Raw genomic sequence first — 72089 nt, 5'->3', positions numbered from 1 at the left:
AACGCACAATAGCAACATCAAGCGGTAATATTCACATTTAACATTCAAACTACGCAGCAACACGGGATAGGAGTAGCCACATCCAATAGGCTCCGGTTTCCTATGTAAGAGCGGGTTGAGATAGCCAATCACATTTCGTGATTCAACTACCGAGGTGTGACGTCAGACGCCATCATGAAGACAGACAGAGCAGGGAGGCCGAATTATTTTACCTAGGTAAGATGTTACAGCGATATCCAGAATACTTCCAAGCCACCTTTGTTTTTTGAGGCAGTCTAGTTCTCCTCGCTTAATCAAGAGTATATGCATTCTTTAAGTACTAAGCCATGATTAATTAAACTTAAACTTTGACGAATATAGCGGGACAAGCTTTCTGGGTGTGTGTGCGACTATTAAATGTAGGTGTATGCGCAACACACAAGTTTTTTGCTAGACTAAAGTAGGAGTGGAGCAAGTATGGCAAATTTAAATTTGAAAATCGTTTAAAACTCCGAAATATACCAATAGCGATAATATCACTTGAGAAAGGAAATTGCAACAAGAGATCTTTGTATCTACCTTTAAATTGATCTCTTCCCGAGATTGTTCTAACTGAGAAAAAACAAGCCTAGGAAGTCATCCATTTGCGTGTGTTTGCCATCTATATCAGCAGCACTGCTACGGAGGACCTTTTATAGACATCAACTGCCCTTATGCACAATGTAGGTGAGTGGATTACAAGATGTTTAAATCAAAAGTAAAGATAACACGATAAAAGCCTGCTAGCTAAGAGTTATACCCCTTGTCTTTGTACCCTCAAGGCTTAACACCCGAATTTAATAACGGTGGCTCCGCTGAAACTTTTGTGCAGCTTCCTGTTGTACCTTGATTCATCTCCTTCTTAGCTGCTCAGCCAGAATGAATGTGATGTCTGTGTAGAAAGTTGGAATGCTTGATGACAGAGAGAGTGGAATGTGAGTGTGCCTGCGTGTGTGTGCAGAATGAAAGTTGAAGAGAGTGGGCTGAGCAGCAGCCATGCAGCTCCTGGTGGTACCTTCCATATGATCTACTTAAGACCTCTACTTGATCTCAACAAGACTTCTATGGAACCTGTAACTAATAACCAATAAACCTCTTACATGGAAAATACCTCCTGGCTACCTGTGGTCATCTGTACAATTTACCTTACAACATTTTGGCGACACTCTGAAGGAAACTCTGCGTGTTTTAGCAACAAAACTACAGAAGGTGAGGAAACTTACAATTTTACAGAACTTTATTTATTGAGAAACAATCGTTTGCACTGGTGTCATTAGTTATGCTCAGAAGCTCAATTGTTTTGTTTGAGAGACTCAGTTGACCATCTGCGCTGCTCTCCCTTTATCAAAGCATGTCCGAAGTATGCTGCAAAAAGGGAAGTAGCAATTTACCTTTAGATCGGAGCGGTCACGAGCGTCCTGTTTCAAATGAGTGTCTCAAGCTTGTGTCAACAGTGGCATCTTTAGCTGAACAGTGTGTACGTTTGAACTGCCGGAAATTGGGACTTCCTGATACAATCAGAGGCAGTCTTATGGACTTTCTTTGGAGTGCACTTTGGCTTTGCCGCTTGTTCGTGATTACAGCGAGGCCGTTAATCAATTTGATGTTTGAATTGTGCACGAGTCATGTTTAAAAAAAAATAATATTAACCTGCACGTACCTGCTACTCTTGCATACGTCCTCATCTGCGTCATAGTCCTTTCACAATGGAGCTTTCATGCAACAATAATGCATCAGTTATGCTGGTTTCAAAGTAAAATTTCGGAGTAAGATTGCCGGAAATTATAGCTAATCAACACTCTTGCTTATTTTCAATAACTGAATGGGACGCTATGCAGTCAAGTAAGAGAGAGTATTGTAATAAGTGATTTGGTTAATTTTTTATTTTTTTTATTGTCTTCTTCGTTTGAATTACTATTCCATGCATTTATAAGCCCATAATATTGTGATGGGTTTAGCAATTGGCGCATAATAGAAAATGCACTACAATCGTTTTTGCAAGTTATGTGTTCTATACACTGTGTTTTACACTATGCTATATTTTTCTCATGCAGTAATTGGGTGTTTTGCTTACGTGGATTGTTTTAGATTTGGCCAATCTAGACATTTTGGGGCACTAAATTTTATGTTTTCTTGTAGGGTAGGTGTGTATAGGAGCTGGTCTCCATACATTTGTTTATTTGTTCGGTGTTGGTGTGCGCACACCTTTTCACTGTTCCTACCCTTTGCTGTTTTTTTGTTGTTGTTGTGCCTAACATTAGTCTTACACGTGCATCACCCTTTACATGTGTTCATTTAGTAGTGCAAGTAGTTCTTATTCTCTTGCTTCTGTGGTGTTCACACATCTGTTTTAATGTGCAATCGGTTATTTACCCATACTTTTGAGCCTTTATGCAACTATAAGTTGTGCCTTCTGCCTTGTGCCTTTGAGCGATGGGTTATGTACCCATACTTTTGAGCCTTTGTGCCTTCATGCGATGGGTTATTTACCTCATACAGTTGAGCCTTTGTGCCTTTATGCGATGGGTTATCTACCCTATACTTTGTGCAATGGGTTGTCTACCCCATATAGTTATTGAGGTGTGCAGAGAGTGAGTGTCTGGATATTTTTATTTTCTCTTTTATCCTTCACTCTCTCTGTTCTGCAATATTTCCTCTGTGGTGTTGCGTGTAGAAACATGGTTGGGTGTGTATCATCTCAGCCTTTAGTTACGCTACTACCTTGCACCTTTTTACATACTGTCTTCAGTTTTATTATGCTAGACTAGAATGTTTTACATGCAATGATTTATAGACAACGTTTCATTCATTGTTTTTAATTGTTGGTTTTTCTCCAAGGGAAGGGGATGGGTGCCATCTTGTAACTGTTTGCACTGTTTTAGTCTTCCCTAATTCTAGTCACTTTCTTATACCTATTCATTTATTTCTTTCTCGCTAATATGAACTGTGTGCAACTTTGCAAGTATCATCATTTTTATCTCACGTTGCAATGTTGCAAATTATTGGGTTTTACTGCTGTTGAAGGGAAGGGGATATGTTGTACCTTGATTCATCTCCTTCTTAGCTGCTCAGCCAGAATGAATGTGATGTCTGTGTAGAAAGTTGGAATGCTTGATGACAGAGAGAGTGGAATGTGAGTGTGCCTGCGTGTGTGTGCAGAATGACAGTTGAAGAGAGTGGGCTGAGCAGCAGCCATGCAGCTCCTGGTGGGACCTTCCATATGATCTACTTAAGACCTCTACTTGATCTCAACAAGACTTCTATGGAACCTGTAACTAATAACCAATAAACCTCTTACATGGAAAATACCTCCTGGCTACCTGTGATCATCTGTACAATTTACCTTACAACATGTTGGCGACACTCTGAAGGAAACTCTGCGTGTTTTAGCAACAAAACTACAGAAGGTGAGGAAACTTACAATTTTACAGAACTTTATTTATTGAGAAACAATCGTTTGCACTGGTGTCATTAGTTATGCTCAGAAGCTCAATTGTTTTGCTTGAGAGACTCAGTTGACCATCTGCGCTGCTCTCCCTTTATCAAAGCATGTCCGAAGTATGCTGCAAAAAGGGAAGTAGCAATTTACCTTTAGATCGGAGCGGTCACGAGCGTCCTGTTTCAAATGAGTGTCTCAAGCTTGTGTCAACAGTGGCATCTTTAGCTGAACAGTGTGTACGTTTGAACTGCCGGAAATTGGGACTTCCTGATACAATCAGAGGCAGTCTTATGGACTTTCTTTGGAGTGCACTTTGGCTTTGCCGCTTGTTCGTGATTACAGCGAGGCCGTTAATCAATTTGATGTTTGAATTGTGCACGAGTCATGTTTTTGTTAAAAAAAAATAACCTGCACGTACCTGCTACTCTTGCATATGTCCTCATCTACGTCACAGTCCTTTCACAATGGAGCTTTCATGCAACAATAATGCATCAGTTATGCTGGTTTCAAAGTAATATTTCGGAGTAAGATTGCCGGAAATTATAGCTAAACAACACTCTTGCTTATTTTAACCCGTTCTATGCTCATGACGGAGCCGCTCCGTCATGAGCCTCGGTTGAGCTGTGCTCATGACGGACGAGGCTCATGACGGAGCGGTTTGGGTCATGGCCCGCTTGGCACGCCTGCGCGGCGCGAATTTCGCGCCTGCGCTGGATGTTCCATTGAGCGGGATGGGCCATGACAGAACCGCTCCGTCACGAGCACAGCTCAACCGCGGCTCGTGACGGAGCGGCTCCGCCACGAGCATGCGAGCGCCGCTCGGCCCCCCCGCCCCCTTAGCGCTGCGGCGGAATTCCCACTGCAGCGAAGGGGTTAAATAACTGAATGGGACGCTATGCAGTCAAGTAAGAGAGAGTATTGCAATAAGTGATTTGGTAAATTTTTTTTTTTTTATTGTCTTCTTCGTTTGAATTACTATTCCATGCATTTATAAGCCCATAATATTGTGATGGGTTTAGCAATTGGCGCATAATAGAAAATGCACTACAATCGTTTTTGCAAGTTATGTGTTCTATACACTGTGTTTTACACTATGCTATATTTTTCTCATGCAGTAATTGGGTGTTTTGCTTACGTGGATTGTTTTAGATTTGGCCAATCTAGACATTTTGGGGCACTAAATTTTATGTTTTCTTGTAGGGTAGGTGTGTATAGGAGCTGGTCTCCATACATTTGTTTATTTGTTCGGTGTTGGTGTGCGCACACCTTTTCACTGTTCCTACCCTTTGCTGTTTTTTTGTTGTTGTTGTGGCTAACATTAGTGTTACACGTGCATCACCCTTTACATGTGTTCATTTAGTAGTGCAAGTAGTTCTTATTCTCTTGCTTCTGTGGTGTTCACACATCTGTTTTAATGTGCAATCGGTTATTTACCCATACTTCTGAGCCTTTATGCAACTATAAGTTGTGCTTTGTGCCTTGTGCCTTTGAGTGATGGGTTATGTACCCTTACTTTTGAGCCTTTGTGCCTTTATGCGATGGGGTATTTACCTTATACAGTTGAGCCTTTGTGCCTTTATGTGATGGGTTATCTACCCTATACTTTGTGCAATGGGTTGTCTACCCCATATAGTTATTGAGGTGTGCAGAGAGTGAGTGTCTGGATATTTTTCTTTTCTCTTTTATCCTTCACTCTCTCTGTTCTGCACTATTTCCTCTCTGGTGTTGCCTGTAGAAACATGGTTGGGTGTGTATCATCTCAGCCTTTAGTTACGCTACTACCTTGCACCTTTTTACATACTGTCTTCAGTTTTATTATGCTAGACTAGAATGTTTTACATGCAATGATTTATAGACAACTTTTCATTCATTGTTTTTAATTGTTGGTTTTTCTCTAAGGGAAGGGGATGGGTGCCATCTTGTAACTGTTTGCACTGTTTTAGTCTTCCCTAATTCTAGTCACTTTCTTATACCTATTCATTTATTTCTTTCTTGCTAATATGAACTGTGTGCAACATTGCAAGTATCATATTTTTTATCTCAAGTTGCAATGTTGCAAATTATTGGGTTTTATTGCTGTTGAAGGGAAGGGGATATGTTGTACCTTGATTCATCTCCTTCTTAGCTGCTCAGCCAGAATGAATGTGATGTCTGTGTAGAATGTTGGAATGCTTGATGACAGAGAGAGTGGAATGTGAGTGTGCCTGCGTGTGTGTGCAGAATGACAGTTGAAGAGAGTGGGCTGAGCAGCAGCCATGCAGCTCCTGGTGGGACCTTCCATATCTACTTAAGACCTCTACTTGATCTCAACAAGACTTCTATGGAACCTGTAACTAATAACCAATAAACCTCTTACATGGAAAATACCTCCTGGCTACCTGTGGTCATCTGTACAATTTACCTTACAACACTTCCCTTGCCGAAACTAAAGGTAAAGAGGTCAACATGCAAGAGAGAGCGAGTGTCAGATAGATACTGCATATGAGGAAATATTATTATAAGTATTATACAAATACACTTTCTATTTAGGTAATTTGAATATACAGAGTGCCGAACGGGACCAACATATCCACAATTGGGCCGGAGGTGGCGCAACATATTAGTTTGGGAGAATCAACATGTCTACATTGTTGCTAAACTAAAGGTATGGTTTTAGCATATCTTCCCCTTTTTTCCTAGTTAAAGTGTGGAGAGGGTTTATGGGTAACTCGTGTATGGTGTGTAAAACCCGAGCAGTATTCTTTGTGCGAGATTATACGAGAGATAGGACCGAAAAAACAAGAAACAAAATTGTAAAAAGATGTCTCCATTAATTACAAAGTCAATTCCTTTGTCGGTGTGAATAGAAAAATGTAATGTATACTTTAGGGGAATGTGCCAAAATTTGTATATTGTATCTAACTGTGCCATTGTAAAATCTATAAGAACAATGACTGTCACTGTATTGTAATAGAGAGTAATTATGTGTTTTTGTCAATTTAGAAACTGTCCTGAAGAAGGTGTTTTTAGCTTAAAAAAAAAAAGAAAGGCTGCGTCGACAACTGCTTCTTTTTAGCTCATTATACAGTCCTGTGATACTGGTTTTTAATGTTTCCATGATTTTATTATGTTTGTATTGTATACATATAAAATGTTTATTGATAATAATGTACTGAATAAATATGTATGAAATCTTCTTGCAATAATTTGTGACAGTCTTGTTAGTTGTGTGTTATAAATTCTTTGATATACACATTGATTTTGCTTAAATTCACTGGCCCAATGATGGATTCCATTTGAGTGTTTTTTCACGTGATATTGTGTACCTGTAATCATTTTTTTAGATTTGTGATGTCTTGTGATCTTTGACCAACTGGGAATTTTTGACTTCTTGATATTCTCTATTAGACAGCCACTGTGGAGGTTGAGGTGTGCCTGGCCCTTCCTGAATGACTCAGAGCTGAGCTGAATGGGGCTTGGCTGCATTTAGAGTCATGGGAGGAGTTTTCCTTGCACCTGAACGCGCCTGTCTCCTTTTCACAATACTATCTCCACCTCCTGTGGTCATACTGCACCTGTGAGGACAGAATGGGTTTGGACTGGGCCTAGAGACCCTTGCACAAAGAGAACAAAGACAAAATGGGGTATATGTAGTAGACCCTAAACCCCAGAAAATAAGTTCACTTCTGGACTCAAGAGGAATCTCTATCAAGGAGAAGAGCAGGAGAGCTATGAGGAAGAGTACTGCCCCTTGCTGTGTGCTGTGTAGGGTTGGCCTGCAGTTGCTGCTTCGGCCAAGGAAAGGACAAAGACTGGAACGTTGCTGTGAACCTGCTTGAAATAGAATCTCCAAGGGCGTGTGTGTGCTGGCCTCCTGTTCTGAAGTCTCAGGGACACAACAACTTCACCACCAGCCCCCCTGAACTCCATTGCTGAGAGTTCTGACCTGCCAGAATGTGCCTATTCCAGTTGTGGGCCTCTGGAGGTTATTCCTGCTGTTAAGAGCTGGAAGCAACTTTAAAGAAGCAAGAAAATGTGTCTCCGATGGTGTCAGTGATGCGGCTGTGACGCCATAATCTGCACGCAGCCCAGTGCACCACTCGTGAAGTGCACAACGCACAGCCCGGCATGCACCGCAGCTCCAATGCCCTTGGACGCCTGCCGTTCTCGGCATTCGCCTGCATCCTGTTATCGTGGCGCTAATAACCGCTGAGGCCGACTCCCCGAACTTACCAACCTGTTTTGTAGTGCGATTTTACTACCTGTATGTTGGATTTTTGTTGTTTTGATTTTGTTGAGTTTAAAAAAAGATATTTTATGTTTCTTTACTGGTGTGGTGTCCATTTGTGGTGTTATCACTGGATTACTGTGTGTTTTGAGTACAAATACTTTACACATTGCCTTTGGGATAATCCTGTCTTCTCGTGCCAAGCTACCAAGGGGGTAAGCAGGAATTATCTAAAGGTTGTATCCCCCTTACCCTGACTTGAAGCAAGGCTCACTACTTAGATAAAGGTACCTACCTTGGCCAATTAGAGACCCCCATTTCTAACAACTGTGTTTCTGATGATAGAGCTTGCACCATCATCACAAACACCATTTATTGTGTTTTTATCTAGGAACCTAGATCGATATTTCTATTTTATGCCCTTGTACGGTTATAATAAATAATATCCCTATAACGGCATAGGAATCATACCCATATCTAGTTGTAGCCCATGCAGTCACATAAAGCAAGGCTACTTCCCCGGACTCCTAGAAAGCACAATGAGTTCTCTAAACAAAACAAACCTCCAGCAACCTGGGAAATCCCCACTTGCTTTTGTTTTGATTTCGTCCTAGAACTCCTGTAATGCACTGTAAGAACGGCCAGTTCTTAGTGACATCTTTATTGACGTCTTATGTCCAACCTTACGTCAAACCCGGCACCTTTCAGGTATAAATATACCAACGTTGCCTTAAGCAAACACACGGTGGTGGTTTTGGAGCCGAGCAGCTAACTACTTGCCCGAGAGCCCCGCTGATGCGAGAGCCCACGGACGCTGCCCCTCCCTTTTGACGCACTGAGAGAGATGCTGTCTTTTCTCCTGCCGAGAAATCCAGCTCCGGTGTTCTCAGCCGCCTTCGCTGGCTGCTGGGATATCGAGTCCTGAAAGAGAGATACCAGACCTCCTGCATTCTATTACCCAGGTACGGAGCTGACTAAACCCTTGAAGAGAATTCTTGATTCAGATTCTTGGCAAAACCAACTTAACTTAAACTGCTACTTACTTACTCCTTCCCACATATTAGGCTTAGGTCAGGTACACTGGGGTAGGCGTATTTAGAAGCACCAGTTGAGTATGTTAGTCAATGTATATATGTATGTATATATTTTATCCATTTTAACGTATCTTATGGCTAAGAAACCATATCAATGCTTTTACAGTATTATTTTATAATACTCCTTTTACTGTACGCACTTTACTTTACATTAAGTATTGCAATTATGGCAATTCATTTCTCTTGCATGAGAAAGAAGACTGCTCAATAAATTACACCTTTTATTGAAAACGCCCGTCTCTCTTTTCTCTGCACTCTGGTGAAACTAAGTACGCACGATTGACTAAGTGAAATAGCTGTCTAATATTTTCACACAACTCTAGAGATACACTCTTATTCTGAGGGAGCAAAGTTGTCATGTTATATGGTTGTCAGAAGCTAATCCCTTCTTGTCTATCTAGGGAGGTTAAACTCCTCCTCGTTTATTCGAGAAAGTTTCTAGAGACCTGTGAGCTGGCTGGCAAACCTTAAGTCTAATATAGTCAGTAGAGACCTAGTCGACCTCAATCCTACGTCTACACTGCTGAATATATTATTCCAATGCGCAGAGCCTATTGGGAATATAGGAACTACACTACATGGCGCCCAACGTTTGGTAAGGCGATAAAACTAACGCAAGATGTTAGAGTAACTCAGTCGTGCTTTTTCACACAGACCCTTTTTCCCGTAAATACTCCAAAAGACGTCTGGAGTGGGTAAGAGGTTAAAATCCGCCGGAACTTAGTAGGAAGAGATTCCTATGTATAGTTTTTGGTTTAGTCAACGTTGAAGGATACAGTGTTCCAAAATATTGTGCACCTAATCTTTGTTTCCTTGAAACTTGATCTGCAACAAAAACTTTCTACCAGTAAAAATGGGGGAAAGTGAAGAAGATAGGGAGGCAGCTAGAATAGCAGCTCAACTCCTAGAGGAGGACACAAGTCTCCTACAGAATGACCGAAATGCTATACTCATTCCGGTCAACATAAGAAAAACTATAACTCTTAAACTTATAGAAAACGGACTGACATCACGAGGTGGTACAGTCATATTCGTGGTAGAGGCTTATGAATATCGGCAGACAGAGGTATTCTATTCATGGATAAACTTTCCAGCAGCAAACGCTGTAAGACACGAATTCCACTATTACAAAATAGAGGAACCTCCGGATGAATACACTCCTTTCGAGGAGGTTGAAATCCCATTAAAATACCAAGAGCACCTTCTCTGGTTTGAAGGCGCCCTAAAACATAATAATCACATCACCAGGCTCGGTCCACTAGGTAGACCAGAAGCAACGGGGCCGTTCCTATGCAACTATGCAACACACCCAGACTACGAAATAATGTCAAGCGAAGAGCTCCTAGTTAAACTAAAAGAATTAACTAAGGCATATAGAGAATTAGTTCAAGTGGCAAGGGATGATATAAAAAAACCTCCAGAAATTGAAGGAAACAGATATAGCAGACCAACCATTTGAACTCGCCAGAATCATAGAAAAATCCTATGAAGAACTAGGTAGAGATAGTTTGGGTGGGAAACCGGTAAAACCCTAACTAACTGAAAATCCTGAAAAGATATTTATTAAAAATAATCTAAACACTCCAAAAAAGAGCTGGGATGGAAATAAACAATCCACTCCCAAAGAAAAAAGATTCCAGTCCAGAGGAAGGTCTCCTCGACGGAGAGAAAGATCTCCGGACGGAGAAGACAAGTCTCCCTAAAGGAAGCCCTCTGAAAAAAGATACAACCTTAGAGATAGGGATAAAATAAGAAAACCTGACAGATATCAAGTTGTTGATACATGTCCCTCTCGATCCTTCTCTCTCTATCTTTCTCGATCTTCCTCACAGAAATCGGAAAGAAGAGGACGGTCAGAATATAGGGAAGAGCACGTCAAGTCCAAAGACAAGGAACCTGCTCAAAGTAAAAAATCACAATTTCCAAGAAAGAAGGTAGCCAGTATTAAAATAATCAAACATGCCGAGGATACTGAGGACACAGCTGAAAAACGGAGAGTGGGCCCAGACAATGCTAGACAGCGCAGCAGAAGTGACAATAGCTCGCAGGATCCTGATGAATCATCTGGAGACAGTGGACACGAATGAATACATTCAGGTGGAAACTGCAGATACCAGAGTTAGCAAGCCTCATAAAATATACGAAATAACATTACGTATAGAGGGAGATAAGACTAGGAAAGTAAGGGGTCTGTTTTGGGATAACCTTTCGAAAGGCTATGACATCCTATTAGCTGAGAAAGATTGGCCACCCGAGTTTGTCAGGGAGTGCCCTCATGGTGAAGAAATGATTATGCCTGCCTTCTCAAATCATATTCCAATTCATAGAAAATACACATATGCAAGAAAATGGGCAGTAGCCCAAGCTCCAGCATTATATAAAAATCATGTAGGATGGGATGAGGACTCCCCTCTTCACAAAATCCAGTTAAAATGTCAACCCACTGCACAAAGGCAGTACCCAATTAAGCAAGAAGCTAAAACACAAGTCAGGGAGATCTTAGATCATCTTGAATACCAATGGGTGATCGAAACATGCACCTCTCAAATGAACAATCCTTTGTTTCCTGTCTCCAAGCCAGACGATTCATATCGTCTAGTCTTGGACTACAGACACCGTAACTCATGTTGCAATACATTTGCAGTGCAAAACTCCCACAGTGCAGCACTAATGAATAACATCAATAGCAAAAAATACAAAACAACATTAGACATCTCTAATGGATTCTTTTGTTAAAATATTGCACCTGAAAGCAGGTATTTAACCGCTTTCTCAATAATGTGGTCACAGAAAAATTTCTGTCGACTCCCACAGGGATTCAAGAATAGCCCAGGATTATTCTCAGCAAGGGTAACAGAGTTACTACAAATATATGATGATGAGGCATTATCTTATGTCAATGACATCTATCTCACAGATGATGACCTGGATACTCACTTGAAAAGAGTGAACACCATAACACTTGGGTTCGCAGCAGAGGGTTACAAATTCAACTTTAAAAAGTCACGAATTGCCCACCTAACTGTCCTGTTTTTAGGATATGAATTATCAAGTGAAGGCAAAAGCCTAGCAGACAACTTCTTAGAGAAGTGCGCTGTACTCCAAGCACCAAAAACGCTGAAGAACTTACAATCAATACTAGGTTTCCTGAATTTCGGAAGAAATTACATTCTAAATTATGCAGAGAGGGTTAAACCTCTCTATGAATTAATAAAACCTGATTTTAAACCAATCAATTGGACTCAGAAACACACAGAAATTTTGAGATCATTGCAAACAGACATGTTAGCTAAAACGAAATTACAAACTCGCGACAACACACGCAACCTTGTAATCCGAGTCATCCCAGGAAGAAGCGGATTCACGTACCTGATCTCTAATGAGGGAGAAACTATACCAATAGCTTACAAATCACATTTGTACACACAAGCTGAAAAAACATTCAGTCTTACAGAAAATATTGTAAATGCGGTTCAAACTGCTGTAGCAAAAGAAAGAGCCCAAGCCCAAGGCAAAAGAATAATGTTTATACAGCAGAATCAGCCCTTGAGGCGTTATTAAGCCCAGTTAATCTAAAAACGGTGGCATTAGATCCAAAATGGATACAGTGGGAAAATTCTCTTGCTACAGAAGACGTTAAATACTATTTTGACCTGAACATGAAAAAAATGAAAGATCTAAAATATGAAGAAGAATATCCTCTGCCAATCGAAATTCTTCCTCTCCAACAGTACTCTTGTGTAATCTATATGGACAGATTTGCACAACATTACGATGTGGATAATAAATTCTACAATGCAGTGTGCGCGATTGTTAAAGGTCGTTGGCGCTGTGGTAAATTCAGACCAAAAATAATAAAAACTGAATCACTGAGAAACTGTTCGGCTCAGCGAGCTGAAATCAGATCTTTAAAGATGGCACCTGAAAATACCGATCGTGAATTCCCGACACTAATAGTGTGCGATTCACATTTCTGCGTCAAATCTTACAATAATGACTTGCAGAACTGGGTTCAAAACGATTACAAAGATGACGCAGGTGCCAGAATAAAGCATAAGAAGCTTTGGGAACAGGTAGTTCTTTTGCAAAAAGAACTACGAAAGACTCACGTGATACATACACTGAGTCATCAACGTGATGGCGTTCACGTTGCAGAGAATTCATTGGCTAATAGAGCCACAGCGGAAGCAGCTCGACCGGCTTCCGTAGCCACAAAAAAGCGTTCAGAAAAATAAATAGACGGGGAAACCATGCTGGCGGTAAAAACGTCTTCAAAAGGCGACTGTGCAGCACTACCCGTGAACTATCCACTCAATTAAACATACATAATTGATGCAAACTCTGTTCCTTTTGCTCGAATCCCTGGAGTGGGGGATAGAGTAATTCCAAACACGAACAGGAGAATCTTCTTAATAGCGGACGCACACATGGGATTGGGTCTAAGGCACCAAGAGATCAAGGAATCTCTGAAAGAATTACAATCAGAATACTGGTGGCCGGGGATGAGCCTGCAATATTACAAATTTGCAAATAGCTGTCCAAACCGCAACAGAGATCGCAGTATCGAACCGACCTGAGTATTGCCATGGCCCTTCTTGTAGTTAGCATGAGGCTTTCTATACGTAAAATCCAGCATCCCATTAATTTCTTTTTTAAGACTAGATTCACTTAAAAATACTGACACCAGCGCTCGGCTGACGCCAGAACTGTTATAAAAGATTTGCGAGTCTTTATCGGCACATACGCCATTGGCATGCTACATTCTGACCAGGGTCCTGCCTTTAGCTCTCGAGCTTATAAGGAGGCCATGACCCGCATGGGCATTGCATTGCGGTACTCTTGTCCCTTCCATACTGAGGGAAATGGGATTGTGGAAAGAAAAAACCGGGACATAAAGCAATCTATAACGGCAAGGGTATTAGGTTCGGGTGATGGGTGGGTCCAACATTTAACAAGTGTCCAACGTAGTCTTAATAATCTGCCAAGAAATTCTCTTAAAGGTTTCAGTCCGTACGAACTATTGTTCGGTACTAGAATGCATATTCGGGACTTAGATAGTCAGACTTCAGTGGTAGAAAATAAATGCTTTGATATCAAAGATCGTTTGGCTGTTTTACAGGACTTAAATGAAACAAGAAAAGCCCTGAGCAACATAAAGTTAAAACAGCAGCCAACAGCCACTGAAGATAAACCACCTGTCCCAGCAAGGCCTGTCTGGATTCCAAAGATTGGGGATCTGGTCAGAGAGAAGATCGCGGTGAAGAAGGAATTTGAGCCTTCTTACAGAAAAGCAGTACCTGTCTTAGCTGTCAGCGGAACAAGATCAGTTGTACTCCGCCCCTTGCTGGTAAAAAGGCGAACCGGGTTGTATCCATCGACATGGTAAAACCACAATCATGTGGCCAATAATAAGTAGTAGGCCCAGTGGACTCCCAAGGAATAGCAGAATACCAAAATTTGCTACAATCCAAGAGGTTCAAACTGAGAGACTAATCACATTTGATAAACCTGCAGTGAATAAAAAAGGACTATGCAACAATGCCATGGAACTTTTGCCTCTTGGAACCCAAATTGCAACAGTTCGTCAAGATTCACCTGTCTACAACGATGTAGCCTCAGACTATGCTAATGAAACAAAAAATGAAAAAGCAAAAGAAAATTCGGAAGCAATTCCAACAATTGACAGAACTGCATCTGGCTACTTCATCAATTTCGATAACTTTTCTGAAGATCCAAGCGAACCTGAAGAAACGCCAACAACAAAAACTTTCAAAGATAAAGTAACTAAACTCTTTCATCAACTCAAAGAAACCTATCTGATTTCTCCATGGATTGAATTTTGGATTGTGTTAGGTGTATTTTTCCTCCTGCTTTGGCTCATCATGGTACTTTGTTTGGGAAAATTCATTGAGGGAAAATACAGTACAATGGACACAGCAAGTCAAAACATCAACTTGGTCCTAAAACCACACAAGTCATCTCACATCGAGAAAAGAGAACTATCATCAGTGAATGTCACAGCCATTCCAATACCCGGTGGGGTAGCTTGGGACAAAACGGATAACGAAATCTATGGCCCGGTTGAACTCTTGAAATATCCACATCAGTTCAAGGTTTCATTAAGTGACTTTGTAAAACCAAGTACATTCTCTGATGATTGGGACTTTGAAAGCATAAATAATATGATGTCAGATTTAGTAATGCCAGCAACATTTACAGAACATGATTATTTACAGGGTTCGTCGAACTATGAACAAATGTACTGTTACAACCACTTTGCACATCACTATTTGCATAAATCTGCTCAACCTAGAGATGTTTTTAAGTATAATCAATGGGAACATTGTGCAACTCCACCTAAAAGCAGTTCGAAAACATTTTATGAGAAATTCCCATACTTCGCAGGGTTTAACACAAGTGATGCAGAAACGTTTTATTTTAAACTGTTAAATAAGACAGGGATAAAAACAATGTTGACAAATACTAAATTGATTTATTCTGAAACATTTTATGAAAAAATGATTACATTTGGTTTTGATTTCTGGAAAAACAACATTGAAACGAAAACCATCTGGGGTACAAAAGAATGGCAGGTCCAAGGTTTAGAAGCATTATTTAGAGCCTGCATGATCCCAGAACAAATTATATTCTTGAACGACACCATTCAACAGACTACTTGTCTTGGCCTAGCTAAGATTAAAGACTTAAACAAACCGTCTATTCCAAAGCCAATACCTGATAGTAATACCACTACAAATGTTGAGATAGACCTATCCCATATTTTACAGCAAAACAGAACACATCCTGATTGGAAAAAATGGTTGATCTGGCCAACAGACACAATAACTGTCAAGATAGATTCCTGAACAAAATACAGGGGTTCAAAATGACGAGACCAGACCCTAGATACTCCCAGAGACAACATCCAGGGATAGTAACAACATACAGTGTAGGGAAACTATGCCTTGAGTGGCTACAGACATCCACACTGGCTGAAATTAAGCAACACTTGACTTTACTTAAAGACGGTGCTGACTTGCGTGATTTCATAATGGGACCACGCAAACAGCGTCAAAAACGTTTCATAGCAGCCGGTATATATGCTGCGTACAACGAAGCTTGGAAAGTAATGCAAATTGAGACAGCAGAAAAAATACGAGAAATTGATCGTATTAATTTGGAAAAATCACTTTCTGTTGTGGACAATGGGTTAATGACTCTGTCCTCCAGAATATATTCACTGGAGAGTATTGTATCATCTGCAATCGATATAATAGATCAGGACTTACTAATGTTACAACACGGTCAGTCCCAATTACGTTCTATTGTACAGCTCGGCTGGACGTTGCAAATCTGCGTTCAGGTTACGTGCCATGGCGTTTGATAAACACAACGTCATTATTCTCTATCTTTAACCTTAATGATAAACAAATCAGTTTGGCACAAAAAGGAGCAGACTATACGATTCTGAGCATTGAAAAACTTGAGAGATTACCATTGACAATGTCAGAGAGACCTGTCATTGAATGGATAATACACGGAATAATTACAATTCCGATAACAACTTTCCAATTTAAATACTGCCAAGAGTATATACCAGCGGGCCAGTATGAAAGATTGGGTAAAGGGTACATTAAGTCATCATGGAAATTGCCTTACACACACACATGTTATAGTGAAAAGAAACAGAATGTATTTCTTAGTGGTAACAATTGTAAACAATCACTAAGCGGTATACTTCTGTGCCAAGGTAGTCATTTACATGGGGCCTGTGAGGGGACTTCAAATAACCTTTCATGTCACCAGCACGGCACACCTGCAACACAAATAGAGTCATTCTTTAGACGGCTTTCTAACGGGAGCTATATTCTAATAGTGGACCACAGCTGTTATGGCATGGTGCCAGGGAAAGCCTATCTCGCAAGCGTTAGTTCCATGGTCACTTGCTGTATGCAAGTAGTGTATCCAAACAGCACTCCAGATACGGAGGCGACGATTTGGCCTTCTTTGAATATCTCTTCTATTCAAATTGATACTTTAAGCAGAATGAAGTCTGTTCTTTTACAGACAACCGTGCCTTTAATGTAATCTAAAGCAACGTATGATCTTCTGGTTGCAAGGACAGCGGCAGAGATACATACCCTTTTATCAACAAATTGCCCAGTGCATTTCGTAGAAATGCTAATCCAAATCCTAAATATGTCTGATGCCAGTGGTACCCCACATCTATTTAAGACAATTTTTTCGGGACTGTAAACACCCTTTGAAGCAGTTATGGGCATTTTTCTAAATTTTGTCCATTCTGTCTTTGGCGGCCTACCACTACTTTTGGGACTCGTAGCAGGTATTTTATTTTTGATCCTTCTGCTCCGATATGGCAAGCCAAGTCGCAGACAAGACTCCAGCAACGATGGAAGAAACAATCCTAGCTATACGCAATCGGGACCGCATAACTAGAGTCCTTGGATTAGCCCGGCTAAGAGATCTGAATATGGCCTGGTTTCTTTCATTCAGACCAATCTGGCAAAATTGCATCCTACCTGTGCTTCGATGTATGCTATGCGGAGAAGAATGCGTGTAGGACGTCTGTCTTACACTACCATCAGCAGTACCATTGGATACAGATACGTTGCTAAGTCCTGTAACGGCTCATGCATCGTGTTGTCCCCAGCGGATACCCATTCTGATGACGGCTGTCATAAAAACTTAAGCATAACTACAGTCTCCCTGGATCATCATTTTGTAATGTGCATGAAAGACCTTTGGATGTAGCAGTGCTTGTTGTTCAGCCTCTACTGGTAATGATACTGTTGAAGAAACACACAGTTGTTTGGTCCAATGCGTGTTGATTATGCAGGAACTATGAATATTCATAAGATCTCACGTTGAGCAGGTGCGCTCAAATGACGCTGCCTCACACGTGAAACACAGCCTATAAAAAGGCTCACGGGTTCCCTGAAAGACGCTTCGCTTCTCAGCTTGCGCGTCACTTCAGAAGTTTCCAGGGTTCCGATCTCGGCACCCGGGCCCCGCCCTTCGTCTTGGACACGGCAGCTTCAGCCTACCTGATTCCTCTTAGGAGAGCCTAGCGATCACGGAACTCTTCTCCAGTCTCCAGCAGATCTCTGGAACGATTCTTGAGTAACCGGCAGAGGCGAGTCTTCAGACTTCCGGTTTGTGCATCGGAGCGACTTTACAGCCGGACTTGCTTTTTCCCTTCCGGCCTCAGAACTTGGGTTTCCGGTTTAATCGAAGGAGAACAGTAAGACTTTTCTGTTGTTTTGGGTTAAGAAACAAACCTTGGCAATACCAAACCGAACCTGGGTAAAGTTTATAATAGAACCTTGGCAAAGGCAAAATCGAACTCTTTTGTTAGACTTTTCTGGATCTGTACATTTGTTTATATGATACTTCTTGTGGCTCTAGCCCTGCATTCAATATTTGATGTACTGCAGTGAGTTTAACTACAATAATTGATAGTTGAGAAGTAGTTACTTTTGGGGCTTGTTTTCTTTCTTGTTTCTTATTTTCACAGAACCCCCTTCTAAGGTCTCACATTAATAAGTGCAAGGTAAGAAAAGGCCACTGCATGCAAAGTGTTGTTACAGTTTCTACTAACCAGTTATTTGATTGGTTAAATGTAACATTCATGCATCTCATGTTTTAGTAAACATTTATTTGGTATATTTATTTTTCAAAGGTGACTAAAGACTTCAACGAAGTTAAATGTACGTTTTAGATCTTGCACATGAAGTACAGGAAAAGGCTTTTCAAATAGTTGGTATGTATGTATGTAGTTTATTTAGTATTTGATATTGGGATTGTAGGAATGATGTTAATTAACGTTGGTCTTTAACACAGCTCAGCATCTAACTAAACACTACTGATCAGCGAAAGCCCAGAGTGCTTCAAAGGGAGAGACAGTCATCTCAAGAAGAGATCCTGTGTTTGTTTCTCTCTCTCACTTTCCGTCCCCCATTCCACTACCCTTTTCCGTCCCCCACTTCCCTGTCCCTTTAGGGGTCAGCACTTGTGACAAGTGTTGAATTCCTTGTCACATTTGTTGCTTCCTGGAGATATTGGGATTAGTCATCTCCAAGACGGAAAGAACCTGGACTCTTGAGGTGGCACGTCTGACAACGGCATTCGTTGAGACTTCACCACTACGATTAGGTGGCAGTGAAGTACGAGATGAGAGCAGCATCACCCAGGTACCACCTTCTGCGAGCATTGCTGATCCTGACATCGATGATAGCAATCATTCTCACGACTGCACTGTTGCAGCATTTTCAAACTTGGTCGAACTTTCACCTGATGTCGTACACCAATTTTTTGCGTGTCTGTCTGAAATGATGTTCTCCCCTGAACAGAAAGAATAACGTTTTAAGCAACGAGCACACAGCGTTCCCCTGGACTCTGATTCGGCCTTCGGCTTTGATAAACAAAAGCTACTGAAAACATTTGGAACTATTTTCTCCCCTGAAAGAGAAATTACTTTTTTTCAACTTCCAAAATGTTTACCTTTTTCTGGCACATGTACTCTGCTTAAAGGAGAACTATTCTTAGAGAACAGAGCTTCTATTTTTAGGGACTCTAGAGACAATATATTACCTCAGCCTCCAGCACGTTTACAGCAACTGTATTCATATGTGATGGAATGGTCTCGACCTTCTTTTCTGTATTAAGAGCCATTTCATGTGTAATTTTCGCAAATCGTTCAGCTAATATACATAAGCATTTTAACTGAATGATTACACTGCTTGAAAAGTGTACAGTACCAATAATCACTTTTGTGTATTTCACATACACCATTTCGAATGCAAAAGATGTATTTTGGGGTGGGTTGGAATACACATGCACCTTTAAATGTTTACTATTGCTTAGTTTTAGTAATGATGGAAATTAGATCGTGGAGTGGGTATTGTGTTTTTATCTAGGAACCTAGATCGATATTTCTATTTTATGCCCTTGTACGGTTATAATCAATAATATCCCTATAATGGCACAGGAATCATATCCATATCTAGTTGTAGCCCATGCAGTCACATTAAGCAAGGCTACTTCCCCGGACTCCTAGAAAGCACAATGAGTTCTCTAAACAGACCAAACCTCCAGCAACCTGGGAAATCCCCACTTGCTTTTGTTTTGATTTCATCCTAGAACATCTGTAATGCACTGTAAGAACGGCCAGTTCTTAGTGACATCTTTATTGACGTCTTATGTCCAACCTTACGTCAAACCCGGCACCTTTCAGGTATAAATATACCAACGTTGCCTTAAGCAAACACACGTGGTGGTTTTGGAGCCGAGCATCTAACTACTTGCCCGATAGCCCAGCTGATGCGAGAGCCCACGGACGCTGCCCCTCCCTTTTGACGCACTGAGAGAGACGCTGTCTTTTCTCCTGCAGAGAAATCCAGCTCCGGTGTTCTCAGCCACCTTCGCGGGCTGCTGGGATATCGAGTCCTGAAAGAGAGATACCAGACCTCCTGCATTTTATTACCCAGGTACGGAGCTGACTAAACCCTTGAAGAGAATTCTTTAGTCAGATTCTTGGCAAAACCAACTTAACTTAAACTGCTACTTACTTACTCCTTCCCACGTATTAGGCTTAGGTCAGGTACACCGGGGTAGGCGTATTTAGAAGCACCAGTTGAGCACCTTAGTCAATGTACATATGTATGTATATATTTTATCCATTTTAAAGTATCTTATGGCTAAGAAACCATATCAATGCTTTTACAGTATTATTTCATAATACTCCTTTTACTGTGCGCACTTCACTTTACATTAAGTATTGCAATTATGGCAATTCATTTCTCTTGCATGAGAAAGAAGACTGCTCAATAAATTACACCTTTTATTGAAAACGCCCGTCTCTCTTTTCTCTGCACTCTGGTGAAACTAAGTAGGCACGATTGACTGAGTGAAATAACTGTCCATTGTTTTCACACAACTCTAGAGATACACTCTTATTCTGAGGGAGCAAAGTTGTCATGTTATATGGTTGTCAGAAGCGAATCCCTTCTTGTCTATCCAGGGAGGTTAAATTCCTCCTCGATTATTCGAGAAAGTTTCTAGTGACCTCTGAGCTAGCTGGCAATCCTTAAGTCTAATATAGTAAGTAGAGGCCTAGTCGACCTCAGTCCTACGTCTACACTGCTGAATATATTATTCCAAAGCGCAGAGCCTATTGGGAATATAGGAACTACACTACACATTAACCACAGCGAAAACAAGTTTGGCTGGGTGGGTAGCACAACTAAGATTGTTTGTTGAATTTCCTGTTACCACCCACCTTTAATTGAGGTCCCATGAGAGTTCCAGAGCCTTTGGTGTTTGATACTTGGATAGTTGTAGCAGCCCATAGCTGAGGACACTGCCATCCACATGATTTTTCTTCTGAATGTGTTGTGGTGTTAATATAAAGGTAAGGATTCCTATATGGGTTTAGCTTTCTTATGAGTTGGATTTAGACATGATGGAGGAGCATTTCAGCAATGTCAGCATGTGGTGATCAGGGTCTTCTCTAAATGGTTTGGGGTAGGATCGATGGAAGCCGACAAGTGTGATGTATGGTCAGTGAGAGACTGGCTGTTGATCAGTAGGGAATGAGTAAGTGTTTTAAGAAATCAAGTAAATATAGAGTGGCCAGAGAGAAATTGAGTGAATGGGAGTCAGTTGATGACTGTTGGATTGATGCTGAGCTCCTCAAGAGTGCATGATGGGATTTGTGATTTAAAACTTCAAGATCCTCTTCAGATCTGATGCTTCCTGGTGGGTGGTATGGAACAAGTCAGAGTAGGAGCCGACTCGAGGGAAGAAGGCTAGTATTGGGATGTGTGCAGTTGTAAGTGACTTATTGAGTAGGAGACCAACCCTTCCTCTTGTTGATTGTCCTGTGGCATGTGAGAGACTGTAGCAATTTTGATATGAAGGGCTCCCCATGTACAAAATGGGCTTTTCCCTGCTCAGATACAGATTACCCAAATTGCACTTTGGTACTGAAATCTCGTGGCCGGAATGTCATCTGGCATAAATATTGTGTACACCATCCACACTTAATGAGATGATATTTTTGTAAACTATATTTAGGTCACTATATTTATGTCAGACGATATTTCTGCATACATATCCAGACAAACAACTCAAATTGTGGACGAGATAAAAAAGTGGTGTAGCAAGGTCAGGTGGTACCCAGTGCAGAAAATGTCTTGTCACCCCCGGCTTGACAAAATGGCACAAATATGTGTTTCAAGCCAGTAGCGGTCGGTGGTGGGAGTAGCTGCCGGGCGGTGACGTGGGGAGGGGGAGGGGCAGGGTGGGGGGTAGTAAACTTTGGATTACGGCCGATTACAGGTAAGTTTACATATAAATAAATAAAACGAATTTTGTTGCGTGCACTGAATCCCCAAATGCGATGCAGTGCGCGCAACAAAATTTGTTTTATTTATTTATATGTTAACTTACCTGTAATTGGCCGTAATCCATAGTTTACTACCCCCCACCCTGCCCCTCCCCCTCCCCACATCACAGCTCGGCAGCTACTCCCACCACTGACCGCTACTGTTTAAAGCACATGTTTTTGCCATTTTGTCCCCCCCCGCCCTCCCCAGTGATGACACCCACCACACCCCCCTTCCTACAGCCCTGGGTAAAACAACAAAACTGGTAGTGGGCACAACCTGTGCAGAACTTTTCTTCCACACATATTAACCATTTGCCAGCACGGCCTGTGCCTAAGTCTCCTGGCAGTTATACGTCTGGTGTTGTCCAGGAAATACATGCGCCCACCAGTGTTGTCACTGCTTATCTTTGGACTTCCACAGAATCAATGCAGAATGGACCTGGTCCCAGGGCCTGTGCAGGGTCACTCGGCGTGGGGCAGACTTGGGCTGGTTCAGATTTGCTTGGGGCTCACCTGTAACTGCACAGAGGTGTAATGAAGTGATGGCATGATGCCTTGTACGTGCATTCCCAGGAGGGTTACATGCATACCCTCAAGAATTTCCATGAACATTTTAGTATTTGATGCCACATCATGCCAGTCTCCACTGAAGTGGCCACACATCCTCCGTAGTTTTTTTTCTGGATGAGAAATCCAACCTCGACGTTTTGTAAAATGCTGTAAAACAGGCAAAATCCCAACCTCTGAAAAAAAATGTATCAAAACTGGGAAAGGTGTGCATACCTGACCTTTCACCTCGCCCACCGATTCATTTTCAATCCAGATTGTCGACAGACAATTTGAAAGTATAACGATCATTTTATCAATACGCTCATAAATTACGTAAGCATGGTAGACATTTTTTAAGCTTGGCCCAGCCCCAACTAGAACGAACCAGAATGGGCCACCACGACGTCTAATCCCACTTGCATACATTCAGTTGTTTGCACTCTCCGCCACACCCTTGCATGCGTTCTAAAATTGCAGGAAAACGAGTGTGGTTAATTTCCAGTCATGTCACATGCTTGCCCTGCGGTTTTCCCTATTTGTGTTACAACCCATAATCTTTACAAACAGCCTGAGGGGGCGCTGATAAGAGGAATCCTATAAAAGGGAGAGCTCCCGTCTGCAGCCCTGCAGTCTCTTTGACGGCTTCCAAGACAAGCTTCCGAGTCAGAGGTTGTCTCAGGCTAGAGCAACGTTTCTCGTGAAAGGAGAAGCAGGTAACTGGGAGCTGTCACTTTTTTGCAGGGGCGTAGTTATCGGCGGTGCAGCTGGTGCAGTGGCACCGGGGTCAAGAGGTGAGTGGGGGGCCCAGCCTCCCCTGTACAGGCTGCAGATTACAGGTCATCCGCACTGAATGCTTCAAACACAGAGCCCGGCACCGGGGTGGATTGGGAGAGGGGAAACGGAGAAGAGATTACATTAGGGTGACCAGGCGTCCCGTTTTGCCAGGACGGTCCCAGTTTTTAATTTTAACCAGAGGTCCCAGCAAATTTCAAGTAATGTCGCTCATGTCCCCGTTTTTAAAGAGGGTCGACTGAAAACGGTGGGAGGTGTTTTTTATGTTTTACAAAGCAGGGCTAGTTACCAATTGTTTCAAGAAAGCAATTTAATTAACAGGCAAGCTACCGGGTTTAAAAATTGCGGGGCATATTACCAACCTACAGTGATATTTATCGCTAAGTAGGGTTAGCGGTAATATTTTTATCGCCGCCCTTCACCTGTTTTCATCGCTGAGATAACTTGCTATTAGCAAGGTTTATCTCAAAAGCGATAAAAATCAGGCGAAGTGCGTGAATATCGCTGTCAATACAGCGATATTCACGCATTAGCGTGACAACGCTCTTAGCCATGTTATCCACCTCTCATTGGATAACATGGCTAAGAACTGGTCAGGGCAGGCGCTAGCTTTTGGAGATATTCGCGCTTAGCGCGATTATTTCCAAAGCTACGCCTATGTTGATCATAGGCGATAGCAATGTTAGTGACGGTTTTCAGTCGCTAACATTTTGGCACGCCCGCTTTGCATGTCATTAGCGATAAATATCGCAGACATGCAAAGCGGGCCCCAAAATGCTCGCTATCGCCTACAAGCTGTTGCTAACTGGTGTTAGCGACAGCTTGGTAATTGGGAGATAAAATTATCGCCGCTCTAGCGGGAAAAAATCCAGCTAAAGCGGCGATAAGGGCCCTTGGTAATATGCCCCTGCATTTTATGTATGTTCTTACTGCCTGTTCTGTAATTCTCTGCTGAGGAGCGCTCTCATCGCTTGAAGTAAAATTGTAGTCCTTCTTCTATTTTTGTTAAATTGTCCCGGTTTTTGGCTTTAAAATTCTGGTCACCCTAGATTACATTAATAACGGAACTTTGAGAAAATGGAGAAAAAAGAGAGGTAGGTAAAGGAAAGTGAAAGAGAGAAAAGATTTTTTTTAAATGTGGCTGAAATGGAGAAAGATATAGACGCACAAAAGGAGATGGAAAAGTGGGAGAGAAAGTGGCTTTAAAGGGAACTTCCATGAGAGAACAGGAGAAAGAAGAATGAAAAGTGCTATGCGAAGGCACGATGTAGATGTGATAGGTCAGAAGGACTTCTCGGTGTTCAGAGATATTGAAGCGTGTCTCGGTGTTCCAGGTAACATAAAAAGAAAGTTATAATCCATCCTTAAATTGTGTCGTTTGTCATCATCAGATTTTGATCCAGAGAAACTGAGAAAAAGACGGAAAAAAATGGGGGAACAGGCGAAAGATGGGAAAGCTGTAAGAAATGGAGAAAACAGGGATGGAAGAACTAAAAGAGTGAGATAAAGACGGGAAGCGTAGGGGGATAGAGGAATGGGGTGGAACCAAGACTGCACAGCCCTGGTATTCACCAATCCGGGCATCCACGAACACTGAGGAGGGGCTTCTAGGAAAATCATTGAGACCTTGAAATTACGGTTTGTCAAGTACAACATCTGCACAGATTATAGTAATCAATTATGCATTTTCACCTGATTAAAAATACTTGGTTCCAGAATGCTGGACAGTGAGAGAGAGACCTAAGAGGACCCCTCAGGATATGTCACATGGCAATACCAGAAGGACAGCTAGAAGACTGTGCCGGGTGCATCTTTCTAGGCATACTTCTTTAAATGTTTGTAATTGGAAAAACACCTGTGGAAGTGCATGCAGGAAGCCATGGAAATCCCAGTCTATGTATTTACGTGTTTTTGGCGAATGCGGTCTTTCTCTTCATGCACGATTAAAAACTCCTGTAATTCCAATGTCCATCCGTGCTTCCTCAACAACATTCTTTTTTCTCCCCCACCCCCTCAGGGCGAGCTGTAAAATGAAGATCCTCTGCCTGGTTCTTGTCCTGGTCTCCGTGTCCTGGAGCTCAGCCGCAGGTAGGAGTTTTCAAACAGGGCACATGGGCTTTGTGGGTGGGGAGGGGGGGGGGCAGGGAAAGGGGCCGATGTCCTGAGGCCACGTTCCACGAGAGGGCTGGTAAGGGTGGGCTCAACTTGAGCTCTTCAGAGCTGTATGTCACTGGTTCCATATGAGGGGTGACCCCGGAGAGATGGCGCGGTTCTTTCGACATTGTTGACTCTCTGAGCCATTGTGATCACTATGAAAGCTTCAGTTCCTTTTTTATGCTGCACCCAACCTTGCGAGCTATCTGCAGTCCTCTACTGAGGGGCTCAGTCCAAGTGCTCCAATAACCCTAGTGGTGCTGGTAATGGATGTTATTGGCCCTCTCGGGATTATCATTTTTAGGAAGCAAAATCTCTGTGTGATAAACAGGATTGAAACTTGAGGGAATAAGTGTGGAAATCCAGTGCCCACTGAGTATAAGCCCACTCATGCACATGCATCTGTTTCACTACTTTGCATTATGGAAGCTCATTTGTTAGGTGAGCGCGTCACTATATCATATGGAACATATGGTATGTTGATGATATTGCATCTACTACATCAATTTACAATCCCGTTGCAGGGTAAGTACATAATATATTTTCTTAACCTCACTTATGCTCAGTAGCGGCTCGCACAGGTAAGAGCGGTGAGGTGAGGCGAGGCGGGGGCAGGGTGGGGCTTGGTGGAAGTCGACAGACGACGGGATAATATTAAATAAATAAATAAAACCACTTACCTTGCTCGATGTCGCGCCGGCGATGTCACGAGCACAAAGTATGGGTTTTCTTTATTTTTCTAATATTACTTATCCTGCTGTCTGTCACCCTCTACCACCCCTACCCTGCCCCGCCCTGCCACACCACTCTTACCTTTCCAAGCCGCTACTGCTTATGTTTACCTCCCAAAGTAGGTACAGGTGAATTTAAGAATAGTAACTATGTAGTTAACGTGTGATTTATTGGAAGACGGTCTGGCAGATACAATATTACTGTAGAATAACATTAACATATACAGTCATACAAGCAATTAGTTGAATAGGACATATGTATGTGGGGGTAGACAGATTGCACTGCTAGTAGGATGGTGCCAGAATTCCCTTTGGATAATATTTTTGGTTGCCAGTCACATGTCGCTCACATTAAAGACTCTTCAATTCATAATATTGAGTAATGGGTGTATCAAAATAGGTTGTATGCCAGAATATTGAGGACAAAAATATTATGATTAAAATTATTGTGGCCTAACTATTGACAGCCAAAGTATTGTGAAAGCAGGTAAATGTAGGTAAGCACAGGTTCACTTTTTCTACTTCCATATTCGAGTACTAGATGATAAATACACTCTCTGGATACATATATGCAGAGCTCAGGATAGTAAACTTATACTTGTTCATATAGACTTATCTTCACAATATTGAAACTCAATATTTAAGCCACTTTTTTTATATCACAATATTTTACCAGCAATATTCTGGTCAAATACCATCATCTACTTTTGTCACACATTGAGTTAACATTTCTTTGGGAATGGTATCAAGAAGTAGTGAGTTTTCTGAACACTATGTTTCTTTCAGATGAATGTGATGCCAATGATCTTCCTTGTAAGAAGCTGGCCATCCTGGACCTGGTGGCCAAGTGGAACGCAGATGAGTGCGAGCAGAAGTATGACGGCTACCATCCCATGCAGGCAATGAAGCTTATGCGCAGCTGCCAAGAGATCAAGTCGAACGATAAGACATCCCAGGGTAGGTAGAAAGTGACCACCACTTTAGAGAGAGGGTTCCCGGTACTTCTTTCCATCACACAATGTTCTTTTCATCACCCGAGCTCACAGGTGTGTCGGGTGCATGTGTGAGTAGGTTACACTGCCCAGGTTTTCCACTGTATTCTGGGATTCATTAGGCTACAAATCTCAGAATGTAGAGAAAAAGGCATCGCTAGATGATCGACTCACATATGGGGCAAGGAAACTTAAAAACTCTGTGTGTCAATCATATATCCAGGGTATACGCTTCCTGACAACATCACCCCCCCTAATATATTTATGTTTACGCTAAAAGGCACCAAAAGGCACAATAACATACCCCCTCCCTGAAAGTTCTTAAGTGGCTCCCAATTGAAGCCCGCTGCCACTTCAAAACTGCTTGTCTCACTCACAAAGTCCTTCACACTGGTAAACCAACATACCTGGCAGCCAAAGTCACCAAGGCAGGCCAGGCAAGAAACCTGAGAAGCACCAACTACCTACTTCGCATACCCCCAAAGAAATATAAACAAAAAGCCCCTGGCTCACTCCTTCTCGGGCAATGCCCCCAAAGTCCAGAACTCCCTACTAGCAGATCTCAGAACCAACCCCTCCTTCATTATTTTTAAGAGAAAACTAAAGGATCTCCTCCTCGCTCTGCACCTTAACCCTCTGGATAGTAAATCATGGCTTTAGCAGCCTACAATCCAGAAACTCTCGACTCTGCTATTTACCTTTACGTATGGATTTCTGTTCGTTTTGTATTGTCTCTGTAAATGTTGTAAAGCACTCTGATACCCACAGGTCTTGCAAGGGCTATATAAAACTCTTTAAATATGCCATGGAAGAGAAAATAAATGTGGTCCAACAACACATGTTATTTAGAGCAACTTTCCTAATAAATGTACAATCACACTTCTAATACTGGAGTTCAAAGGTCAAATTAGAGTTTATTACCACAGTGCAGCAAAAGTCACATTAGAAAAACATGGATTATTGGCTCACAGATCGCCTGCAACCATTGATTTACATTGGGAAACAACTCTCCAAATAGTCAGGAGGACTCTGCAATGTGACTTTAGCATGTTGCATAAACGTAATCCCTTCCACCCTGGTTTTGGTTAGAAACAAATCCCATGAAAAACGCTCATTGCATAAACCATATGCAGATGCAGAAAGTGCAATATGATATTTATCACTATTGTTTAGGGATAGAGGGGTATAGTAGCCCACTCGATGTTTCGGCTCTTGGGGATCACACACAACAATGGTAGTAAATTGCATATTACACTTTACGGAGCTGCATACCGACACTCAGGGAGTAAATTGCTGGGGGGGTGCAGCTGAGCTGTTTGCTAATTTTGTTACAGGGGGCAATATTGCTGGCCCACGGAAACAAAACCGGCCACTAGGGGCCAAAACCAGCCCCTACCCTGGCAGGCCAGTGGGGAAACGCCCAGTGCCCGCTACTGCCAGTCCGGCACTGATTCCTGGGGGAGTTTTGGAACAATCCTCGCTGCTGGGTCGGACTGGCCTAAAGGGCACACAGGCAGTGCCGGAGAGGCTGGCTTTACAGGTCAGATATTTGGTTGTTTGGGGGTCTGCATATGTATAGTGGGCCGATTTTATTCTGTTGATTTCCCTTATACCACCAAAAAGTTGAGCAGGGCGGCTTACACATGCCAATACTGCTTCGGCAACTAGGCAGCCACACATACATTACCCAAAATAAGTGCACCTGAGGGCTCCTCACATTTTTAGAGAGGTTGCACAGACCCATAACGGGTTGCAAACATCCACAGTGACACCGCACAAGGTGGTGCGGAAGCAGGTTGGTATTTCTGTCCTTTTACAATGCTATTAAGATTCTCTACATCTGTAATCAGGAATAATATGCCAAAAATGGTGATACCTTCCCAGTCTCTACATGTTTTCTCGAATGGACCTTTCCTCCGAACAGGGGGATATCAGATCACTAATCAGCCTTATTTTTAAGGGATGCTCCCTTCTGTACTGACCATGTTCTATTGTCTCTTCATCTCTTGGAATGCATTGTGACATCCTGATGGACCGTGTGTGTGGACAGTCAGTTCCCCATCTTTTTCAAATCGAGGATTATATCTCAAAATCGCCGAGGTGCGTGATGCCTGCAATTTCGGTGGCTGCCGCGAAAAACACCAAAAGTGTTGCTTACTTGATTTATTGATTGTTTTCTTTCAGGCTGCCTGGAGGCTCAGAACCCAGCAGGGTTTGCCTGATTGAAAGGCAGCAGAACGACATGTCTTTTTGGTGATTGCCCTCCATCCAAGACGTTCCCTAAATGATGCTACAGGGCCTTCCTCTGCTCTTCCTCACCCCCCTTCTCCTTAGGACTGGAGTTGCTTGTCGAGAGGGGAGAGCGGAAACCAGGCCTGCGTCAGTATTTGCTTTCGGTCAGTGCTTTAAATGGGCCGGTACTGTCCGGTACGCTTTTTTATTTTGAGAGGGAGAGTACCGGCACTTCTCAAGAGAAATGCAATACTTTTAATTGGAGAGTACCGGCACTTCTCAAGAGAAATGCAATACTTTTAATTGTAGAGTACCGGCACTTCTCAAGAGAAATGCAATACTTTTAATTGGAGAGTACCGGCACTTCTCAAGAGAAATGCAATACTTTTAATTGGAGAGTACCGGCACTTCTCAAGAGAAATGCAATACTTTTAATTGTAGAGTACCGGCACTTCTCAAGAGAAATGCAATACTTTTAATTGTAGAGTACCGGCACTTCTCAAGAGAAATGCAATACTTTTAATTGGAGAGTACCGGCACTTCTCAAGAGAAATGCAATACTTTTAATTGGAGAGTACCGGCACTTCTCAAGAGAAATGCAATACTTTTAATTGTAGAGTACCGGCACTTCTCAAGAGAAATGCAATACTTTTAATTGGAGAGTACCGGCACTTCTCAAGAGAAATGCAATACTTTTAATTGGAGAGTACCGGCACTTCTCAAGAGAAATGCAATACTTTTAATTGTAGAGTACCGGCACTTCTCAAGAGAAATGCAATACTTTTAATTGGAGAGTACCGGCACTTCTCAAGAGAAATGCAATACTTTTAATTGGAGAGTACCGGCACTTCTCAAGAGAAATGCAATACTTTTAATTGTAGAGTACCGGCACTTCTCAAGAGAAATGCAATACTTTTAATTGGAGAGTACCGGCACTTCTCAAGAGAAATGCAATACTTTTAATTGGAGACTACCGGCACTTCTCAGTGACAAGCAGGTACTCTAGTACAGAGTACCGGCACTTCTCAGTGACAAGCAGGTACTCTAGTACAGAGTACCGGCACTTCTCAGTGACAAGCAGCAGGTACTCTAGTACAGAGTACCGGCACTTCTCAGTGACAAGCAGGTACTCTAGTACAGAGTACCGGCACATCTATGTTTCCATTTCAAGCACTGCTTTCGGTGATTCCGGAAGGTGAGCAAGTGCTTTTCACCTGGAATGAGCTCTGCTTTATTTTAACTTGTTTTTACTAGTCCCGTTTCACCCATCCCTCTGTCCATTCCTTGACCTGCTCAACTAAGGCTTAAGGAAGGAGAACTAGCCAGTGGCGTAGCAAGGGGGGCTCCCTCCGCTCCAGGGCTCGAGTCAAGGTACCACGTGGGTGGACGGCGTCCCCCCACTTATTTTACCGGGTGGATGCCGTCCCCCCTGCCAAACAGCTGGACTTTACTCTATGGCCTCTCGGGGACAAGATCGGAGCTCACCTTTCGTGACGTCACTTTCTGTCGTGACGTCACTTCCAGTGACGGCGTCCCCCCACTTCTTTTTTTAGGACCCATCCCTTGCTCTGCTCTTACCTGTGGCCATTGCGGGCGGCAGGAATCGCGAGCACCCCCCGCTCTGGCCTAGCTACCCCACTGGAACTAGCCCGGGAGCCTAAGCCAAGGGTCTGCTCTGGCTCTACGAGCCCTTGCACGAACCGATTGCTGAAAATATTTGCCATGTAAGTCATGCAACAAGGATATTGTTACAATATGATTAAGTGTCTTCAAATGCAAAAATGTTTCACCAGATTATATCTCTCCTTTGAGAATTATTGATTAGAATTGAAAGTTTTAACTTGCACTGAGAAACACTCCTACCCGAGCCATGAGGACAAAGATAACAGTGAACTGTGAGGCAAGGGTCTTGTTCTACGTCTGCCCCGATCCCAAGGAATACACCAGGACACAGGTAGGGATCGTCCTCTACTTTATTTGGTATCTTTGTCGCGTGCTCGCAGGCACGCCCTGGTCCTTCCATTGTCTCCCCAATACTGCCCAGGCCCCCTTTCCTGACCGGAAGTGGTGTCCAGTGACTGGTCCCTCCCTTCCCCCTGTGCAGGGTCCTAGGGCCCTTGGTCCTTAGTTGTCTTGTGTACCCTATATGTGGCCTGGATTCTTATATATAGGGCAGCATCATTTGGTCAGTAAGGGAAGCTGAAATTGATCCTCCATTTTTCAGCTTTACGCTGTGCGAACCAGACAGTAGATGGGTATCTTTCTGACATCAAAGTTTAATGCTTTGACTTTAAGTCTTGGAGGATGAGATTAGAGTGTGGGTGGCATCTGGAATCCATTTTGTATTGCTGGCGGTTTACATTGTGTGACCGTTGCCCAAGGACATAAAAGCTCTTCACAACAGACAAAAACATCCGTACGCGTATTTTTGGGGGGGAGCAAGGATATTTGAAAGGATTCCCAGGATGCTGAGCCAAGGCCAGCATGCAAACCTGGTTCTCCATGTTGATGGGTGGTAGCTATAACCTCTAGGCCGCATCCCCTTCTGCTAAAGCTTGGCTCGTTTTAGGTTTGAGGTTACAGGAGGATATCGAGCCGAGCCAGAGCCAGGCTTCTGGCTCAGGCTTTCTGTTGCTCGCCCACCTCAGTCAGGTGCCCCGTCAACTGCAGCGGCTGTGGGAGCAGGCAGCAAGCATTAGGTGCTGCACAGTTTGGGAGTATTGTCTTTTTTTCTTGTACATGATTGTATTGACTTTATCTGAAAATTTTCTGTCATTGGCGGGTGGTTCTCAGCTGTTTTGTAAAAATGTTATTGCTTCTTCCTCAGTTATTAGCCCTGCTGTCTCTTGGACAAGGAGATGCTTTGATGTTTCCTCTCATTTACCATGGGAAATCAAAACAACACAAGGCCTGAAGCAGGGATGCGTTTAGGCCCCATCTTTATTTAATCTGTTTTTTTCTGATCTTACTCCTTTACTAAATGAAGAAAACTCTCACTCTCCCAAATTGGGGGGGTTCCAGCTATCAAACCTATTGTACGCGGATGACCTAGTTCTCATAAGCAGAACCAAAGTTGGTTTACAGCATCTGTTTGAGGCAAATCTCCCCCTACTCAGCAAGAAATGGGCTGACCATTAACAGGAAAAAGCAAAAATACTAAAAGTGCAAAGAAAAAAGGCACAGAAGCACACCTGGTCTCTTGGACACGAAAAAATGGAATTAGTAAAAACTTCAAGTACCTTGGAGTTTACTTGGAGAATGGAGGATGTAGTGATCTACTGGAGTAAATAAGTAAGAAAGGTAATGTGTTGGCTTTTGGCCTGAGTTCTTAGTTCAAACTAAATGCTCCTATGCTCACGCCAACTTTGCAGGTGGCACAACCTAAGATCCCCCCCACCCGGACCTATGGGAGCGAGGTGCTCAGGAGTTGGGATAGTGCCACTTTGGATAAAATTATACTCAAAATATACAGGACAATCTTCCAACTACCACCAAATACATTGCCTGCCTAAATTATGCTGGAGGTTGGCATTGCCAAACAGTCTCAGGCTTGGAAGAAGGCCTTCGCGATTTGTTGTCATAGACTAAAAATGTCACTGGCAGGTTCCTTCGGTTGTTACCTTTGGCACGAACTGGAATTTAGGCCAAGGTCTCAGGCCGGGGCTACTTAAATCAGGCCTTGTGCTCTCTTGGCCTATCTGGTACCTGGGACTCATTTTTCGTACCACCTGGAGTTGAAAAAACTAGCCAAATTCAGCACACATTTGCTATCAATGCTTGAGAACAAAGACAGACTATCCAGGTGCAATCATGGGTGGATGACACTTCAAAATTACATCAGGCTAAAACCACAGGGCTACCTAAGCAAAACATACAGCAACCATGCCAAGGCACACTTCCTGAAATATAGGCAGGGACTATTACTCCCTATTAAGACATCTTCCCATAAGGAGGTCAGAGCAAAACACCAGTCAGCTATGCAAACAAGAGCCAGAGAACATTGTTCACGTCTTATGCCTGTGACGCTCTGTCATGGGGGATCGAAGTGAGGTCATGTGCAGGAAGTGGAGAGATCAAGGCATAAGGTCATCTAGGGAGGTGATATTGGCCTATCTTGAACCGACAGACACTGGTCTGAGCTACGCAGTGGTTACTTTCCTACAGAGATTTGCTAAGATGACTGCGATCAAGGATCTAGCTGAAGGCGGGGAGGCGAGAATTTGATTTGAGAAGATAGCATTGTTCCTGATTTTCTTATGTACATCAGCACCATAAATCTTCTCAAACCTCCTCATTGCCAGCACTCATGTCTAAATTCCATAAAGCCCATTGCGCTGATTCCTAAGGAGTAAGCACGCACACTTTAACTTTAAAAATGCACTGCCTCAGGCCTCTTAACTAACACTTTGGACTTTCTTTTCTATAATGGTCGCTGTTCCCAAGCCCAGCGCGCGCCCTAGATTTTACAACAAGCATCTGCACACTAAAATTGATATAACTAGATTTTATAAATGAACACTTACACCTTAATGTTTCATAATGCATTGTCCTAGAGCGCTGAAATGAGCATTTGCACTTTCGCCTCAAAATGGATTCTGCTTTCATGGTTGCCCTGCTTTCTTAGAATCTATTTTTCTTTGATTTTAACCCCTTGCGTGCTGATGATGGCTCCCGTCCGTCATGCGTCACAGTCCTCGTGTGCTGATGACTTTCGGGAGCCGTCATGACCACGCCCGCGATCGGAATGTGCCGCACAGGTGCGAATTCCGGCCGCGGGCAAGGGGTTAAAATAAGAACTTACATTTTTAAACTAAGCAGCGTACTGATTCCTTAAAGCTTACTCTATTTGTCCCCGCACCTGCCCTGGTCTCTAAAATGTGCATCCGTAGTTTAACCCCTGCTACGCCACAGCATCTTTTGACGCAATAGTACGTGCATAGGAAACTGAGCTCCCGAGGCCGGAGGAAACGGTTTAAATTCATTTTATTGCCATGAATTTACGATGACAGTTCGATGGTGTGTGTTACTGTTTAGGTGTGTATTATGTATCACATTGCAAAGATTTTTATTAATCAAACAATAAAGGATTACTTACTTGATTAATTGCTCCTCTCACTTTGATCCAGAAATCTCTGTGTGCGACAGTACAGGGCTTTTCCCTCCTGTCCACTTTGAAGGGCAGATAAGCCAAACGTGGCTACATGGGATAAGGTCCTGATCTGCAGCCCTCTGGAAGCTGGACTACTCTACTAGCGCACAGAGTGGTGTTTGGGGCTCGCTTGCATATCCTGATCCTCTTGCTGGGGAGTGGCCTACACAGCTGATATGACATAAGCTTCTTCCTATGTGCTAATCTGAGCTAAAAAGGCAGTTATGGGTGTAATGCACCTGCCACTGAGATGTGCATGAAACCTACCTATGGGTCATACATTCCAACCCTACTACAAGATAATACCAGACTAATGCACATGCTGTATGCACAGAACCTGTAATCAAATCGCCCCACTTCCAGTGAGATAGCTTGTTAGTTGTGTAATGGGTCCAGTAGTCATGGTTACCCATAGAGGATCACACTGTCATAAGTGCCTGGAATGATTTTCTTCAGAGCACAAGACTATTCCCAAAAGCCAACAACCACTGGACTAACCACTAAGATTGGGATCCTGAGTAGTGTGCTACTCATCTTAAAGTTCTTCAATTTCTCGTGAGCGGTAGTAAGAGCTGTATAAATGCAATTGTGATACAACACAATTTCAATGGAATCAATTGGATCAACCCAGCTGAAAACAGTGATTTCTAGATGGAAAGCCCAGCACTGGAGTACAGCGTCCCCAACGGCATGGGGTCATTAGGTAAATATATTTTGATGCAGACACAAGTAAATCACTTAGGGACTGCTGAAACACTAAGGGGCTTACACAACTCCAACTCCAACTCGGTCCTGGGACTGACTGACAACCGGGTCGGCATTCCCGACCAACTCATTAGGAATCCCATATATCAATATTGGAGCATGCATTACGGCCATAAAGCAACCTTAATGCATGCTCCCATAGTGAAATTGGAGGTGCAGTTTATCTCTGCTCCCCTTGACAGGCACCTCAAGGTGCATGCCACAAGGTGCAGGGATCAACAGGGGGGCAACATAGGTGTCCTCTCGGCCTCCAACCGGAGGCCGTGCACCAAAGGGGACCCTGCTGAGGCCCCCAAATACGCTTTTTGACATGGTTTCCTTGTCGGACAGGCCAGCATGGAACCCAAGTCAAAAACATGCATTCTAATCTCAAGGGCAGAATGGCCCGCCCTTGAGATTACTAACCAGTAAACCAGTAAAGTAAACCGATTGGTCCATTACGATGCGGCCCTGAAGGCTCTGACCGTCGGTCAGAGCCTTTACAGGCCACATCGTAATCAGCCCCTAAGTGTTTTGATACAAAATGTATTAATCTATGCCATATTGGTTGGTTAAAGTTCTCCATTATCTTATAGATTTTCATTATTTCCAAAAGCTTGCACTTGGTAATGAATTTTGTAGAAGGACAATTGTAGCACTAGCATCTCCCCAGCTAACCATCATTTAAAAAATGTAAACAGCAACAGCCGCATCTTCCCAGTCCACCGTTAAAATGCAAACACTATATGAATCATCTCTAAGGTCCACCATCAATCACAAGCTAAAGGTTTGCTCGGCTATTGAATCGCAATACAAACAATAATTCAGGTTATCTGTTTCAAACTGAAACGTTAGTCTCAAATGTATGGACCTGAACTGAACTTTAGCTTTATTCGATTTTTAGGTATAAAATCATAAAAGCACATTACAAAATAAATACACAATTACATTTCAAATCGTATCACAGTAAATAACATTACAACTAAAAAATCTTTAAGAAAAATCAGATACCAAATGCACAGTGTATAAAGTAAGAGTCTGGGTATTAAAAACCCCTCAACCCGGAGCCGTTTTGGTCCTGCCAAAAATTTGCCTCTTCGATGATCTTGTGTGGGGATAAAGTGAATCTCTGGGATAAAAGTCAGATAATCCCCAGGTATGTATAGGACCATCTCCTATCTGTGGTTTCCAAGACTGGAGGTAAGGCACAACATTACTGTTTATAAACTTTATCAGAACCAGGTCACCAGATCTCTCTTTCCGGAGCGGACCCAACCATCCCACCCTTCTAACACATTGTATACTACCATCAATGTCAGGGGGTAGGGGTCTATTTTTTGTTAACCAAAATAGGGCCTTATTTCTCAGCTCCTGTTCACTTTCGGTTTTTCCTTTTGTGAGTTCATGGACCCCAGAAAGGACACCCACGAACGGGGCAGCTTCTGGTGGTAGGTGGATATGATTTGTTCCTCTTTGTATGTTCCTTATCTTGGAAGGTGACCCTTTAGGAGGCGTGGTTACTTTGTTCTGTCCCGACTTATAGGAACAGCTGTTTGCTGTTTTTATCTTGGTGGAGACTTTCTCGGTAGCTTGAGTTAGTGTGCCTGGTGAAGCCCGATGGAGTTGAAGAACACTACTTTGTGGAGTTGTCAGCGGCTTTACAACATCGCGTGAAGGCTGTGGTTGTTTGGGGTCGGCCTTGTTTTTTGGGAGTATCGAGTTTGTCCTAGTCATTTCCTCTATTGCCGCAATCCTGTCCCCAAGATCGTTCATTTTTTCTATTAAAGGGTGTATTGCGGCATTAAACATAGTCTGTATCTGGGCCAAGAGGGTTAATGAAGTTGGGGGTGCAGGTAATGTATTTTCCTTGGCTTGGGAGTCTGTTTGATTTTCGGCTGATCGTTTTCTTTCACCTGAAAAGTCCTGGGGGGACATTATAGGGTTCGTACTGCCTATTTCAGGTGGGCAGGGGGAAGTAGCCATGAGATTTTCATAGGGTGGGAATGATGTACTGGGGTGGGGGCTTGTGATGGCTGAGGGGCAAAAGGAGGCATTAATATGCTCCGATGTCGACTTAACGGCCGCATACTTAGTTTTGCATAAACTGTTAAGTTCCTCCAAAAATGATAAGTTTGGTGATGTGTCAACAGGCGGTGTTGATTTGATTAAATAATGAACCATCGACCCCTTTGCCAAGACCCTAGTCACAGTGGGAATCTTCGGGGCCCCCGTATGAGACATGTTGTAAATAGCAGTAGGTACCTATGAGGAGTGAGAGTGATTTGGCACAAGAGGTCTTACCTATTATAGGTGCACGGCCAGGGGGAGAGGCCCGACCCGGCCTCTTCTGTCCGATGAGGGCCGTAGAGGGCCCGCCCTTTGCCCGGGCTTAGCCCGGCGCTCCCGCGCGCGACTCGCGATGCGAGAGGTTCTCCTCCCTTTTGGCGGCGCCTCCGGGCGCTCCGCTGACGTCACCTGACCGCGGGGGCACCTGGGGGATGTAGTCCCTTGCCCTCGCGGCGGTCAGGGTGCTGGCGCTATTGTGGCGCAAGATTCTCGTCGGCCGTTCCCCTCACGGCACTTGGTGAGTGTTGGAGGACCTCCCTGGGCGCTCTACTCCCGCTTGTCTGCTCCCCTGCAGCGCTCGCCTCCAGCGCTCGGCTCTCCTCCCTTTTGGCGGCGCCTCCGGGCGCTCCGCTGACGTCACCTGACCGCCGGGGCACCTGGGGGATGTAGTCCCTTGCCCTCGCGGCGGTCAGGGTGCTGGCGCTATTGTGGCGCAAGATTCTCGTCGGCCGTTCCCCTCACGGCACTTGGTGAGTGTTGGAGGACCTCCCTGGGCGCTCTCCTCCCGCTTGTCTGCTCCCCTGCAGCGCTCGCTGGTCCAGTAGTCATGGTTACCCATAGAGGATCACACTGTCATAAGTGCCTGGAATGATTTTCTTCAGAGCACAAGACTATTCCCAAAAGCCAACAACCACTGGACTAACCACTAAGATTGGGATCCTGAGTAGTGTGCTACTCATCTTAAAGTTCTTCAATTTCTCGTGAGCGGTAGTAAGAGCTGTATAAATGCAATTGTGATACAACACAATTTCAATGGAATCAATTGGATCAACCCAGCTGAAAACAGTGATTTCTAGATGGAAAGCCCAGCACTGGAGTACAGCGTCCCCAACGGCATGGGGTCATTAGGTAAATATATTTTGATGCAGACACAAGTAAATCACTTAGGGACTGCTGAAACACTAAGGGGCTTACACAACTCCAACTCCAACTCGGTCCTGGGACTGACTGACAACCGGGTCGGCATTCCCGACCAACTCATTAGGAATCCCATATATCAATATTGGAGCATGCATTACGGCCATAAAGCAACCTTAATGCATGCTCCCATAGTGAAATTGGAGGTGCAGTTTATCTCTGCTCCCCTTGACAGGCACCTCAAGGTGCATGCCACAAGGTGCAGGGATCAACAGGGGGGCAACATAGGTGTCCTCTCGGCCTCCAACCGGAGGCCGTGCACCAAAGGGGACCCTGCTGTGGCCCCCAAATACGCTTTTTGACATGGTTTCCTTGTCGGACAGGCCAGCATGGAACCCAAGTCAAAAACATGCATTCTAATCTCAAGGGCAGAATGGCCCGCCCTTGAGATTACTAACCAGTAAACCAGTAAAGTAAACCGATTGGTCCATTACGATGCGGCCCTGAAGGCTCTGACCGTCGGTCAGAGCCTTTACAGGCCACATCGTAATCAGCCCCTAAGTGTTTTGATACAAAATGTATTAATCTATGCCATATTGGTTGGTTAAAGTTCTCCATTATTTTATAGATTTTCATTATTTCCAAAAGCTTGCACTTGGTAATGAATTTTGTAGAAGGACAATTGTAGCACTAGCATCTCCCCAGCTAACCATCATTTAAAAAATGTAAACAGCAACAGCCGCATCTTCCCAGTCCACCGTTAAAATGCAAACACTATATGAATCATCTCTAAGGTCCACCATCAATCACAAGCTAAAGGTTTGCTCGGCTATTGAATCGCAATACAAACAATAATTCAGGTTATCTGTTTCAAACTGAAACGTTAGTCTCAAATGTATGGACCTAATTTGCTTTAGGGACAAAAGTTGTGTCCCACCCAAGGGTTGTATGCTTCATCACAGGGCTCTTCTTCACACTGACACTGACTGTGGACACAAATAAAGTTTGGGATTCATCTAGAGGTAATTTCAGCAGCTGTACACTATTCCTTCACCCTCTTCCTATTCCACTAAATTAGACATTGATACCCACACCACTCCCTATATAGGATATTCTTCCAACCATTTTACACCTCAAGAGCTCTTCCCCACCAAGGTTGTGACCCACACTGGTACCCCAACATAGTGTCACTGTGAAGACGAATCCTATGTTGTTGTGATTAGGAGAATTTACACCATGTACCTTTCCTCCAGATTCTTTTTTTATTAGGACATAACTAATAAAAGTTAAATAAGGTGCCACACAAATTCTGCAAATAACACAAAAGTGTGCCACAAAATTTCAATGTTTATGCTGAACAATTTCGGTTTTTGTGCCGCAAAATTACGATTTTTGCCACAAATGTACAATTCCCTTTTTCAATATCTTGAGGCGTCTGTGAGATGTTGTTTATTAGAATGGGTGACATGCTACAAAGTGGTTCATACCAATCTCAAGTGGTCCCCAGCCTCAGATGTGAGAATATCACCCTTTCATGTTTAATGTTTGCCTTCTGGGACTTGTAGTCCTGCGTTTCCAATGGAAACAGCAGAAAACAAAATGTATTAAAAACCAGGCACCCATGGTCCAATCAACTTAACAAAGTGATTTTGCTACTAAAGATTGAAGTTTCCGCCTTAGGGGATGGCGACATCCTATATCTTGCATGGTAGACAGCCATTAACAAGCAAATGAAAGTGACTTCCTGGGAACTGGATTTACTCACCATTGAATCTAAAGGATTCGTATTATGTTGGGAAGCCTCACAAATATTTTGGGCTCTCATCAATGCAACTGCTCGGGCTCAAATCCTTTATGTGAGAGTACTGGTGCTACCAAGAAGAAATTTTAACCCGCGCCTGGGTAGCTCAGGTTTTAACAATCACTGCAGGTTTTGGCACAATTATCAAGAATCATGGTTTCATTTGTTATGTTGTTGATCTGCTTAAGATAATCAAAGAAGACTATTGCTAAAGCCTATTTCTCTGGAAGAGGGAGCTCATTCTTGTTCACAGGCATCTTCCTTTTGCTTCAGTAGCAGATCACCTGGGGTGCTGGGGAGATGTGCTACATTTGTGAATATTTTAAATCAATTGTTATTGAATATTCAGGTAATAGCCTTTTCTTTGAAACATTGTTAGTCGTTAATTACATCATTTGTAATATGTACTGGGCGACTTGCTGAACAGTCGGGCTCTAAGTAAGATGGGATTCGGAGAATGGTGTCCTCCGGATAGATGGTGCTCGTTTATAGGGTTTAAACCTTCTTCGAAAGAATGCCTTGGCATTTTTAATTGTTCCCTAAATGAAGATTATGCTGGATATTTTGGTGGGTACCCTTGCATTTTGCATTCTCCCTTGGAGAGGGAGGTACCAGGAGGGCAAGCCTAAGGTAACAGGAGGGACAATTCCAGTAAGCCTTAAGCATAAGTGGGTATAATGGAGGCACTAGGTGTGATAGCGCTAGTGTCCAATAACCACTTTGTCCCCCAACGTGATATTATTCCATTGGTGTACTCGGAAAGGCTTTGGTTCACCGTACTTACAAAACAACCCAATGTATTTATTGCCGACCTTGTATTGTGAAGATTTTTTATATTGACTATGAATTTTCGTGGTTATGTAATTACGTTTTATCTTATGAATGAAATTGTTCATTTTAGATTTGGTTAGATCTATGAACTTGACACTCTAAACAAGGTATACTGCGCTGGCTAACCGAATAATGGAATTTTGCTAATTTTATTTTTAATTAAGTATTTTGAAATTTTTGTGTATCATGTTGATTTTCCATTAAATTGTTATGGTTTTAACTAACTATACAATATACATATTACTTACTTAAACAAAACGAAAGTACAGGACACAAAGAATAAAACCAAGAAAGAATGAGCTATTCATATCTGTCATGCAACAGCTCAGAAGGTCTGAAGCCTACTGCTGCATGCATTATTTTATCCAGGCTCTGGGCAAATAATACAAGCAGCGGTGGGCTGGTACCGTAGAAGTCATTAGGGCAATTCATGTGCAACATTTGTTTTTAGTCCCCCTTTTATGTGATCCTGACATTCTTGAGTGCCAATGACAGGAACAGAGCTGGAAACATCACAATTCCTGAGTCATTAAGTATAATACATCCAGCATTCATCTAGTCCTATTTTAACAAGTGGAGCGCAAACAGCTTGTGGACATGTTGTTGTAAGCATGATGGTTAAGAGGGAAGCTCTACTGCCTCATCAACATGCACTAAGCTGCCAGAAAGCCTCTCAGGAGGTTTCACCCCTTTGGTCTCTGTGTATTGGTTATATTGGTCAACCAGGCACATAGTTGGTTGTTCATTTGATCTCCCACAAGATACATTCAGTTCCTTGATGTTCTTACTCCACCCACATTGCTGGCATACATTACATTGAGCGTGCTGGAAACAAGTACATAAGTAGTAGACGTAAAAAGGTAGGGCAGGGTTGGCAGAGAACCAGGTTGGGGCATATGCTGGAATTCTGGGTACAGGGTGTGGGGGGGCTTACATAAGGGGATCTTGCCAGAGGTAAAATCAGTGTGAGATGTTGCAAGAGTTGTGGGGGGGACAGAGGATGTCATATTTCTCTGACAGGGGATGCTGGCCAAGCGGTACCAGTCCACCCACCATCCTGGGCGCTTGCAGCATTGACGATAGCGGCACATCTTTAGCTCTTGAGAACCGAAGCTTAAAACCTCTGGAATAAATGATTCCCTGTATTGTTGAATGTGTTTTAGGACAGACTAATAAAGGAAGCAATTTTTTAAACTAGGGATAGAATAGATTGGTAGCATCGGGACAGGCATGGACAACTCCTTGCTGAGATGACTGCTGTTGTCACTGGGCACTCTATCAGCTTTGCTTTTTTTCTTGATTCATTCAGGTGATCAAGAAGAAAACCCAGCAGGATAGACTTTGGGGGCGGTGCCACGTGGTCTCCAGTGACAACAGCTGATCATCTTCCTCATCCCCCTAAATCATGTGACATTGAGTACAAAGCATGACCTTCAGACCAGAACCAGATGAAGGCACCCATCCGCAACTCAGCTATTTTCCTGTTTCCGAAAAGGAAGTCTGCGGCTTCACGATGAACCCGGATATCCCAAATGACTGTATTATTAGATGAACTTTACTGTCAGAATTCACACAAGCCTCCAACGCCAGCTCCTGGTCAGCTTACCTCTCCATAAATCCATAAAGACTTGTACAAATATCAGAGATATTTTGTTTGTAAAAATACTATGACCATGATCACTAAATTCTTTCAAGTGGCTCATTCTTCAATAGGAGTTGAGGCTGCCCCTCTTCTAGATAAGATTGATTGGTGGATGCAGTATTTTTACTTCAATATTGCGGTGATGAGGCGAGTACATGCAGATATTGAATTCAACAGCAGATAGAGTAGCAGGTCCACCAGCCACCCCCTTCCTACCTATTGCTTGTGGTGTACCATCTGTACATTTAATTAAACTGCTTTACTATCATCCGTATGTTGCAGACCTTTAATATGTTAACACACTGTTTTTACTCTAGCAACTCTGATCCTGGAATGTTGATCTTTTCGTAACTATACTTTGAATACAGAAATGAGTCTAACACTGGAGTGCCCATAAGTGGACCTTTGGATCTGACAGTGCTACTGCTGTAAAAAGAACCAGTTACTTTGCCATTTTGTTAGGCCTTTTTCTCCATTTAGAAATTTGATGGTATGCTGTCAGAATATGGAATACAGAATATCATGGAGCCAAATTATTGACACCAAAATATCTAGGGCCAAATATCGTGAAGGTAAGTACATATAGGTAAGTAAAGGTTTACTTTTCTTAACATCACTTTTATGCACTTTGACGATATACAAATCTTTAAGGTACGTAGATGTGGAGTTAAGAACAGTAAATCCATACTTGTATGCATTTACCTTCATAATATTTATTAGTCCTCAATATAGAGGTATTTAGATTTTGGCCCTATGATATTTTTTTTGTCCTCGATATTCTTACATACAATACATTTTACTGTACTATTTCCCTTTTTATTTCCTTCCATCATGAATGTGATTCAATAGTTTAACCTTTTCTTTGAGGACGTGCCATTTACTTTATTGGCAGTTCTCTCTAATTTCTGTCCAGTCTCTCTTAGTTCTTCTGAGAATCTATATTCTGGGGTTGAGTATGCTCCAAATGAGTCACTGCTAATTGTAAGTACAGCAGTAACCCAAACCTCTCTGATTCTCAGAGATCCCCTAAAGCATGCCAACATTCTGCAAGATGATTTGTGCACAGTCTCCCTCTGAGGAGGGAACTTGACTTTCTTCTTCTACCTGCCACCTCCTTGCAAATGATTCTCACATTTTATTCTCGGTATCGCCTTTTCGCTCACTCACTGCTCATGTAACTGGCTGCCTTACTGCTGTCTGATACTACGCATGTAGTTTTCTCCACTACGCCAAATATCACGTACCAGATTTATGCCGCAGGCTACAGTTTCACTCCTTACTGTTTTTTTTTATTTCAAATCCCTTGCTCTTTTTTACTCCTTTGTTTTTTATTGATTTTTCAATAGTGAAAATAAAAAAGCAGTAAAAGAAAATATCAGTTCTAGTAAGAAACACACATTTGCAACATATATCTGGTAGTACCCTTTATATGGTTTCTGTATCAGCATTGTCATCTTTAAATTCAAACAATTTGTGATTTGCTCAAGGTGTGAATAAATTCATTGTTGAGTCAATAAATGCCTGTGTCTGTGCCACATTGACTAATATAATAGATTGATTTTGTATGTCACAAACAAATAAGCATAACTTGAAAAGACCATCACTAAACTCCCCGATTTTAACCCCTTAGAGTAGCAATTCTTAAAATGTCGACTTCTGAGGACCCCGTCCCCAAGTTCATCCTTTCTGGAATTCAGGGACCTCCACCGAGTCATTACTGGAAGCTGGAGACCTGGGTATAATCAATTTCTATTAGTTGAACCCCAAAACAATGCACAAAGTACAGAAACAAGTATACATGAGACAAATTTAGAAATTAACAAATATTTTATTTATTCACAAACAAGAATTGTAAAATAGAAACTTTAACTTTAATGGAAAATTTGGACCTTTTCTAAATTTGAATAAATGTTCGACTCAGCATATCACTTTGTCTTTTTTGCTTCTAATGCATGATCTCTTTTTGTTGCCTCTTCATTGCCACCAACCATCGTCCTTACCATCATCCGTTTGCCGTACTTGTGCTGCTCCCTTGAATCAAGCAAGGGAGTCCAGCTTAGAGCTTGACTTAGAGTTTGTCAGATGTGCTACTCTGTCAGAGACGTGATGGATAGCTTGTCCACCTTTTTACAAGTGCCATAGGATAAAATAAAATTGTAATATGGCGGATGGTATTTCCATGACATTTGTGACGGAGTAACCCGTCCGCCAAACTCTAAATCAGGGTCTTACTTTTTAGTAGTCAATTTCAAATCCCTTCATAGTTATATAATGTTTTAACTGTGCCATTTTACCTTTTGCTTTCTAATTTATATACACTTTATGAATCTGCTAATATTATTTCAATTTCTAAACAGTCGCCGACTCCCTGGCAGTGCTTAATTTCAGTCGGTTATTTCCGGTGCTCAGCACCGGCACTTAATTGCCAGAACCTGCACTTATGACAGCTTCCACATGGTGGTACTGTTTGTGTAACTTAAAGATGAGCAGAGAAACTGTTGTTTAGACATTAAAAACAACCAATACCTGCCATCCAAGCCATTTCTAAAGCTTTGGTGGCCTTGAGAAGTCTGAATTGTCACACTTTAGTGTGGTGGTTAGTAGTTGTGTACGTGCAGTGGCAATGTGTGGTGCAAACTGCGGTGGCCTCCTAATGAGGGCCCGGAACTTCTTTTTGTACAAATTAAGCACGGTCCCTGGATAATCATCGTTGATGGACAGTGGTCAACAAATCACTTTTATTCGGAACCACTGTATTAGAGGCCAAACACTTGATGAGGGACATGAGGTGCAAACAAGTCTCCACACTTTATCATTCTGTGGCACTTCACACAATTGAAGCTCAGGAGAGGGACACTGGTTGATCTACAGGAGAAGGTGTGGGAATAGTCACTCAGTAGAGGGGCATCCCCTTTAAATATCATCACTGTGCATATACCACATGCTATAAACTCTGGTGAGCCGACTGGGCAGATGCTTCCAGCTGCCTGAGACACCTACGATGACCCGGGGACTTGATTCATACAACATGGGAATGCCCATAGATCAGACTGTTCTGTTAGGGGTGGATGCAAATACTGGAAGCAGTGACAGATGGCAGTAGGAAAAAGACCCCCAAACGCGCCTTGCGTCACATACCCTCTGACCAAGATACAAACAGATACAAATTGGCGGTGCCACATCTGGGCCTGCTGGTCGCAAAGTGCAACATACCCAACGCATGGAGAAATAAAAACCTGCCAGATCTAAAGAACGGGGATATGGTTCACAGCTTGATTATAAAAGTACCAATATAGAAAGTAGGGCCTATGTAAACATTTAAATAATTGTGCGGGAGTGGGTAGATTTTAGAGATATAGAGAGAGATTTATAAGAGGAAACTGCAGTAGTCTAATTATAAAAAAAATGGGACGAGGGCGTCAGTGGACATGATAAATGCACTTTGTAATCTTATTATATGTTAGTGGCTAATCAGGTCTGATTGTAGAGTAAATCATTGTGATGTCATGTCATTTAGAGCATGCTGTGTCACATTGCGTTTATGTTTACTAAAAGTTAACGCACTATGTTAATGGTTTTAAAATCAAGTATGATTTTAGGTATTTGCTTTTAAGATCATATTTAATATTCGAATAAAGCTATCTTATTGATTGATTGATTGATTGGGTTTACTAAAAGCTAATAAACGAATTCAATGAAAAACAAATGAAAAGGCTATAATTAACGATTAAACAAACTGTCAGTCTATTACTTTCAGATTGGGTCTAAGCCCGGCAAAAATGTTTTTCACGCAGATGTAATCTCGTAAAATGTGCATACTTCACAGATTTGGTTTTCACTTTGCATCCTGCTTTTTGATAATTGGTTTTGCCCGTGCGATACTTTGTGAGCACAACATATCTCACAGCAACGGAAACACTGATATCTGGCGGGGCAGAGGGACAGTTTCCTCTCAGCCACTTTCCACTTGTGATTGAAATTGGCTTTCATTAGAAATGAACCTTGATTAGGACATATTGAGCGACGGATGCCTCAAGAAAGAGACATGTAAAGTTGTCGAACACATGTTGGCCTGTTGACAACGAGCACTTACAGTGACAGTTCCTTTGTTTTGCTTCTCCGTTTATGTTGGAAGTAAATGCAGCAGTACAGTTAGTTGCATTTCAGCTCTTTACAAAAACAACTGGTTACCCATTCGGTCGAATTGAAGGCTCTCTTTTCACGCTGCTCCCACTGTCCTGGAGCAACATTATGCCCCACTCTCCAGGTATTTATACCGAGTAAAGCCAATGCCACATTATACTCTTACACAATTTACAGCAAGCATAAAATATGCCACCATATCCTCCCACACCATTTACCTCAATTACAACAGATGCCACATTATATAGTATTTATATAATATTTTGTCTTGTCTGGTACAGTTCAGGTTTTTACATTTTGTTTCCAGCAAGCATTGGCAAAGAACACAGGTCTGGGTTTAATTTGTTAATATATGCCAACAGAATTAGTTTTACCTTTCTTTTCATACAGTAACATATTAAAGCCAGACCAACTGGCTTTGCCAGTGCTTGTCAAATTTAGACTCTGGCTCAGAATTATCACACATCTTTTTATAAAAGTTTCTTCTTTAACTGCATTTTTTGTAAGCCAACTATGAGAAATTAAGCAATATATTTTTCTTTCCTAAATCACTGCTTTTTTCATCATCTCTGCTGATAGACTTTCACCAGCCCGCCAAACACCTACTCCCACTCTCACTCGCACACACCCCCCACATCCGCAAACAAATAGCAGGTGATCACTTTTTCTTCTACATCACACCCAAAACATGGAACAACCTCCCTCTACACATCAGAGCCCCCTCCTCACTTCTTGAGGTCTGCAAGAACTGAAGACCTGGCTTTTCGACTAAACACAGAAGGGACCACACACCTACACACCTGCCCAAGCGTCCAGACACTCTCACAGGTGATTAGTGCACTATACATATCAACTTAACATAACATAACCTTCAGAGGACATGTTCTAAGATCCAATATATTCTTGGAAGATAGTATGTGAAAGACCTATTGATTGGAGTAGTAACATGTCTCCCGCTACCTGCTTTGGAGTGCCCTTGTAACCTTTAGCTCGATCTATGGAGTTATCGATACCTGTGGTACCGGTTATTAGGTGGAGGCACTCACAGTTAATGAGTATTGTAAGTGGGACCCTGAAGAACCTCTTAGAAATGAGGAATTGACTTGAATCATAAATTCTGATCATCCGAATCAAGCAAAGGATACCAGCTTAGAACCTGATTTAGAGTTTGGCAGATGGGTTACTCTGTCACAAACGTGATGGATATCTTGTCCACCCTATTATAAGTGCCATAGGATATAATGCTCTTGAATTAAGGTGGATGGGATTTCCATGTAATTTTATTGTGATGGAGTAACCCACCCGCCAAACTCTAAATCATGAGTTCAATACGTATTCCTCATAGCATGCCTGCTATTTCACCTGGAATATTGTCTGCTTTCAGCAACCACAATCTGTGTTGTTCCTGCAAATCCTGTAGTTCCACTACGACCAGTACCTCATGTTACCGGCCACATTCCAATTCCTACCGCACTGATAAACGAAACCTGAGAAGATTAACAGCTCTTGTGAACTTGTCTCTTCAGTAGTTAATTCGGTGTCTAATTAAATCAATATTCTTATCAAAGTGTCAATATACTTAACACTTGTATCAATACATTTGTGTGTTCCATATGACTGTAATATGAGAAGAAAAGTGTTAAGACCATTTCACATTATTTCCTGTGTTCCCTACAGATGGACTTTACACTCTTGAAACTGAGGATGGTGTTCCATATCAGACCTACTGTGACATGACCACCAACGGAGGTGGCTGGACCTTGGTAGCAAGTGTCCATGAAAATAATATGTATGGGAAGTGCACTACAGGAGACCGCTGGTCCAGCCAGCAAGGAAGCAACCCAAATCTGCCCGACGGAGATGATAACTGGTCAAACTACAACACATTTGGGAGTGCAAGTGGAGCTACAAGTGATGACTATAAGGTACAACATGTTCTTGAATTTCATACAGTGTGCATTGGACACTGATGTTGTCAGTGACGTGTGTTTCTTAAAATGCAGTGGTGCTTTTTCATTATGGTCAGCTCTGGTGTACGATACATGCCTTCACTTCTGCATGACATACTAAAGTGCTATGAAGGCAGACCTTTTATTCAGTCTAACCTAACATTTCTGGCCAAGCTTTCTCAGAGCAATCAATTCGTAGAATGGGTTCAGTAACAATGAATGCCAAGAGCTGCATGGAAACACATCTCCCTGGAACACAAGAATATTGAATGTATTCTGTTGTTGAAAAATTGTACTTATTCCTACATTCAACTTTTTAGGAGAGGCAGTTATAAAATTCCAATAGTGAAATGTTGGAAATTAATTCAGTTTTTTAGAGAGTAACCCATGAGATCCAACAATTAAAATATTGGAAGCTATTCAACTTTTGGAAGTGCAAACATTTTCATGTCTATAGTTTCAGAAGTAAATAATGCCCACAATTAGAATCCTTTCAATTCCTAATACTCAGTTCTCAGAGCAAAATGGAAGGCAGACAAAAGGATTTGTGAGACCCATATTTAGCCACAGGGAACATATAGAGGATCTCAGGGAGGCCTTGAAGGGAATAAGTTCAGTATATCCACCAACATAAGAATTCTTCCAAGATTCCAAATCAGGAAGTTATAGTTTAAGCAAAATACAATAAATGGAAGACTGCCAATTTCATATTTTTGTTGATCTTTTGATTTCTTATGGACTCGAAAACAAACATGCAAAAAAAGAAAGAAATGAAGTAGTGAAGTTGCTTCTTTAGAAATTTACCAAGATAATTGGGGTTTAAAAGAAGGGCATATGATGAGTCTAGTTTCTATCTAAGCAAGTCATGAAGGGCAACAATTGAACATCAATACTGTTATATATTGTTCTACAAAATTTCTATTGTTTCCCCAAAATGTCTTACTGGTATAAGCGATTGATTAGGAGCAGTTTGGTCACAAGTGAAACTTTATTGTATGTAATTTGATAAATGTGCGAGTGTATTTTTGTTGACAGAATCCTGGCTACTATGATATCAAAGCAAAGGACCTGGCTGTGTGGCACGTACCAAATGTTACACCGATGAAAGACTGGAGAAACGACGCTATACTGAGATACCACACAGAGACTGGCTTTCTTCCAGCTGAAGGAGGGAATCTGTTCCATCTTTATGAGGTAAAGTCAGAGGAGAATGTTCTGTGTGGATTTTCTGGTGCCTTCATCTACAATAAAGTTGTAGGTTCTACCAAGATACAGAAATGCACTTTAGTTTATTGTTTAAAAAATAAATATATATATATTTGGATTGAATTTGCAGATGTGTTACATACATTATTAATCAACTGTGGCAGTTATAAAATGTATAAATTCAAAACGCATTATCTTCCCTTCATCCCTTGAGTTCTCATTGTTCGGTAGCTTACTCGCGTGGCTCTTACTATATAGTGCATTGAGATATCCTTTCTGACCCTTTGAGTAGTGACCCATTCTGTATTCTGGCCCCTCCCTGCCCGCAAAAACACAATCATTAAGGGTTACTAGTTGTGCAGCCCAGTAGTATTTACGGGTATCCGAGACTGCCAGCTCCCCTTCACAGACCCCTCTCTGTAGCTTATGCAGCACGATTCTAGAACTTCCCCTCGTTTCATAGCAGTAGTCTCACTTGTGTGTCTATTTTACAAAAAAATTCTGCATGGATTATGTACGTGGTATTTTGGAGGATATAGAGAAGGCGGGGCAGCGCCATCATTTTAAAGAGGGCTGCTCTGCCCATAAGTAAGAGCGGCAGCATTCTCCAGTGTGCCACATCCCTCCACAATCTATGCATCCTTCCACAATCTATGCAGTTGGGGGAAGAGGTTGTCCTCTAGAAACTCTGCTTGTGTGCAGGAGATCACAATGCCCAAGTATTTAAAAGTATCCCTCACCTCTATTACACTTCCACTGGGGGGCATTGTCGGTATTTCCCTTGTCAACGTGAAAGCTAGGGATTTATCCTAAATAATCTGGTAGCCCGAGTAGCTCTCAAGCAACCAAAATATATAAAAGGTACGGTGAATAGTTGATCTAGGTTCGGTGGCGTATAATAATATATTGTCTGCATACATTGAGATGTTTTCCTCCCACTCTCTTTCATCGGTATTCCTCTCACCATTGGGTCCCTTCTTATCCATTCTGCAAGGGGTTCCAGAGCCAACGCAAAGGGCATTTGCGAGAGTGGACATCCCTGTTTCGTACTCTTTTTCAGCGCAATCTGCCAAGAAACCACTTCCTTCACCTTCACTCTGGCCAATGGTCTTGTGTATAGTAATTTGACCCAGGCGCAAAATCTGGGACCAAAGCCAAACCACTCAAACATCGCAAAAATGTAGTTCCACCCTATGCTATCGAACGCCCATACGGGTGTCCAGAGATAGCAAAAGGGCATTGAGGTTTAGTTCACCCCTGGATGCCTGCAAGACTCCGTAGAGTCGCTGCAAGTTCAGTCGCGTCCATCGGTGTGGCATAAAGCCAGATTGGTCGGGGTTGACCAAGTTAGTTAATACTCTGGTGAATCAGGTTGCCAGGACCTCTGCCAGGACCCTTTGCCCCCACATTTAGCAAAGAGATTGGCCTATAGGAGGAACAATCCTCGAGCGGTTTGACTTGTTTCAGGATCACCAGTATCGTGGCCAGTCTTTGGTCTTCTGAAAGTTCCCCCTGATCCAGTGAATCCCCAAACATATCTACACTATAGGGGCCCACCAGGGTCGTGATCCCTCAATAGAGTTCGGCCAGTGTGCCATTGGGGCCAGCCGCCTTGCCCAACTACGGGGCTCTAATTGCACAGCTTATTTCTTCTGCAGTGAACTCGTCATCTAGGTTGTTTCTATCTTCCTGAGACAGCACTGGGAGATTGGAGTCTCTGAGGAATTTGGTGCAATCCAGCTTAGTTCTTACCGAGGAGGGCTCGTATGATGCTCATAATACCGTGCAAAAGCTGCAGCTATGTTAGCACCTGTTTGGCTACTCTATTAGGGTCATTTATCTTTAGCACCCAATTTCTTTCTTTGTCCCTTTTTTCCAGCCATTCCATAAGCTTGGTGGCCTTATCCCCTATTTCACATAGTCTCCTTGCTATGGCATAATCCCTAGCCTTTCCTTCTGCTATATTGCGCAGCTCCAGTTGCTTTAGTCGGAGTAAGTCACTGGTGTGTGGATGCACCTCCCCCAGTGTCCCAATCGCTGCTTCTAGGTTGGCAAGCTCTCTTCCGAGCGCTTCATATTGAAGTTGCCGCTCTTTCCTCCGTCCCCCTACAAGTGCCTGCACGTTTCCCCTTATAACAGTTTTATACGCTTCCCATAGTACACTGGGTGATTCTATGGTCCCCTGGTTTTCACAGAAGTTATGTTCTGCCATTCTCTAGGGTAAATCCATGATCTTTTTGTCCCTAAGCAACCACGGGTCTATACGTGGCAGTAGGACATTAGTTTTAAGTGATCCTATCATTCGCACTTCAACTGGTGAGTGGTCCGATATACCTCTCGCCCTGTGTATTGGCTCCCTAAATTTGTTGGCCGTACCAGAGTGTGTTAGAATATAATCCAGCCGTAAATACCCTCCAGGTGAGGCAGAGAAAATAGTGTATTGTTGGGCTAGGGGGTTATGTTCTCTCCACAAGTCTACCAGCCCTAGGGATGTTAAGAATGATTTAAGACCATCATTCCCTGAGTCCTTTCCCTGTATTTGACAGCCTATCTCTAGAGGTATCTATAACTGCGTTGAAATCGCTACCCAGTACCAACACTCCATAGGGGAGTTCCAGGAGTGGTGCGCTTAAGTCGGGTAATGTATTTGAGTGCAGCTTGGGTGGCACATATACTAGCACAGATTGACAGCCTGGCCCTCCCAAGTCCCCGTAATGGCCATATATCTTCCCAGACTGTCCTGCCAAGTTTTCTGGGGTGTGAATGGTAGCGTGGTTCTAATAAGTATACCCACTCCCGGAGAGCCAGTGGTAAATCCAGCATGCGCTGCTAACTTGTACCCAAATCTGTCTAGCGCTTTACATGTATTTCCCAGCAGGTGTGTTTCTTGGAGTAGGACTACGTCTGGGGATTGCCTTCATATATATTGCATTACCATTGTGCGTTTAACTGTATTTCCCAAGCAATTAACATTCCATGTCATGATCGCAAGGGTATTCCACATTCTGCGGGATCTAATGGGTGGCCCCAGCGAGGCCATATCGATGGTCCAAGTATATATTGGTTTCCTGTAGTGGGATTCCTTTATACTCTACTGGTGCTGCCCAGTTAGTGTTGCGAGGAGTGGCATTCTTTCCCCTTCCCCCCACTTATTTCCCAACTTGTCTTAATGTGGTACATCTGCTATGTGTGAAATTAAACTTAACAATTTCTAACCCTCTAATTTGTAACTTCCCCCTCCCTGCTACCCTGCATGATGAATCTGGTGCTTCCAAGCCGCCCAACTTGCCTGTCGACCCTAAACTGAACTAACAAGCATCGGATGGGCTTAAGCCATAAATTTACCTGCCCTTGAGCCCCCCGTCCCCCATGATATTGCTGTGAGGCTCAGTCTGTAACACCCTGGAAAATAGTCACATGTCTGTATTTTAGGTCTACAATAGGTGCATTGCTGACAAATACAAATGTTATGCTTATTAGTGTCTCTGGAGTCCATCTTCTGTGCCGGATTCCTGAGTTGGCGGTGCTCATCAGTATCACGGGATCCCGGGAGTTGCTCTGTGTCTCCCAAATGCTGGTCTCAGTCTTCCCATAATCATTGTTTTTCTAGCCTTGCCTGAGAGTCTCCGGGCAGTGTTCACCACCTTCCAGGTTCAGCCTGTGTTCCCCACCCCGCCATTCCTTTATCGCCTCGGATCATACTTCGTTGTCGTCCCTAGTTCGCCATCCATCAAGCCACTACCAGGCCTCCTCTGAGGTGGGGAATCTCCACACTTTACCCTCTGCTGATACTCAAAGGGTTGAAGGAAACAGCATGGAGTACTGGCTCTCAATGCTTTCCTAACGTTGAGAAATGTTTGTTGCGCCTGCTGCACTTTTATTGTAAAATCCTGGAATGGAGTGATAGTTGCATTATCTATTTTGATTGGTGGTATCTCGCGGGTCGTCTGCAGGATTGCTTCTCTGTCGCGGTAGTTGAGAATCCAGACAATGATGGGGCACGACGTTTCCCCCAGTCTTGGCGATGCACCTTGGACTTTGTGGGATCTCCCCATGGAGAAGTATTTGGACAACCCTTGGGTTTCAGTGTCTTTAATATGAGATGCACTACAAAAAGAACCACCACCGGTCCCTCCGCCCTCTCTGGGACACCAATATTATGAACATTATTGCCGTGGGAGTGGCCCTCCTGATCCTCCAGCCTCACTTCCAGGGCTTTGGTTGTGGCGATGAGATCCTGTACTTTCCCTTGAAGTATTTTCGTGTCAGTCACTAATGCAATTCTGACTTCCTCTATCTCTGTCACTCTTGAACTCATGTTTCTCAGGTCTGCACTGATGAGCTTTACTTCAGAGGTGACACTTATCAAATTTACGAGCCAGGTCCGACCGCACTCCCTGCAGCGCAGTCATGATATCGGATAGAGTAGGCTCTGTTGCTGTTGCGGGTGCTGACGAAGAGAGGGCATTGTCCTCCTCCTCCACCGCCCAGCCACCCATCAACTCCTTGGACAATGTGTATATATCCAATTTTGTCTATTTGCCACTGCGGAGTCCTTTTCCTTCCGTCATTGTTCTGCCTCTTGCCGTGCAAGCACCTTCTGTCTGTAGTCACACGGGTGGGGGGACCAGGCCTCCGGCAGTACTCTCTGCCACCTGCCCAGATTCCTGCTGTAGCCTCCCTGGAAGCCCCCTCCACAATTGGCACATCGGGTGTGTCTATCAGGCTTTGGCCCTTGTCTCTCAGCATTCTCAGTGCTGAGTTCTTTGTTCCCCACTTACTGTGGGTCAATACATTTATTCAGGGCTTTATGCCTCCAATAGGCCTGAACTAGGCGGTTCTCTCTAGGTCCTTCAGTGCCAGGGTTGGGCCAGTCCCCAGGCCACCAACCTCAGCCTCCCTTCAGGGCTGTGCCAGCTCACTCCCTGTCCGTCATGCACTCAACGTGCCTCCTAAGGGGGCAATTCCCTCTGTCCGCTCACCACCAAAGGCCTCCGAGACATTTACTGCTTAGTGGTGCCTGATAGGTGCCGCTCCCTCTGTGCAGGCCTCAGTCTGTGACCAGTGTCTAATCCGGCAAGACTGGGGGAGATTGGAGGCCCCCGATCAGTCTCTCCATGGGCAGTCGGTAATGCACAGAGTTAAGTGCAAGCACATCCCCGGAGGGCCAGACACACCTGGGTCTCCCAGCCCACTTCTCCCGGCTGCAGTCCACTCACAGAGCCCACTCTCCAGCATACGAGCATTCTGGTGCCAATCCTGCCCCACGTTCTGAGAACGCAGCGTCACCCTCTCGCCTGGTCCAGATCTTCGGGCCCAGCCCCATGGTATTCGCCACAGTGTAGACGTGCAAGTCACAGTGTTGCGGCAGCGCCTCCTCAGTTTAGCCCGCGGTTTTGGGCCTGCACGTAGCTCCTCTTCCCTGTCCAATCTTTTTGGCTAACCAGAATCTTTTCCCCAGACTCTTTGAACACCGCAGGGTCCCCAGTCTTCCTGTGCCTAGATCACGGCCTCGTGATGGATGATTTACGGATTTACGGGGAGAAACTCTGGATCAGCTTGGCGGAGCTGACTAAGTTGCGCCCATCTTACTCCGTGGCTAGCCACGCACCCCCTTTAGTTTATTGTTTAGTTGTCCTGTTAATGTTATACAAAGGCTTTCATTTCATCTGTCTCTTAACAAATAGGAAATGAAACCTGAAAGAGACACAAATCACAAAAATAGCCGGATTTCAGGAAGAAGGTGGGCTGGGATGTTAGCTCCCAAATCCACCAAATATTTACATACTTTATTGCTTTTACTTTACCGAACACTCCAAAGAAAGGTAGTTATTCAGGTAAATTGATTGAGACATTGAGACAAGAGTAAATGGGAACACCTTTGAATGTGCTCTTATGGATAGGGATGGACTCCATGGAATTCGACGGAGTTACATAATTACTCTGCGAGATTCTGCGGACTTCTGTCGACTGGCGGATATATGCACATCACACTGGCTGTACTACGATTCAGTGCTGGTAGCGGCACTAAGCGCTTTACAAGAGTCTGCGGCCATTCTACTCGTTTTTGCTGCCACTTGAGTAGAAAATCTACTCAAGAAGCAGTGCTCTGACTGCAAACCATGCGACCGCCCAAGTAAAAAATCTTGCTTGAAGTGACCGGAAACCACTCTAGGGGAGGCCAAATCTTGCTTACACTCAAAGGCTGGCATTTCTGGAGCCTTACGTTAGAAAAAGCTCAGCTATGTGCTGGTTGGTGGCATTTAGCCAGAATTCGCATTACAGAATAACGCAGGGTTGCCAAATTCTGCCACTTCTGCGATTGGAATGACTTTTTGCACTTGGGAGAATTAACGGACAGCAACGTTTCTCTGACTGACTTCTGGCGCCAAAAAGAAGTGTGTGATAGGGAATCCCCCTGGCCCAACAAGCTGTGCATAAAAGTCTGAAACAGATCGACTGTAATGGAGTTGCAGGGTGCAGTGATACATGGTTAAAGGTAAAACACACCATTGCTTATTTACAAAGAAAATATACATACATAATTTCAGTGTGATCCATAACTTGAATGAGATTATCTGGAGTTAAATTGGTTTTCAGGATGCTCAAGAGCCCTTGAGTGCAGTTTTATGGACTGCTTTGCTGGGGACTATGCTCTACTTTCTCCTGGGGAGCCAGTACTGTGACAAGTTCTCACACTGTCAAACAGGATGAGATGAGTTTAAGTCAGAATCCTCTTGGACAAAGAGGTGGTTTTTGGGAATGAATCTGAATGTAAGCCAGGAGGTGATAATGCCTTAAATCCAAGGGAGGGTGGCCTAGTGTAAGAACTTTATGAGAGTAAAGTTTTGAAATCTGGAGAGAAATAGGAGCCTCAGACACAAAGGCTTTGTGCATGGAAGGGCACTGGGAGCTCAGACAGATTTTCAGACTGAGACAGAACATGCAAGCTAAAATGTGATTTGAACTCTTTGCAATGTAATTGAAAGACAGGTTGTCTGGAGGTGAAAACAGGAGTTGGTGGTTGCATGTGATCAATTAAACAGAGTAAAGGTGAAATAGTTAAGGTCAATCTCAACTTTTAAGAATTTACAGCCAGATTCATCATTGTAAAATCGGCTCGCAAAGGGCCAGATTCTGAGAATCTGGCCCTTTGCGAGCGCAATTTTTGCATTTGGGATTCATCATCCCCAAATGCAAAAATCGCAAATTGCGAAATTGCTAAATTGCGAGGAATTGCATTTAAGGAATCTCTATTTGAGATTCCTTAAATGCAATTCATGAACCATTTTTGAATTGTGAAATCGCTATTTTTGGCCGTTATTTACCGCGAAGTCTGACTTCGTGGTAAATAGCGAAAACTTTGAAAAAGGCACTTTAGTGTATTTTTCAAAGTTGTATGTTACACACACACATGTCCTTTGGACATGTGTGTGCGCAACATCAGTCTACATTTACATTTCAGGGGTGCTACAGGGTGTCCTTTGGACACCCATGGCACCCTTGAAATCGCATCCTTATTTGCGATTAGCAAATAGCTAATCGCAAATAAGGAATGACTCCCCATTCATTCCTATGGGGCTCTAGGCCCATAGGAATGCATGGGGAGTCATTCGTTATTTGCGATTAGCAATTTGCTAATCGCAAATAAGGAAGCTGTAGAAATCGCAAATAATATTGCGATTTCTACATGAATCCCGTTTGTAAGAGTCATTAATAGCGATTCCTTAATAATCGCTATTAAGGACTCGCAAATCGTGACATTGATGAATCTGGCTGTTAGTGTGTGAGAGGTCAATGCCAAGGCTCTTCCAATCATCCAGGATTTAGTCACAGTCGTCTTCAGATAGATACATGGTGGGTTGGACCATGCAGATTGTGAGGAGGTGAAAGATGAGTGACAAGACTACTGTGTTCCAAGAAAGAAAGGAGTTAAGGTACTTTTGTGGGTGAAGTAAAGGAAGATAAATGAAGCTTCATGTTTAATAGGATGGGCTGGAAGAATGATACATTCCCCAATCAATAATGAGTAACAGTGAGCTGAGTGTGCTTAACCTGTTTGTTGCATGCGTTGGCCAACGGCCATCGCGAGCACTACCTACGTAGTGCTGCGTTCGTCCGTTGGCCGACGCGGCCCAGCCCACGCAAGGAAACGCCTGCACCGCGGCGGATTTTATGCCGTGGTTAACGGGTTAAGAATCAGAATTAAAATGATTCAGATGCCAACACCAAGCAGAAGGTAGACCAATTCAAATGAGGATGTAAAGTCACACAGGAAGGCAGTATACAGATGGAGAGGCCAGAGTCATCAGGACCAAACCTTTGAGAAGGCCCATATCATGAGGAGTAGATATAGAGTTTAAGGCTCACCAACGCACAAAGGATTTATTTTAGTTATTCTTCTTTTTGTATAGCACTGTTTGCCAATGATTTTGCCACTTCATAGTTCTTTAAGGGTACGAGCGAAATGTGAGTAGATGATGAAGCATTAGAATATGTTGGCCTCAGTGGCGGCTCCTTCGCAATGGCGGAGGAGCGCCGCCCAACTGCCTGCTGCAGAGCCAGCAAACGAAAAATGAAACGATGCTCTAGCATCATTTTATTTTTCGTTTGCTGGCTCTTATCCAGCTTGTGCATGGAGGGGCATGGCATGGGAGGGTGGAGGAGAAGTGCCTGTGCACTCCCTAAGTGCTCATGTATGTTTGGCTTGCCGTTTCAGGCCGACCAACACACACATGTGCACTTGAGTTTCTCCAGCCCGGCAGCATTCGGCCGCCGGGCTGGAGAAGCTCCACGGACTCCATGACCTGAGCAGGATGTCTTTCCTGCCCTCTCAGGCCAATCCCTGTGCTGCTTTGCAGCACTGGGATTAGCTAGGAATCTGTCCCAGGGGATTCTGGTTCCCAGGAAGAGGCCAGCAGGAGCGACATGACGCGGGAGGCGGCCGACAGCATCAGGTACATTTTTTTATTGATTATTATTATCAGGCCCCCATGCACTCTCCTCCCCTCCTATGCCCCCACCCTCCCCACCTCCCTTTGTTAATGGTGGCACCCGCAGATTGGCCTTCTCTCTATCCCTAGACATCTTCTCAATAGCAGAGGTCAAGACAGGCCAAATGTACACAAAAAATGTAGATCCTCTCACAATCATAAGCACAATGGAAGAGGTAGACCTAGACTGTTCTCTGGAATTGATAAAGCTGACACTTGGTGCTCATGTGTGCAGGCGCAGAATTCCAGAAATTAATCACTTAGACATGCAGGGATCTCTATTAGATAACCTACATCTATTTGGCTAGGGGAAACATTTTGTGATCCAAAGTGAGGTTCTTTGGCAGCGCAACATGACATGTCTTTCCATTATGGCACATTAGTCAATGCCGCATATATGAAATAAGTGTGGTAGGAATATTTGGAACTTGACAACCATATTATACCTTGGGGCTTTTGCACAAAGATCAAATGTTTGGTGCTGCTGTATGGTGCACGTCTTGATTTCCAAAGCCTGTGATTCTTTTGGAATGACTTTTCAGGAGCCCTTCTCACCCTTGTTCCAACCAAGCAGCATGTCCCTATTGGTCAGGGATTTGAGTTGATCCATACTGGACTGGGAACATTCAAGGACAGTTGTTTGCACACTAAAGTTCCTTCACAAAGAACTACCATCAATTGCTCAGAATTAGGCCAGAGAAACACTGGAAAGCCTACCCAAAGTTCGATTTGCAAAATGCTTTCTGGCCAATACATGTTAAGAAGACTGTCGCAAGTACAATTCCACTATCTACTACAAGAGCACAAATCCTTAAAACCTGATTCCACTCAGCAGTAAAATCATGACCTATGAAACAGGCCTTGCAAACCTGCCAGTCATGTCATACCTAAGGCACTGGTGCATGCTGATTTGCTCAGTAAGATGTCTGGCTATCAGGATGCTTCCCAAGCTGCCACCGTGTGTAAGAAAGCATCAAAATGAGCTTGATGATGTCATTGGTTAATGGCCCAGGGGTGGGACAATCCATGTCATCATCAAAAGACCTTCGACCATGAAGATCATTTGAATTCTCCCACCCGCGTTCTCCTAACTTGCCCCTCTACAATTGAGACTGAAAGACTTGCCATAGGCCAATCGAATGAAGCTCTGGAATCTACACCTGGAGTGAAGAAATACAAATCATCATAAGCCAGGTGAACCACAAGATCTCCATAGTAATCAATTTCCATTCTGAGATCCTTCAGGGCAATAGAGATGCATCCTGCAAGTGACATACCAGTACACCTCTTTAAAATTAGTTTGGCCCCCGTGCCCCAACACGAGTGGTCTTAAGTTTGCAAAACTCTTAAGAGTGAGAACAGATTAGATTTTTGATGATTTTGGAAAGAAGTAGTGTCACAGGACCATTGACTAACAAATTCACCAGAAATTACATCACTGAAACTACAAAAATGCTCAAAAGAAATACAAGATTAATAAAGTAACCCTAAACCCTGCCTGAAGTGGCCACATAAAGAAAGACATACTGAATGGAAAATATGAACTGGTGTCCTGGTTAAATGTGGGGAATGTATTATCCCCAAAATGTGGAGCGTAGGTTTGCAATGTGTAGACAAACTGTTTTAGGTTGGTTCACTCTATATTGGGGGTGCTTATTGTATTGTCTTAAGTTGTCAGCAGCTACCCTTCACACCACAGAGGGCTGAGAAAAGCTACATTTGGAGTTCTGCTTCCGGTTCTCCTCAGCAGGTGTCTCCTCAGTGAAAGAGTATCCCAGCGGCCAAACACTCTATCAGGCCCTGCATATTCAATTGAGCGACTTATAGTCATAGTCATAGTCAAAACCTTTATTCGATCAAATACAAAATGATCATAAAAGTACAAGATTAAAAACCTATTTTTGATAGTCATTATCAATTAAAGTAATAAAATAGTTAATTTCATCCATAATTAAAAATGTAAAACAATCAAGGCTTTTCCGTATTATAAAACCAGTCATTACCCTATCAGGTCCCAAATGGTCTAAAACAATTATCAAGTTGCAAACCCATTGATTATTAATCATTGACTCATATATGGCAGGAAGGCATTTCTGAAAATGCTCAAATTTAAGAGTCGCCACACTTTTGTAATTGGCTTTGAAAATAGGAGCATTATATGTTGAACCTTTTAAGTGCAGGTTACAAGCGCTGGTTCTCACTCATTAACCCACATCTCAAATGTTGCAGTATTTCAGGGGCAAAATAATATTTACAAATGTTTATAGAGAAAGAACTGTCCTGTGATGGTTATGTTTATTTTTCTCATTTTACTCCTGTCTTGGTTTCCAGAAATACCCAGTAAGATATGGAATTGCAAGCTGCCCATCTGGCAATGGCCCAGCTGTTCCAGTTGTTTTCGACAAAGGCAATGCCCAGAAGGTCACAGATTATTACTCACCAAATGGGCGAGGTATGATACATCTTTATTCCTTTTAATGTTCAGTGGCATGGTCTGTAATGCAATAAAACTGGGGTGGCTATTGTATTAAAGGCAACTGGGTTGCCAAAGTTACAGTCTCAGAAGTTTAATGCCCTCTTTCTCAAGTTTCACTTCCTGAACTAAGGCTGTCCTTAGAAATCTAAAGCGAGAGACAAAATTAAAAAGCATTGGCAATGCAATCGGTCTCACGTTTGTGAAGTTAGAGCTATTGGCGTAAATGACAATACTCATGGTTTTTTGTTTGCAGTGGAGTGATCATTTAGGGGAAAAAGTGCACGCTATACCATATTATAAGCTTTCACAGCAACTGTACAGTTTTCTATTTGCTTGTGCTATGGAATATGTATAATGGCAACATTCTTTAAGCAGCGGTGGCTCGCATAGGGCGTGCTGTGGGGTGGTGGGGTGGGGGAGGGTCAGGTTGGGGGGCAGTAAACTTGGACATATGACAGACGGAGGAAAGTAATTATTCCAATCCTCCGTTCCGTCGTATGTCGGAGTTTACTACCCCCCTTCCTGCCCCGCACCCGCCTCACCGCCCCGCAGTATGCGAGCCGCCACTGACTTTAAGACCTTTCCAGAAAAAAAACCTGCAAAGTGCTTCGCATGACACTAAGACAGTCGCCACACAGTGTAAAGCTTCACTCCTACAAGGGAGTGAGGCTTATGTGCACACGTACAGAAGCGAGAAAAAAACCATTAGGCGTATGTTCGAATAGAAAGTTAAATCTTCTGGGATTACAGAGGGAAAACGTGATGTAAAACACATGGTTGTGCACATAATAAACCAACAAATCTTCTTCAATAAACTGCCACACGATGACGATATTGATAGAGGAAAACTACGAAAGAGGCATACACAATGATGAGCAAAGGCAAAACATTCATTGAGGTTGTTAATTAAAATACACACTGAATCTGTGAGGTACCTAGAAAAAAATATGCACCAAACTAAAAAAATACATATTTATTGTGTGCTGATTTTTCTTCAGTTGTTGATGGACAGTAGTGGAAATTTTCTCTATTATATGAAGTGGTGCTGAATGTATTTAATCCATCCTGTCCATGTTGTAGCCTAGCCTGATCCCCTACCAATTGGGTCCTAGACGTGGCTAAATATCTATTTCTAAAGTGTTCTCAATAGAACACTGCATGGCAAACAAAAGAAGGATTCACAATAGGTTTTTAATGTGGAAGGCTACAGAACACAGGGCAGCAATTGGACAACATTATCAGAAATGTCATTGAGTCACCACCGTTTTGTGTCACTATAATAACCAGAATGAGGAATAATAGTACACAGATTTTAGAAGGTGTGGTCCAAGCCTGCCCCGAAGAGAGCACGGACAGTTTAAAATGTGACACTAAGAGACAGCGTGGGGATAATAACACACACTTCATTCCCAGCGCACGGTAAAATGCTAGAGGCGGGTCAAAAGCTACTGCAACATGCACAGGTACAGTGGAACACATGTGCAAAGGTAATTAACCATGACAGAAAATAGAACACAGAATACAGTCTTTAGTTCTTCCTGTGTAATCTGGTGTCGCAAACTGCATTTTACACTGCGATCCCACGCATTCCAACAGTATTTTGCAGATCTGTGCATTGTTGGTCGGTTTTCTGACCTCACAGCACTTAATGCACGTCTCCCACACTGAGACCTTTATAGAAATTTGGAAAGTGGCCAACAAAAAAGCAGTGAGTACAATAATGTATAAAAGAAAGTGTTAACAATGTATGATGATTCTTTGTACGCAGCCCAGCCCTTCCAACATGAAGCACAGTGGCTGTGAAGCAAGCGCCGTGCTAATAAAATGTGTGTAGCCACACACGCACCCACAGAAGTGCCCGTAGTAAATATGTAGGCTGCAAACAAAACATAAGACTTCAACAAGCCCAATCCCCCTTAAAAGGAAGACCAAAACCAAACAAATATCCTGTCCGAAAAAAAAACGTAACTTAATTAAATCGCAAAAAGAAGAAACAAATACAACCAACGGAGCGGGAGGAAGGCGCAGGAGGCAGCACTAGCACGACTGTGGCATTAGGAGGAGGTGGGAAGGAAAATGCTATAGTTAAATCTCAAAGCTGAACACAGGCAAACAGTAACTGAGCAGGAAACCAAGAAGAAAATTGTCTCCCAAATAACAGATAAAGAACCACAGTGTAACACTGGCATAGACAAATGAGAAGCAGAGGCAAGCAATGGGAAGCGTTGGAACTCCACAAAACATATACAACAGGTTGGTTGCATGCAGTCATGTATTGCTGTGCCTATTTCTCTGTCACAATGGCAATTGAAATGAAAACATGTGGTTGAAGAAAAACATTGCTGACAACTGCTGTACTGATACAAATAATTGTGATTAACTAATTGTTGTGGAGCAAAATACACCAATGGACTCATTATGAATGCCCAGGACAGTTCAAGCAGTGAAAGCAGGGAGAATGGATAATAAATGCCGGAATCTGGTGCTATATTCCCATTTCTCCTGGTAACTAGTAATTTCCCATTTCTTTGGGGACCACGAGATCCTACTGTACATGTGAAGAAATCTCCTCCCACAATCTGGGAATTACAGATGACCTGGGGTTGGTAATTCCATGGGACGGGGAATGACTAGATTGATTAAAGGCCACCTCCTAATGGTGCTGAGTCTTTTTTTGTAATGGTTTAAGTTATAGGAAGGAGACATGTGCACTGCCTCATGCTTTAAAGGTGTTGAGTGCCTACACAATGATATCTAAAGGTAACACAAGTCTCCTTTCTATTCCAACTGAGGAGGTAGAAAGGAGATATGTAAAGTACTACCCATGCAGCAATGGAGAGCAGACACATCCCATTAAATTACAAAAGTGTGCCAAGAGCTGTATTAAAAATAAAGCCTATAGAGCTCTCCATAACACTGGACCTGAATACCTGAACAACCGCCTGACCTTCCACCGGCCCACCAGACACCTACAGTTCGCCTCATTGGCCCTCACCACCGTCCCACACATTCATCGCACCCAAACTGGAGATTGCTCCTCCCACCTCACAGCCAAAGCCTGGAACAACCTCCCCATCCACCTCCAAAAATCAATATCCCTCGCCGAGTAAAGGACTGGACTCAAGACCCGGCTTTATCGAATAGACTCACGTAACGCAAGCGCCTGGATACCCCTCAGGGAGATTAGTACACTATACAAAACTCGGATTGATTGATTGATGAAAAGTGTGCTGGTGCATAAAATGTATCTTGGGACAGGTTCCTTTGCCCAGGTCATTGCAAACACTGCACCCAGTCTTGGGTTTTCATGTGATAGCGTCATGCATTCCGATTGCTGTAGTTATGTTTCGCTTCTGCTGAACAAAAAAAAAATGACAAACATATCTAGAATCAATGATTTGTGTGTGAAAGTTCAGGATAGCAGAGTCCATCATGAACTGATGTGAGGTAGTAAATAATTGGTGTACACTCCTGTTTACAAAGGTGCAGCCACATTCCGGTGATTTCTACACCTTTTAAAAAAAAAGGTTTCATATAGTGCGAACTCGACCCGAAGATATCAGGCAACAGAGCGCTTTACATGAGCACCAGTTTTGTTATAGATGGACACATTCATTTTTGTTAGGCATGGGGAGATTAAGTGATTTGCCCAGAATCACAGGATGCTGAGCGTCCCTGCTGAGACTCGAACCAGGTTCCCCAGCTTCGAGGTCCACCGCTCTAGCCGTAAGGCTATATATCAGTTTACACAATGGTAACTTTTTGTGATTTTGTTCGTGTCAGAAAATGTGGTAAAAAAAGATTGTAACATTTTTCCATATTTCTTAATAGAACAACTTAATAAAATATGCACTAATCAATAAAAATGTAATCTGTCATGTAGGGCATGTGTCCAAACTGGCAATTAGGCTTATGAAGCACAAAATCAACAGTCCATCTCACCCTTTTCTAACATGTAGGTTGCCAGTATGCACACCCATTGGCCTGGTAGTCATGATTGACAGTCTGGGCAGAAAGTCTAATTTCTGCATTTTTAAATTTAAAACAAAAACAATAAAGACCAGGCAATCAGTTGCTTTCTGTTTATATTAACATTTTAGAATCTGGAGTCAAAGCCAAAAATGTATCAACGTTGTCTACTTACAGATTAATATATTTTTGTCTTTTTTTCCCATCAGGTCAATTTACTGCCGGGTATGTCCAGTTTAGAGTGATAAACAACGAGCGAGCTGCCCTTGCCGTGTGTGCTGGAGTGAAGGTCAACGGTTGTGATAGTGAACATGTGAGTTGTGACAGTCATCAGCCTGATATTCATTCGAAATGGACCGAGGTTCCTCTTAGGTTTGACTCAATGTCACATTTGGTATTCTTATTCAAATACTGGAGATGAAAAATCAAGGAACTGGGGTGTGTAATGTGGATTTGTGAATTAGTACAGCAAGGGGAGAGGGCCAAGTGGTGTCACGCAGGATGAAAGGGGTTTAGCTGCTGAATCATCTTAATATGGAATCTGTTTTTTTTCCATTCGTTATGGTATTTAAAAAAGAAACCCTTCCTTCAGAGAATACATTGTGGTGCCAGGCATGTTTACTAATGCCACATGCATGTCATACTGAAATAAGGTATCCATATCAAAGTGCTTTCTTAGGTTTAATAGTCCTCAATATCTCATTTATCGTATGGGGCCATTCATGTCTGCAGGGAAATGTAAACAGGTGTAATGAAAATGGAAGCCAGACAGACTCAATCAATATACATCTTTATTCGCCAAATAAAATCACCATTAAAGAATACAGATCAAATACAATAGTATCAAATTCATAGATAATAAAAACAAACAGTATGGGTACGCATAAAAATGGTGAACTTTAAAACAGTTGGGGCCAGATGTAGGAGACCAAATACCGGTCGGTTACGGCCGATTTCGGCCGTTACCGACCTGTATTTGGGTTTTGTAATGTAGGGGGCCTTTGATTTACATAATCAGTAAATTTACTGATTCGGTAAATTTACAGAATCGGTAAAATACCGAATCGTTGAATTTACCGATTCTGTAAATCAATATGTAGGTGGCACAGTAAACAGTGCCACAGGCCCCTAAGGATTCGTTATTTACCATGTAATACTATTGCATGGTAAATAACGAATTCCTGTGTACATGCACATCTGTGCATGTACACCTGTGCCATGTGGCACACAGACATGCCCTAAGGGCATGTATGTGTGTCACATGGCACACAAGCCAGAATCAGGGGTGCAACAGGGTGCCAAAGTGACACCCTGTCCCCCTTGGCAATTCAGTATTTTTACCGATTTGGTAATTACCGAATCAGTATTTGCCATTGATTCCTATGGGCTTCAAGATTCCTATGGGATTCCTATGGGCTTCAAGGCCCATAGGAATCAATGGCAAATACAGATTCGGTAATTACCGAATCGGTAAATACTGAACCCTACTGATTCGGTATTTGTTACCGAAAAATTACTTAAAATTATATTTACCGATTCATGAATACCGAATCGGTAAAATTCGGTAGTTATGAATCGGTAAATCTGATTTACCTATATCTAGCCCTTAATCAGGTATCGTCTACCTAGACACCCAGAATCAGGTCTCGCCCTGCCAAACAGCTCATAAGAAAGATAAAACAGTAACAATCACATACTCAGTGGGGAGCTTCTCAAGATACATCTGGGCAGGTCGCACTCAAAGATTTCATGAAAGGAATTAACAAGGGCATCCTCAGTCAACTGAAATAAGACAAAACATTATAAAATGTAGCCTATCCTGTTGTTGATACATTGTGACTGATGTATGTCATTACAACGCATGCTTTTACAACGCATGCCATTACGACGCAACTTTTACAACGCAAGTCGTTACAACGTCTCACTCACCTATGTGCTATAGTGCAATGTTTCGTCTGATGAAAAAATTGCATATTTAGCTTGAGCGCTTCTGGTGATGTTAGCGTGCAAGACATAAAAAATATGGTACTGCATGATTATTTTCATTCACGCGGTGCTAAAATAATTCATACAGCGTTAAATAGGTGCCTCTTTCATTGTATCTTTTTTTTTATCGGAGTTGTTTACTATGTAGCCACATACCCTTTATTAGGTTGCCTATCTATATCCAGATATCAAAATGATGAAAAATAGCACAAAAATGAAAGAACTCATTGGCAACCCATTGCAGACTTGTCAGAAGACGGTGCAAGGAGGTCTCTATAACATTCATCAAAAGATTTCAAAACAAGCCTTCCCTATTTCTTAATGAAGAGACCGCTAACATGACTAATATCACCAGATGACGCCACGCGCTGACTGCTGATTTTTTATTTTTTATTTTTCAGTACAGATCATTTTGTTTTAAACGTTGAAGCTCCACTTGAGTTAGTTAGTTGTCCCAGGCCCCCCTATAGCTTCTGACATGCAGCAGAATGTCCATCAGGTTAGAAGGAAGGAAAAAGGAACACAACATGTGATTGGGTCTACAGAAGATACCTTAGTTGAGGGAGGAGTTGATGTATTTTGGCACAGGGGCACATACCAAACCACAGGATACCCTGCTCAGAGATAATTGTTTTCTCATATTCAGTCACTTTGGGAATGTAGTTTTACAAACCTTGGAAACTGCACTTATTTTACAAAACACCAATTATTCATATGTAATTGGCCATTGTTTTGGTTTCTTCACTTGATGGGCATAATTTGTTATGTTTTATCTACCCCTGCTTTCTTCCAGCATTGCATCGGTGGTGGAGGACACTTCCCCGAAGCTGCTCCCAGGCAGTGTGGTGACTTTGCGGGCTTCGATTGGGATGGTTATGGCGCTGGTGCAGGCTGGAGTGCAAGCAAAGCGATCACAGAGGCCGCGGTGCTGCTGTGGTACCGCTGATCAGTGGAAAACAGGAAACACCATTGCCCATTTATTGGGAAATATTGAAATTCCTTCATTTGCAATTTAACTCCATCCACATCGTTATTGGAGCCTGAAAATTAGGTAGGAAGTTTTGTTTTGGACAAAGGCTTCACTGCACCTTAAAACAACGTGGATTTCTGGAATTATTTACTGTGGTTCTATATATATATGCAGAAGTCAAATATTATCACATGAAAAATAAAGAAAAATCAAGGTAGCAAAATGTGGACTGCTAGAATTGAATGCTTTATTTCTATGCATATAAAATAAAACGTTTTTATCACATGAAAAATAAAGAAATTACCTGAAAAAATCCAGTTTCTATTAATCATGTTGTCAATTACATTCAAATGCCTCAATCATGTTGAATCTCTGCTAGTTTTCATTGAAATTGATTGCATTTTTGGATGTCATTTTTAGGTCTTTATTTAAATTTGAAATGCTTTATCAAAGAAGTACGAACCTTGCATTAGTAGGAGTGCGAAAAGGAGAGATTCCCTTGAAAAGAATGATGAAACTTTATGGACGAAAACAATTACAAAATTCACGTATATGAAAAAGGACCAGAATTTATTGATCATACGGTAATTAAAAGAGTGGACAGTTAAAAGACCACTTAACACAGATTTTTTAAAACAATGAAAACAATAAAAGAACAATAAAAAACCTGACATTCAATATTGACCAGCAAAATTTATACATGAAGACAGAAAACAGTAAGACATTAAACTCGTACAATACTAAGTGTATATTCAAGCTCTATTTCTGACACCAATGTTATGTACACAACAATACCGCGTATCAACAAGGATATCCGAGTCAAGAATTATACTGAAGAGTGCGTCGACGCGTTTCGGTGGTTTCTCACAATTCTATCCACCTTTGTCAGGACTACAATTGATATCTGTCGTAGTACAGGGGTCAATATAATCTCCCTTTAAATCCACTATTGGATGTTGTCAGATTTCCATTATTTTTCAATAAAATATGGTGGTCGCCGTCTGAATCTTAGCAAAACCGGTTCAGCTTCTATTTTCTTAGGTTAGTAAATTGAGCATCTTTAAATTAGCCATAATTACAGCCACCCAAGAGCATACATACTGCAGAGGTTCGGTATAAAAACAAGATTTGTTGACACAAAGGCATATTTCCACACATCTGTTTCCACCTGTCCTCATAAGGATCCTCCATTGCGCGTGCGCAGCTCAGCTGACAAAACAACGCTCACCGGGGCACAACGGTGGCAACCTTCGAACACCTGGCACAGGAATAACACATATATTCCCGTGTTTTTATTTACATAGGCCCTAAGGGGATTGTGCAACTAGAAAGACTTTTGATGTTGTACATATTTGCTGGGGGTTTTTCGTTTGTATGTAATGATTTTGATATTGAACATTTCTGGCACGCTGTGAAAAAAAGTCAAGTGCAAAGTCCCAGATATATTTTTAGATCTGCATTGCCGAACGCAAGGTTGTCAAATACCAAAGCTGTCTCGTTTTGGCGCCAGCCTTGCTTCTTTATTTTACCCGTTCTTTACCCTTTTATAAGGCATTCGTCATGTTCCTTTTCATCCCAATATACGTCCCGTGTTCCTATCTCTCCACCCTTCTTCCTCCCCGCTCTTATTTTCTGAGTGTGAAAAATAAGCCCATCCCACAAAAAAACAAATGTTCATGTTCTTTTCCACCCCTGCGAAGATGGCCGTCTAGGAGCTCTTTCTTATCTTGAGTTTCCAAAATCTGAGCTGAGGACGGCCGCCGGTACTTGGTCGGACCTGCTCCCTTCCATGAGCACTGCAAGTCGGGGAAGGCTCAGCTCTCCGTTCGGCCGGGGGCTCCAAGGACAGGCAGCAGAGAGAGACAGACAGGTGTGGAAAAACAGGCTGGGCAGGGAGCTGTTCTGCCCCCTCGGGGGAAGTCTGCGATCATTTACATACCCTGCCCCTAATGTATCCGGTGCTGAGGGGTAAATTCCGCTCTGACGCCCGGCCTGTGTGCGCTAGACCTGGGGTTGAAAAGAAACGGAGGTCCTAATGGCAAGGGAAAGAAGAGCTGCGTGCGAGGGTAGGGTGGGCGTCATGTATACAAGTGTAACAGGATGGGAGAACCAAAGCGAGATGGAGAAGTAGGGAGGAAGGAAATGATGGATAGATAAAAAGAATCGAGGTAGGGAGGGACGGTGGAATAGTCGGATTAAAGGATGGAGGGAAGTAGAGAGAAGGAGATGGAATAGATAAGGAAGAAGGGGAAAGAATGAAAAGGGGAGTGTCGATGGAAGGAAAGATGAGACGAAAGAGGAGAGGAAGGGGGGAGAGAACGGAAGTGGAGGGTTGGGAAGGTAAAAAATGTAAAACAAGGAATTTAAGGTAACAGTATCTTACTGGTGCCCCAAAATGTTCATATTTCAAGCGAGCTGGTACGAGTGAGGCCTCACAGCTACCTGGCCGAGTCTGACACCCTTTGGGGTTTTCCAGCGCTTAGACTGCTCCGACTGATGTGACCGAGCATACAGTAGCGCCCCCAGTCTCCTCAGAAACATGAGGGGCCGACCCCACGGGCAGCAGAGTAGCTCCAGAAAGAAATCTGGCCAGATTGTGCGGGACGCTGAGCTATGGCTCTTGCCCCTGAGCCTGACACCCCTTGTCAGGCGGGGTTAAATCAGGCTCGCATCCCCCCTCGGCGTCCAGCGCCTCTTGTCATCTCGGCTTCCGAGGCACCCCCCAGTTGTCTGCTGTTGTAGATGTTTGTCTCGTATTGAGAATTTAACGACGAGTGGACTATTGAAAAGTGTTTATTCGAGCATATTCCACGAAATGTTTCATCACAGTATGGCCGCAACTCTCAAGTCTTCATACTCATGAACTTCGGACACATGGACAGCGGGAGGGGGGCGGGAAAGGAACGGACAGCGGGAGGGGGGCGGGAAAGACACGGAAGCGGGAGGAGGGGGGCGGGAAAGACACGGACAGCGGGGGAGGCGGCGGGAAAGACACGGACAGCGGGAGGGGGGGGGAGGAAGGCACTCACCTGGACTTTTTCCGGCGCCCGTGGTCGGCATGAAATGAGGAAAACAAACACCAAAAAAAAAAACTCCGCCCAATGACGATGCAAAAAGGGTGGAGAGGGAAAAAAATGCAGGAACGCCCACGAATCTGGTCCGTGAATGACGGACAGATCTCTGTTCCAATGGCTAGCCTCCTTTTATGGAGCTAGCCAATGGAACAGATGGCGTATTCAAGTCCCCCATACTGCAAAACTAAAGATTTCTCCTGGGCGCAGAGCTAGGAGCTCCGTGCCGCAGGCGAAACCTAAAAAGTCAACAAATGCCCATATGAACAATTGAGGGTGTATAAGTCACAGTTAGAAAAGCTGTGTTACCCAAAAATACCACAAGAGGGCACTTTTGCA

General features: G+C 42.9%; 1 protein-coding gene across 2 annotated transcripts; it reads left to right on the top strand.

The window, feature by feature from the left end:
* The first annotated feature begins 23290 nt into the window (after nt 1–23290).
* Nucleotides 23291–69038, top strand: LOC147673690 (intelectin-1-like). 2 transcript variants are annotated; one of them, XM_086947608.1, is made up of 8 exons: nt 23291–23428; nt 25525–25595; nt 27179–27349; nt 48808–49055; nt 50115–50273; nt 61610–61730; nt 65933–66036; nt 68503–69038. In XM_086947608.1, the coding sequence occupies exons 2-8, from the start codon at nt 25538–25540 to the stop codon at nt 68653–68655; spliced, it is 1014 nt and encodes a 337-aa protein (XP_086803734.1). In that variant the 5' UTR covers nt 23291–23428; nt 25525–25537; the 3' UTR covers nt 68656–69038. The 2 variants fall into 2 exon arrangements, with proteins under 2 accessions (XP_086803734.1, XP_086803735.1); XM_086947609.1 differs by having other exon boundaries at nt 23342–23506.
* Nucleotides 69039–72089: the final 3051 nt, after the last annotated feature.

Source organism: Lissotriton vulgaris, chromosome 12, assembly GCF_964263255.1.
Source record: "Lissotriton vulgaris chromosome 12, aLisVul1.2, whole genome shotgun sequence".
Lineage (NCBI taxonomy): Eukaryota > Metazoa > Chordata > Amphibia > Caudata > Salamandridae > Lissotriton > Lissotriton vulgaris.
The sequence above is the reverse complement of the archived record's forward strand: the minus strand, read 5'-3'. Positions and strand labels throughout refer to the sequence as shown.

Bases quoted from the DNA above. Each gene is read 5' to 3' on its own strand.
- LOC147673690 (XM_086947608.1), top strand. From the start codon at position 25,538: ATGAAGATCCTCTGCCTGGTTCTTGTCCTGGTCTCCGTGTCCTGGAGC. The intron at 25,596-27,178 runs GTAGGAGTTTTC...TGTTTCTTTCAG, and splicing joins GTCCTGGAGCTCAGCCGCAG to ATGAATGTGATGCCAATGAT. The intron at 66,037-68,502 runs GTGAGTTGTGAC...GCTTTCTTCCAG, and splicing joins ACGGTTGTGATAGTGAACAT to CATTGCATCGGTGGTGGAGG.